Raw genomic sequence first — 72,089 nt, 5'->3', positions numbered from 1 at the left:
TCCCTTTGAGGCAGTCTACGCTCTCTCCCTAGTTAGATCTATATGTTGATTATGTTAATGTGGACATTATCATTTAAGGGGAATATGTTATGCATTGGAATGTTGATATTGTGAGCTATGCAAGTTTCCGTAGCTGTAGTTAAAACGCGAAGCCTTATGGGTAATACAGTCCCTATTCAGCGTGACACTGGACTCCCGAATGTAAACATGTCTTTCAGTAAACTTATTATTTGTTAGTCTGGAAGTATAAGACTTATGACTTATACATTGGTTATGACAACGCCTCCCAGCCTTACAGGCTAGGGTTCAAAATAATTTATTATAACTTTTTACAGTTTTTCCCTGTCTTATCTCTTATTATCTCTTTCTTCAACAACTTATATGTATAGAAATTACGTTTACTGTTGGGTTAGTAAGCTTAAGGTTAAATGTACTAGGCCTAGATTGCTCCTCTTTCATCTTTTAATATGGGTAGAACACTCCGCTTCAACAGTGCAATGTGTAGTCTGGCTCAAACTTTAAAATAATTAAAAAAAACAGCGCCCCCCTTTCACCTATAGTGGCCAGAAGTGAACGCTGCAGTCAGTGTCCACCATAAGGTCACTTCTCTATCCCCCAGAGGCACATCTGTGGCTAAATGTATTATACCTTTTTATTGTTTTTTTCCCGATATCTCTCACTTTCACTTTCTTCAACAACTTAAGTATAACAATTATATTTACTGTCGGGTTAGTTAGGTATAATTTAAGATTACTTAGTAGTTACTTATAGTAGATTGAAGACTACTCTTCTTAGAATACAATGTTGAAGCTAGGAACACCAAAACAACTTAATAATGTTCACAAAATTCTTATTAGGAAGGCTGAAGAAATCATTTTGATACTGTTCATATTGTACAACATGGGTTTCAATGGTCACCAAATGCTTATTTATCTTACTTGAAGATATCTCAAAGATAGAACTATGTCACTAAACTTCCTCCATGACCAATAATTTGAATACTTTTAGCCAGCTAAGCAAGCACACAAAGCTCACTCTGTCACACAGCCCACAAGTCTCCAGACCGCTCACTCACTCTCTCCTGACCCTGAGACTGTCTTGTAGGGGTGAGATGGGCTAGCCTCTGCTTTAGGTGTCCCGATCTGACCTTGAACCAGACCAAAGTGGGGTTCTGGTTGCTATCAACGCAAGGCGTGTCCAGATGGACCTGTCACCACATGCCACCTGGGAATGTGGCACCCACTCAACAACTGCAGACCACCACATACAAATATTCTGCCCCCCACCACAACCCATCCCAGCATAGACTGGCCATTTGAAGATGTCTGGATTAAGCTACAGTACTTAAGATCCCTGGGTTTCTATCTTTCTTAAGGCCCACTGGGTTGATACAATTAACTGATTGGTAGGTTCAAATGCATTAAATTATTTCATTAACAACATGCTCAAAACATGATTTCGATAAACTCTCTTAAAATTAGTGGATCAGTGTGATTGTTTATCATCAGCCTATGTCAGTCCCCAGTACAATAATACAACATGTGATGAGTTACGAAACCTATTCAAAAATCAATCAATCAAATAAAAAATATGATCCTGGTACAGTATGAAACCTTGTTTTAAGTGTACATTTTTGCAGTAAAACAATGTCCTATTCTCCTTTAAATGGCTGTAAACCTGATGTACAGTAACTGTTCCATTGATGAATGAGAACAGCTGTTATGTCATGTTTAAGTCCTTGAGGCTTCACATTTGAAAACTGCTCTGTTTGCTTTTCAAAAAATAAACAATAGCGCAGTGCTACTAACTATGATACTGTACTTCACCGGGGAACCCTACTTTGAGACTACCTTAAAAGTGAGGAGTGTTAACACAAAATAGCTCTCATCATGAGGTCTGGTGTACTACAGATAGAAAGAGCTGTTACGTAATGCAGCTTGACTTTTGCTTTGTCAACAAATGGCAGAGACGAGAGAAGCTGTCCAGTGCTCAGCATGGATCCCACTAAATAGCTCCAAATATGGCTCGAAAGGGCCGCTCCAGAGCAGCAGCTCACCCTTCTAATTGAGAGGACCCCCTCTCTTCCATAAACAGCTTCCACACTGGCTGCGAGCCGAGGGTTCTACACATTCCACACTAGAGCTATTGGACGTTCAGTGGCACCAGTTTTAAACAACTGCAACATAAAAGGAAATGTATGCAACTTTGTCATTATGTGTTTCAGGGTTTTAATGAAAGACAAGTGAGTCATTGTAGAGTAATATACACATTTAACGGTATACTAAACTAACACACCTGTACTAGACTGACGTATTAAAATTGTGATGTTAATACTGACAATGTATTGTAAGAAAAAAGTTGGATTACATTAACTATGGGAAGATCCTCTAACTATCCTCTGTAAATGTGTGCAATGAGTGAAGAAAAACAGAGATACTTTGAGCAGTGGGGTGAGGTATCACTCACTTTTAGACAGGAAAAAAACAGCATGTGTATGACCAGTGAAAGGTTGGTGCTTCAGGGCTTGGAAGGTAGTTGATGCTGCTAGCATGTCCATGAAAAGCCCTGACAGTTATTGGTTGTGACGATGATCAGATGCCCAGAACAGAGAGGGCCTGGCATGTGTGAAGGTCCAGGGGAAGGCGCTGACTCACCACACGGACAGAATGTCTCACATGGACATTTTTAGAGAGCCAGACTGGGCCCAACTTGACAGCTAGATTTTTAGAGCCAGTGTAATAAGAACGTCACTGAGCTGACAATTCGTACCAAGGATGATACAGCTCCCTCCAAAGGACTTTAGGCTATACCTCCAAGATGGCTGGCTAAAGAACAAGCACAGAGAGGGAGAGGCTAAAGATTGCAGTGAATATTCAAGGAGGCTTAACACTTCTTCTGAAAATGTTTTGAAAGGTTATTCCAGAGGCACCTTTTATACATACTGTAGTCCCCCTATTTCAGGGCACCAAAAGTAATGGGACAATTGGCTTAACAGTTGTTTCTGGTAAGTCAAGTGTGGTCCGTCACATAATTCGTGCAAGCATAAGAGAGTATTGGTCTAGTTTTGATTCTAGGCTTTGTGTTTGCCTTTGGAGTCTGCTATTGGTGTCTGTCCACATGAGGACCAAAGAGGTTTCAATGAAAGTCAAAGAAGCCATTATTAGGCTGAAACATCAGAAACATAGCCATAGGCTTGCCAAAATCAGTTTGGAACATTAAAAAAAAGCACTGGTGAGTTCAGCAAGAAAAACTAAAACAACTGTCCCACAGGTCAGCAACACTCTCCAGGAGGTAGGCGTGAATGTGAGACTACCATCCACAGAATAAAGATGAACATTATCATGTACCAGAGTGATTGCAAGTGGAAAGTTCGAAGAAAAAGGATTTGCCCATGATTTACAACATACTACCTCATCTGTGAAACATGGTGGAGGTGGTGTTATGGTTTGGGCATGTAATAGCTGCCACTAGAACTTGCTAACTGATGATGTAACTGCTGTCGGCAGCAGCAGAATGTATTCTGAAGTGTACAGAAACATCTTGTCTGCTAGTATGCAAGCAAATGCCTCCAAACACATTAGATGGTGCTTCATCATACAGTAAGACAATGACCCAAAACAAACTGCCATAGCAACTAGGGAGTTTTTCTGGGCCAACAAGTGGAAAGGTCTTGACTGGCCAAGTCAATCTTCAGATTTAAATCCAATTGAACATTCATGTCATTTCCTGATAAGATTTTAGGCAAAAAGACCTCAAAACAAGCAACTAAAGATGGCTGCAGTACAGGCCTGACAAAGCATCATCAGAGAAGATACCCAGCCTCTGGTCGGGTCAATGGGTCACAGGCTTCAGGCAGGTATTGCACGCAAATGATTGCCAACCAAATACTAAACATGAGTGCTTAATTTGCACATTATATTAATCTGTCCTATTACTTTTGGTGCCCTGAAATAGGGGGACTATGTATAAAAAGTGTTTCCATTTCTAAATGGTGAAACCAATATGTATACAAATACCATCAAATAAAAGCTGGTAATCCTTTAACCTCATAGCAATTGTATACTCCAAAAAAATCCCACAGTATAGAGCCACATTCTGCTTCATTTTCTTTCTTTTTTTTCATTCACACTCAGAAGACGAGCATACCCAAAGAGGTGATGTGAATTCTTATTGGCTTTAGACACTAAGGACCATTTGCATGTTATGGCCAATGATGCCAATTCAAGTTATTGTTTGAGAGAGTGATTACAGTGTCACCTTATTTCACTGGGATGTTTTAACTCAGATATGGAATGCTCTCTATCTGCATATTTTAAGAGGGGTACCCCATTTCCCACCCCGTCCTGACAAAAGCATCAAAAGACACAGATTACCTTACTATACAAGACAGCTTATTTTTATCGGGCTCAGCAGGCACACTTTATCAAACTACTATGGATATAGGCTTTTAACATTTTAACTGTATATTCTGCATTGCTTCCATAATGTGGAGTGGGCATATTATGCCCAGACAGGATGTTATTGTCAAAACAATAATTGTTTTGTTTCCCTTGTTTTTCCATTACTTGCAGTGCTTGTGAGGGGCTGACCAAAAATCTATCGCCAAAACCATTCATTATCTATTCACTTTCTTGTTTACTCGCATCCATTGGAGGGGTTTCTTTGTGCTCACAGACCTTGAAAAGCCAAAGCATAATACTTCTAACAACACTATCCACTTTGGCCAATGGGAGCAGATGGAGAAAGGGGGAGGGAGAAGGTTGCTAAGCAACATGCAGTAACATTAACACAGAATGGAAACAGAAACCTGGTGTCTCAAGCACAAACATCCGGCCTCCCGAAAATCCATTCGTTATTTAGAATAAGACAATACTGTTTTCAAATGTACTGTCTGGTGAGCTATCTGTATACATAACATGCCGTATGCAAATAGTGAATCTTATCAAAGATCAGTATGATAAAAGTGGAACAATATTCTGTCATATTTGGAACATTTCAGTAACTGACTCTGGCTTTTACCTTACTCTGTTTTCCATCTGCATTCACAAATACCAGTATGGAAATTAGATTACTACACTTACAGAGTCTCTACAATTTCAACATAAGAAGATGAACGCCATGCAGTATTAGTAAGTATTACTGAACAAATATGATACACAAAATGTGTAATACAGGTTTGATACCAAGCGATGAAAGACCTTAGAAGGTGCCAATTACCTTACATACTCTGAACAGGACAATGGTTTCAACAGTAGGAGAGACTGGGAACAAATACTGGGGTAACGGGGGTCAATTGTAACACCATGCTAGTCCTGTTCCCAGACACTTCCACCCAAAAGTAAATTCACTCCTACCAAGGCCAGGTTTGTTATCGCTTATATGCACTGTGCGCAATAGCCTGGGGATGAGGTTACCATTATACAGTTTCTCCAGTATTTAGCATTTTGTTTGGAGTTCAGTTGGTTTATTTGGTATTTTGTTTAAACTTGTTACATTTTAAAGGGGGAAAATGTAACATTAGACTTTTTGGATTAAAATACGTACAATACTGTGTTCCAAGCATCCTCTTTAGAGACCTACACATGTATGAATGATTAGTAGACAGATGTAAGTTTCTGATATCAATAAATGACTTGTCTAGGTTGAGTGGTCTCTGAGTAATAGAGTTAATTGCAAAACATTTTACAATTGCCCCCAGTCTCCCCAAGATCCGCTTTTAGCGAACATACAAGAATATTAATTAATAATATAATGTCCCTATAGGGACGTGTGACAAATCACATTCAGTTTTGAATCATGTTTCTCCTGGTTGATCTCCAAGGGATTCATGTAACATGATTCTAAACAGGGTTTATAAAATATTAACCACTCAACACAAATAATTCATCATATGGCTTGGAAGACCAGAGTCCAAATAGCCAGACATAGACAATTTATTCAAAAATAACAATATAGTACAATGTAACCCTATGGGTTGGTATTGGCATGCAGTTTCCCTTTGTCATTGGACACATTTGAGGCATTGGACATTGTGGCTGAGTAGCACAATTTACACATCCAGTGCTGAGTATATCCCTCAGTGTTCCTGTATGGCAGGTCAGGCTCCTGGTTTACACGGTGAGTAAATGTTTACATAGAAAACTGTTGTGTTCACACATGTAAATGAAACACTGATGTTGGTCATGCACTCCATCCTGAGAGGTGCATACAGAGGCCATTTGTTCAGTGTGGCCTCCATGTTCCTGTGCATGTCACATGCACTCAATCAGGAAGCCTCATGCCTACTGTATTTGTCAAACTGGAACACTGAGGTAACATTTCAGTGTGTACATAACTAGAGTACCTATGGTAATTAACTTGCTTACGTATCCATGGAAAACGTCTGGATGACTTCTGATTAATAATCAATAACTTAAGAAAATGTTCTGCTAATGTGAATTGAACATTGTTTGTTTGATTTCATGGGTTAGGGTCTCATTTTGTATGCAAACTTTGTGCATTTTTTGCAGGCTTTGTACATGTGCATGTTTGGACTTTGTACAATACACAAGCAAGAGTCAATAGTGGGAATTTGGGCCGCACAGATTATCTCTTACATTGCCTATATCAGTTCACATGGTTATTGATATGCAAACATGAATAGCCATCATTTTATAATAGCTTCAAAACTTTTAATAATATATCATCATTAAACTGCACATCTAAAAAAAATTCAAGCTCAAGCCGATTATCACCTAATAAATTATGCCGCATAATGTGCATTCAATTAGTCTACAAGACTGATGTCATGTATTCGAAAAATGCCTCACAACAACTGACGGCGTGAAACACATTGCGCACTATTCAAGAGTATCTTGGAAAGAGCATGCTATGATAATTAGACGTCAGATAGAGTTTGATTCTTCAATTCCCCGATGTGTGATAGTCTACTCCTCTTTGTCGTCTAAAAAATTATGTGCGGCACACGCAATGATGTGTAGCGGTCGTTTGGTTGCAGAATATCGGTTGGATTTGTCTTACTGCGGTATAGACACAACCGTCCAAGGTGGCATTTTGGTTCCACCAGGGATTCGTGTCAGCATCACGCATCAATGCAGGCAAAATAAGCCTATTAAGATTCAATTCAATATAGCTTGTCCCACAGCATGAAAGATATGGGAGGAAAATATAAACATGGCCATCATACAAATTAGCTGATTACATTCGCATAACCTATATGATGCGCTAAATTACAGTGAATATGTGAATGAGAGACATATTGAAATGGTCATCAGTTTAACCTACCTTTGAAGAGTGGCAATCCAGTGTTCCTCGTCGATATAGCTCTCACACGCGGCACTGAGGTCTGAGCTAATATTACAGTCAGCAGTGTATACGCATGCAGTTTACACACCCATCAATCTCCTCTACAGGCTTGTATGGAGGACCAACCCAGCCATGTTGATACATAAATGAATAAATACATAATTGGAGGTCTACACATGAATACATAACTTGTATACATGTGTAAGGAAATACAGAAATAAAACCATTTTATTCATTTTTATCTATTCATTTTTGTCTAATCTGTATGTATTAATTATTTCTTCATGTATTTCTTCACTCCTTCATGTATTTATTCATTTATTCATACCTTCATTGATTTATTACTGTATTTATTTATTTTTGTATTTCTTCCTCCAATATGATAATGAGGTGTCAATCAAACGTCAGTGGGTGGTATCTAACACACCATTGGCTGATCAATGTCACAGTGCAGTGCTTGATTACATTCACCTCGCTCTGTTGCCTCTGTTTTAGAGTGTTGTGTCCCCATTGCGCACAGCGAGGGCCTTCCTCTTGGTGCGATCACATTTTGTGACCAAAGAGAACACATATTTGGGCGCCATTAGGGCTACTACCGTACGAACTGTATTGATATAAAACTTCTTTACTTCAAACACAAATTTCACCAATAGACTTAAGACAAAATATTTGCATGGGCAAATTATTTGGTTACAAATTCGACTGGCTATAAACCTAGGTTACACAACTGGTTTTCGTATTGATATAGGCCAAGTTTCGTTATTAAATTATGCTGCACAACAGACATCACTCACAAAATATTATTCCCAAATTCGTTAGGTTATAGGCCTACTGCATTAGGCTACACTCCTACAGTTGCATTTGTAACCAGACTGAAAAGTTACCTGAACATGTAGTTTTCATATGATCCATTATCAGTCTTGCTTCTTACAGCTTTGCATTGATTGCTCAAAATATTATTCCCAAATTTGTTAGGCTTTAGCCCTACTGCATTAGGCTACCCTCCCAGCTCTCCACATTGTCCCCTATTATGACATTTTTAATGATGAATCGGTGTCACCTTGAAGATGCATCTTTCACCATGGTTTTGTAAAAAATGGGCCAGTCAGTGTAATTCTGTAAATGCTGCATCTGTATAGCAAGACGCATCATTCACCAAAGTTTCATCAAAATTGTCATTTGTCTTGCCCACATGTCCGTAGATGGTTGCTTTGTTATATGTGTTTGACTCTTTTCTGACCGGGTAAGACTATTTTGCAGAGTTGTTGCTAGATGCTAGCTTACAAAACTGAAGAGAATTGAAGAAAACCTGAAGGAAAAACTGTTTTTTTTTTGCCAGAAGTGTTCTCTATACACTAAATCTACTCGAAGGCATTAGGTATGATTGATTTGACATGTGGTGAGGCATCACTCATTTCAAATGGAATTCCACCCTTTTGTAGCTACGTTCTGCAAAGGATTTCACCAGCTCTCCAAACTAGGAAAGCCTGGTTTCAACAAGGTTAAAATCAACTGTACGTATGATGAATGAATGAATGCAGTGATGAATGAATGCAGTTAGAATCCCCAATCGCATGGTTAATTCGAACCTATTGCGCTTAGGAATAGGTTAGGAAGCACCTAGTATTCACGTTACAACAGGATGATTTGGCTTTGACTTGGGGCGACAGGTGTTGTGGAATAGTGCACTTGTTTGTAGCCTACCATTCCACACAAGAAGTTCCCCTTGGGAAAGGTTCCATCCATCCATCATTCAGAATCTCCTGCTAGTTTGATTCTTCTGCCTTTTTAGTCCATGAGCCAAGAGAGTTGGGTGGTACGGAGTAGTGCGAGATTTTTTTATACTTTTACAGAGCTCTGACATTTCAAATTGGCTCCCTGATCACTATGTATTCTTTTGGCAAATCCAAAACTACAGACTACTACTTCTGTTGCCCACAGGGGCAACAGTTTTGGCTGTTTGATTTTCGAAAAGCAAATGTGTATTTGGTGATCGGTTAACACCAAAATATTCTGGAATCGGGCTATAAAGTCAAAATGTCTATGCACAAAAGCTCCATAGGGCTTGAGGCATTGATATTGAAAAGTTTGGCTGCCTTCTGAACTTTTCTCAAGACACATCGCTGACACGTTTTGCACTTTTTCTCAACATCTTGAGCCATTATAGGCCAATAGAATCTAGCTCTATCTAGGTCAAGTGTCCTTTCACATCAAAGATGTCCTGTCACATCATGGAATCCTTCCGACACTCTGGCGCTATGACTGGGAGTTACAGCAAGCTGAGCATGAGGCTCACCTTTACTTATCACTTTGCGGTGGAGTACACGACTCTTCAGCACTAGTCTCGGCCACTCTCTGAGGTACATCCAAACCACTGACTCCTCAAGTTTTCGTGCCATCTCATCCATTTTCTGCTTTCCCTCAACCAGCTGTATAACTCTTCTTATTGCAGCATAATGTCTATTGAATTGAATACTATACCAGGCCAGGGCTCAGGAGCTTCAAGGTTTCCCAGAATAGCGTCTTCACTGCAAGGTAAGGACTCAATAGCACTCAATCATCTCCCTCACTTTCCACGTCTACTGAGCAGTCAGGCACATTGAAGACCTTCGAAAGGGCACTTATCCTATGCTTCAAACAAACTGCTTGTATAGTACCAGCTTCAATGAGTTCAAAATCGGTTACCTCCTGAGTTAGACAGCAGCTCAGCAATTTGCTCCTCATGTTTCAATGAGTCTTCATCATCCGCTATGGTCCTGTGTGGTCTTTGAGAGAGACCATCTGCATCTATGTTGGTCTTTCTGGCCCTGTAACTGATGTCAAAGTTATATTTAGAAAGTGCAGAGAGCCACCTATGGCCTGTTGCATCTAATTTTGCTAATATGTTAAAGGATTGTTATTAGTAACAATCTGTTCCATAGAGGTAGTCATGATATTTTTCCCACTTCAAAGATAAAAACTCAAATTTTTGCACTGGGTAATTCCGTTAAATTTTACTAAGGCCCCGGCTGGCATAAATCACTCTCATTTTCCCACGTGTAGTTGGTACAGAGTTGCACCTGAGCCTGACATCCTGGCATCAGCGTGTAGAACATATGGGAGCTTCAAGTCTGCAAACCCCAATACTGGGGCAGTTATGAGCTTCTCTTTTAGGCACTCAAATGCCCTTTGACATTCTGGTGTCCACCTTTCTTCCAACAGTTGCTTAGCTTTATTTCTGGCAGCTGGTGTCTTTTGCCGTGTCGAAAACTCCCCTTTCAGTAGATCATTTAAGGGTTTTGCTAGGCTTGAGTATCCTTGTACAAATCTTCTATAACACCCTGCGAAGCCAAGGAAGGATCTTACCTCCTTGACTGTGGTAGATATAGGCCACTCAGATGGCGGAGACCTTTCCAGGGTCTGGACAAATATTTATTTCACGTCCAAGATGGAGAAGAGAAGAACAAGACCAAGAAGGAGACAGCTTCAGGCTATATTCAGATACACGATTTAGGACATCCGCTGCTCCTCATGCTGCTCCTCATGCTGCTCCTCATGCTGCTCCAGAGTGTCAGAAAGAAATATTACATAATTTAGAAATGTTACAATTTATTTTAAGTTAATACCTGACATCACTTTCTCCATTGTCCTTTGAAAGGTAGCTGGTGCGTTAGTCAAACCCTGCGGCATCATTTTGTCATCTTGGTAACTGCCAGTTACCAAAAGGTGTAGTAAAAGCCGTCTTGGAACAATCTGAGGTCTCTAACTCTATTTGATAATAGCCGCTCTTTAGATCTAATACAGAAAAACATTTGGACCCTGACAGGAGAGAAAATGTTTCCTCAATGCGTGGCAAGGGACATGCATCACACTGAGTCAAGTTGTTTAGCTTCCTATCATCAACAACCGTCCGTAATGAGCCGTTCTTCTTTCTGACGAGCACCACTGGGGAAGCATAGGGGCTATCCGACTCCTCGATAATCCCAGCAGCTAAAAGTTCCTGTAGGTGTCTTCTCAGATCATCAAAGTGATCTGGAGATGTATGTCTAGTTCTCCTTTAATGGAGTATCATTTGTTGCACAATTTTGTGTCTCATTCCTGGGGCATGCCCTGAGAGGAAAAGGCACTGGCAGGCTCATTTTCCATCCTGTTGGTGATGTGTTTGTCTCCATGACTGCACACTGATGTTTGAACACTAAGTGACCTATCTCTGTGTGGGGAGCCTTCAGTTGTGATGTCATCAACAATAGTAGTCTTACTAATTGCTTTGACTGGTGTGTTGCCCATGTAGAGCTTTTGATTCTCCCTCACTTTCATATGATTGCATTTCAAGAAGGAAGTCTGAGTAAATGGGGCAAGTACCACAGACTGAATCAAGCCTAGCTTTCACATGGAGATGGTCTATGAGCATGTCATCCCAACAGCCTCTACTGAACTGCTTCAGCAACTGCTGTTTGGGATGTTGGCCTTCTAGTCCATCCCTCTGACTTTCTTCAGCAGGGCATGAAGTCTACTCAAATAATCAGAAGCCTTCTCATCTGCATTTTGATGTGTCTCAATAAACTGCATGAAGAGGTAATCTCCTTTCACCACATTACCGTAAGCCTTCTCTAGCTCTTTAAAGTATCCTGCAGCACTAGCTTCTTCTCCTGCACCAAGTGCTATATTCAATGTGGGAGGCAAACGTTTCTCCAAGAGTTTCCTCCTCTTAGCACTCTTAGCAAAGTTATTTGTTCTTGATCACCTGTTGAATATGAGCCCTCCATGTATCACTCTCATAGTCAGTCATCACTGCCCCAGAGAAACATTTAATCCTGTACTTCACACTGCTTAGTGTTGCACCTTCATGTGCTGTCCTAAGTACATGCTCCACTGCAAGCCTCTGGACATTACTTGGAATGGTAAGGGGAGTGGACTGGAAAGGTGATTTTTTTAGGCCTATGAGCTACTGAGACAGGAGTGTCACACATGGAGTCATCACCGACATCAAATGATACCTTGCACTCAGGTGAGTCCTCCTTGTTTACATGCTTGCTGAGAGCAATTTACTAATTGTCTTACTTTCCAACTCTTTGGCGTCAGTACCATACATTTCAACAATTGCACCTAATTCTTCTTGTAAACAAGTTAGATCCATCAGAATACCATCCAGTACATTATGCGTTTCAATATCAGGGAGTTCACTGATTTCTCCAGAACATGCCTGATCCTTTGATTTAAAAGGTTCAACGTCCCATTGTTGACAACTACTATCATGACTTCGGTGTTCAAACCCTGAGCACATTTCAGGTATTTTGTCCTCAAATTCACATGTGATTTAATCTGGCAACCTCTTAATCTTGGATATTACACATATAGGGCTGAAGGTATCTTGAATTTCACTTACTTACACTGTCAATATTTTACAAAACTATAGACTTTTCAGGACAAAAATCTAAATCTTCACAAACCTCCATTTTCGTTTACAGCACCGTCCGTAAACAAATTATACAATTGTTTTATTTTTAACATTAGGTAGGTATAATCTAGAGCAGGGGTGTCAAACTCATTTTCACCCCGGGCCACATCAGCATCATGGTTGCCCTCAAAGGGCCGGTTGTAACTGTAAGACTGTATACATGTTACTTCTCCTTAACATATTGTAACAAATAACTGTCTGCATTTGATTATTATTTATTCAAGTGTACAAATATTGTACATGCATTTACATAAATGTAAAAATATATGTAAGCACATTGCACTGTTATTATAACATAAATCCCTTTAATTTATCAGGTTAAGAAACCCACATTACTCCATCAATCAAAGATCAAACTTTTCAAGTGAATAACAAAGACAAATATGATTAAACAAGTTATTACAAATCAACTTTTTAAAAAACTTTTTTTGTCACAGTTGAGAAGGGCAGAACTATGGTAGAACAAATAATTGTGAGCTGCTAAAACATGTGGGACATGTGTGGCATTTAACAAAAACAAATAGCTGTAGACAGCCTTACAGAGGGCATACATCCAACTAATGAGTGTACTCCTTCATCACCGACACTGCCTCGTAACACAGAAGACATATCGGTTTTTCTCCTTGAAGCAAAAACATGTATTCGCCTTCCCACCTTTGATTAAATTGCCTTCCCTCTGCATCGACTTTTCTCTTCTTGGACATTTTGGGATTATTTGTAGATCTTTTTCATATCCATCACCGGTTTAGTCAAACGCCGATATGCGATCTAGCGGCAGGATCCCGTCATTTCGCGGGTCACAAATTTGACATGCATTGTGGGAGATGTAGTTTATGGTCACTGTACGCTGTAAAGCAGCGTAGACTTTTATGTACTTTTTAAGCTCTCGCGGGCCACATAAAATGACTCGGCGGGCCGGATTCGGCCCGCGGGCCTTGAGTTTGACACATGTGCCCTAAACCAACCCCATTTCCAGCCCAATTCCAGACCCACACCCAACTACTGCCAACAGGACCCCTACCCCGACACGCTCATCAACAACACTTGTTTATGATGAATTGAAAGTTTGTTTATTGTTGACTGTTTTTTCTTAGTGATTGAAAAAAATTAAAACCAAATAAAAACACCTTAATTTGAATGCCAATAAGTCAGTTAAAAGACAAGACTCACCACCCCTTAGTCAATTGTTTGTTACGAATCGCATCAACAGACTAATTTAAGCAATGACAAACTAACGCATGCATAACTGTGAGGAAAAACGTTTCAAACGGAGAATTAAAGCATTTATTCATGAATTTCTTTCTACTGAAACACTATGGTCATACCCTGAGAGCTGATTAATTGTTTGATTTATAAAAAGATATAAAGGGCTTTCCACACGTGGCAGTGGATATACAGAAATCATTATGGTATTTGAGACATCTAGTAACGGCGGACACGACAAGAGAGCGGTCCCCTCATTAATTGATTTGATTGATTGATTGATTGATTGCGATGTTAAATAGATAATTCGGTGATTGCAGTGATTACTTTTTTGTGTTTCAACATGTTTTCTAGTATGCCTGAGGTGTCCTTACTAACATATTTATCGGTCATCGTTGTACAACAACTGCAAAATCATTAAAAGAGAGTTGGCCTGCGACCGCGAAATGCGACAGGCAGATTTGGAGTTATGGTGCGTCACAGAGGAACGCGTTAATTTAAAGTGCGTCACCAACACCATGGAGATCAATTGTTACTGTGCTTTTAAACATTCTGGAGGGCGCTAAAACCTTCAGATACAATTTTGCAGTCGTAGGGAACAGTTCAGAGATCTCTATACTTGATAGACGAGCAATAATGTCTGTAGTGTATGCCAAGGTACGTTGTGCCAAGTTTACAGTTTCAAGGCGTGAGATATTCATCGCGGAAGTGAGAAAAGGCGTATACCACTTTCGGAAGAAGGTGGACTGGGTCTATGAGAGTAGGTTGAACAATTTCTTTCGACAATAGTCCAGGCCCCACTTTCATTTGAATAGTAGGCAATGCCTACAGTGGGTTAAACCACCTGTTTCAGCATTGTTTATGGTTGCATAGCATGTTTTTTTGTAGTTCCTTGGCAAGATGACACCTGGTTACTATAGCAACTGTTGCTACAGTAACCAGGTGGTCTACAGATGAGGTCATCACAGAACACCTGGTTACTATAGCAACCGTTGCTACAGTAACCAGGTTGTCTCCAGATGAGGTCATCACAGAACACCTGGTTACTATAGCAACCGTTGCTACAGTAACCAGGTGGTCTCCAGATGAGGTCATTACAGAACACCTGGTTACTATAGCAACCGGTGCTACAGTAACCAGGTGGTCTACAGATGAGGTCATCACAGAACACCTGGTTACTATAGCAACCTTTACTATAGTAACCAGGTGTTCTAAGACAAGGTCATCGCGTACAACCAACGGTACAACCCAAAATGTTGTCGTGGTTCCAGAATGGACATGGGGAGGGTCAGAGTGTTCTACTTATGATTAACCACTCTGGGCAGGGTGAGGATCATAGAAATAGAATGAGGGTGCCAAATAATGGAATAGAGTTAGGAGAATGGACCTGGTTCCTCATACTGGCAATTTGGCTAGTAAGGCCTACACCAAAAGATGGCTGACGATGGAAATGTGATACATAATTGCCATGGTAACCGTAACTGCATGTGTAGAACACAGAAGCCCTATTCCCACAGAGATAACGGTGAAATGCCTGTCCATTCTAATTCTGGTTCTATCTATGTTCTATCAGATCTAAATCTATGGTATTGTTGCGCTGTATTGCCATAGTTGCACTCACGTAATTACGTTATTATCTCTGTGGTTGCATTTTTTCTTTTGAATCATTTTAGAAGATGTCTCTCTGGAATGGTCGTATGACAAGAACGACTGGGTGCCTCTGGGTGACTCTTCACCCCTGCTTCATCACCTTCCTCAGGAGGAGGTGAAGACCACAGCGCTGCCAGTGAGACTGACATTCCAATCAACAGAGGGTTCTAGAACACCTCAAGGTATTGAGAATATTATCAACCACCTCACAACCGTTGTTTGTTTGTTTGTTTGTGTCTGAAGGTGGTCACCAAGGCCAGAGAGCCTCTTCCCCGACCTGCTGAGGACACACCTCTCCCAGCTGAGGACACACCTCTCCCAGCTGAGGACACGCCTCTCCCAGCTGAGGACACACCTCTCCCAGCTGAGGCCACGCCTCTCCCAGCTGAGGCCACACCTCTTCCCCAACCTGAGGAGGAAATCTCCCCAGCATGGCCGGTGAGACATTATCACTAGACGGAAGAAGCACTTCCTTCTTGTATGACAGTATCACTGCCTGATCCTACTTTACATCCTACTTAAGTATTTAAGTTGAACATACAGCTTACCCTCAGATGTATTGAAATACTGACTGATTTTCCTTTAGCGCAAGTACGTCAAATGGGTCAGCCCTGGGAACTTCCTTGGGGTTGATATCACCGGGACCCAAACACTCTGGTTTTGGCCCGGCTTTGGCTTTGGCCCCGCCCTTGCCCCTGAATTTCAGGCCCGCTCTGGCCGTGGCCCCGCCCCTGGACCTAGCCCCGCCCCTGGTAGGGAACTCCAGGGATTCTTCAATGAGGTAAAGACTTCTACACTCACTTCACCTCCTCTTTATAGCCTTGGCAATGGGACTGACATTCCAATCAACACAGAGGGTTCTAGAACACTTCAAGTTACTGAGGATATCGGCAGCCTTACAGCCTTTGTTTATTTGTTTGCAACTGTTGCCCTGGAAATACAGCCGTGGATATTGCGGCCCACTGGCCACTATCCAGGTAAGAGCACCAAGAGTGTCACATACAGTGTCCCAGTTGGTGTATTCACTGTATTTTGTGCCAATTTTGACATCTCCTCTGTCTTCTACAGAAGGACTTCACCTCTGAGGTCCAGAAATCAAACCAGTTCTGGGAGTTTGCCATTACTGAGTGCAATTTCAGAGGCCCACAGGTAAGCTGAGTGTTCTAATGTAAAACATTTCAAATGTTCCACTATAGAATGTGATATTAAGGCTTAATCTTCAAAAGGCTACCTGCACTCAAGGAATGGATTTTCTAATTCCTTGCCTGCACTGAGAGCCAATGTATAGAAGCACTTACTGGCTTCTTGTGTGACATTATCACTCCCTGATCCTGCTTTACCTTATACTTGAGTATTTCATTTTTGACATACAATTTAATTTGAACATACACCCTCATATGTATTGAAATTATTTGACTGATTTTACTTCAGAGCTCAGAAGTCAAATGGGTCAGCATCTGTGAGGTCACAGGGGTCGTGACGTGGATGTGGTTGAGCCTGACAACAGGAGACTCAGTGAACAACCGACATGTGAGTGTCTCATGTATAGAATTAGAATAGAACACTGGAAACAATCACATGAAATATTGTAAGAATTCTATTTCTATGGTCTCATGTCTCTATGTCCCTTAAGGAACTGACATCAAAGTTAATGTACAGCAGTATCATAGTGCATGTTCTTATGGTCTTCACCTTCAGCTTGATCCCCTCTCCAAGACGGAGACCAAGGTGCATACTGGGATTCAGGTGGGAGCACATTTACACTTTTATGCTAACCTCTTATTGTCTTTTAAGCAATGGTTTGGTTTCTAGTCTGGTGATTTGATTTACTATAAATACATAACTACCTTTGTTTTAAAGATATTAGAGGATATTAGAGGAGTTCCTCAGTTTTTCCTCCCTCTGTAGATCATGGGCGGGAGAATCCAGCAGTGGATATCCTACCGCTTGGAGGAGACCTCCCAGTATCGCTATTCGGATGACGTCAAGGTAAATGCCCCCCATTGTTCTGATTGGCTAGTGTTTCATTGTTGTGTAGTGGATGGTGGTATCTGATTGGTAAGATACTGTGTTCTTTGCAGCTGCGGGACGTCTACCGAGAATACAGCGGGCTGAAGATGAACTCCTGCGGGGAAGCGTGTCACAACACTTGGAGTGAGAGGACATCAGACTCAACCCCAATGGAACCCCGCTTTGGCTTTGGCCCTGGCTCTGGCCCCACCCCAGCCCCCACCCCTGAGTACCAGACCCACTCTGGCCCGGCCCCTCAGTACCAGACCCACTCTGGGCCCGACCCTGAGTACCAGACCCACTCTGGCCCCGCCCCTGAGTACCAGGCCCACTCTGGCCGCGCCCCTGAGTATCAGGCCCACTCTGGCCCCGCCCCTGAGTATCAGACCCACTCTGGCCCCGCCCCTGAGTACCAGGCCCACTCTGGCCCCACCCCTGGCACTGGCTCTGGCCCTTTTGAATTCCAGGCCTTCTTCGATGAGGTAAAGACTACTTACTCTACCTTCTCTTTAACTCTCTCTGTGGACTCTGATGTGGTGTAGAGTAATAGTCCATAAGTGAAGACACAGTCATTGTTAATACAGTATGTCCCTGTGTAACATAATCTAAAGGAAGAGGAAATGGATCTGCCTCATGCGATGGATGAAGTTCCCAGCATTGAGTGAGTGCTGACTCATCTATCTACATGACCAATCTAATCCAGGTTGTTGTCCCATAAGTGGTCACTGATCATGTGATGTTGTCTCTCTCATTCTCAGGGCCCACCTGGAGACCAAGGGGGTCACCGACTTTTCAGTCAAATTGGATGGCCTTCGTCTGGCTTTCAGTGTAAGTAAACAGCATTATGACTTGTGTATGTAATTGTCATTGTGTCAATCGCCTAATGTCTTCCTCTCCTCCATGCCCAGGCCCTGCAGTCCGACGCTGGCACCCGCAGCCAGATGATCGTGGCTGGCAGGACAGTCCTGGGAGGCCTGGTGTCCCTGCATGGACGGGTAACTAACTTAACCATTGGCCAGTGTTTCAATGACTTGATATTATTTACCATTGTATGTACTGACACTGTTATTTACCCTCTGCTCTTGTGGTTGTGGTTGTTGTTGTTTCTGTTGTTGTTGTTCTCGGTTGTGGTTGTGGTTGTTGTTGTTGTGGTGGTTTTTGTTGTGTTTGTGTCAGGACCTGGCTGGTTTCCAGGCAGCCTATGATGACCTGGTGGCCATGGTGACTGACCCTGAGCGCAGGGAGTCAGTGGCTAGAGAACTGGCCACCATGGGGGTAAGTACATCCAGATAGATACTCTACACTGTCCATGTTTATTGTTACTTTATGACTTCATGGGGTTTATTAGGGTTAACTTACTAATTGATGTCTCTTTGTTTCTATTGTTTGGGTAAAGGTCTACCACCTCAATGTGATTGACGTGGTGTATGAGTACATCATCGTGGGACAGCTTATTGAGGACAACGCCCCACTTGAAATTGTGAGTGAATTCATACAAATGACACGACATGCTGGTGTAGGTATTGATTGTACAGTTGGTTGACTGTAGATATTTCAATAGGGAGTATTTCTATCTACATGGAAATGGAGATGGAGTGGACATTGAGTTGTCTATTGTTGAAAAGGCTAATGGTTGTCTGTTGTTGTTGTTGTTGTTGATGTTGTTGTTGTTGTTGTTGTTGTTGTTGTTGTTTTCCTCCTAGGAGCAAGGTGGCGTGCTCGAGGCAACAGAGAAAGTCCTGAACTTTCTTCTTCTTGACGCCACCTCACAGGATGACGCACGCTGTTGTAAGACGCATCTGCAGGTACACACATCACTTCTTTTCCTGCTACTCTCTCACCTCACTTCCTGTCCAGGAGGCAGTGGAGACGTAATGGTGCCTGTGTGTTTTGTGTTCTCAGGACCAGCTGATGCTTTTATTAGAGGAGATGTTTGGATGGGATGTGGGGTTGTTCTCCAAGCAGGACTGCCTCACCAGTCAAGTTAACACGACTGTAAGGCTGCTAACCCAGAAGCTGGTTGGTGAGATGGAGGCAACCTCTGGCGTCTTCCCTGGCACTGGCTCCGCCCCTGGCCCTGACCATGGCCTCACTCCTGGTCCTAGCACCATCCCTGACCATGACCTCGCTCCTGACCCTAACACCGTCCCTGACCATGGCCTCGCCTCTGGCCCCAACATCGTCCCTGACCATGGCCCCCTCCCTGGCCCTAGCACCATCCCTGGTCCTAGCACCGTCCCCCAGGCTGACACGTCCTTCTTGGATGATTTTCTGGATGACGTTTGTCGCGGCCCTGGCCCCGCCTCGGGCAATTGTTCAGACGAGAATCTGGTGAACATTTCTAAACTTCTCTCCTCTCTGTTAACTATGATGTTGTATTGTTTAGTATTAAGTCCCTAATTGAAGATGCAGTCATTGTTAATACATTATGTGCCTGTGTAACAGAATATTGAGGCAGAGGACATGAATGTGCATTTGTGTTTTGTGTTCTCAGGTGAGGCTGAATGCCTTACTAGATGAATTCCTAAGCAGCACACGCCCTGCCCCTGGCCTCCGCCCCTGTTCTCAGCGCAAGCTGAACCCCTCTCGGGGTGGGCTCTTAAGCAGGACTGGCCCCACCTCAGGCCCCGACTCTCCGTCTGGCCCTGGCCCCTGTCCCTGTTCTCAGGCCAAGACGAAGGGCCCCGCCCCTGCATCTGGCCCTGGCCCCTGCCCCTGTTCTCAGGCCAAGCCAAAGGGCCCCACCCCTGGCTCCGCCTCTGGTCACCCCGCCTCCGATCACCTTGCCTCAGGCCCTGTCTTTGCATCTGGCCCTGGCCCGGCCCCTGGCCCTTGTTCCAGTTCTCAGGCCAAGACGAAGGGCCCCGCCCCTGCATCTAGCCCTAGCCCCCGCCCCTGTTCTAAGACCAAGCCGAAGGGTCCCGCCCCTGCATCTGGCCCTTGCTTGGCCCCTGGCACCCGCCCCTGCTCTCAGGCCAAGCCGAAGGACCCCGCCCCTGTATCTGGCCCTGGCCCCCACCGCTGTTCTCAGGCCAAGTCGATGGGCCCCACCCCTGGCCCAGACTCCGCCCATGGCAGTGGTTCCAAGGCCCAGAACCAGCTAAATTTATTTGCATACTTGGAAATGATGTTCGCCATGTCCGTCGCACCAAGGATGTCAGCCAAGCAGGAGGACTAACCCAGAGGCTTATTGATGTCCTGGAGGAGAACACCTCTCCTCTCTACACCTCCTCTTCTGGGATATACAAAATATTAAAACATCTTTCAATTCAACCAAAAAACCTGTTTAGCTGGTTAATTTAGGCATTGAATAGGCAAAGTAAAGCAGAGGTTTGGATTAAGATAAGCAACATGTTGCTTTAGAGCTTAAAGATAAGTAATAAGATGTGGAAGAAAATATAAGTTAATGTGATATACTGGTGAAGGTGAAACAAAGTCAAATCAATTGAATTAAGTTAAATACATGTAGTAATGGAAGGTCAACATGTTATGGTGTAGTCGTGATAAAATAGTACACCCTACTGGTCAAAATAAGGAAAAGCTTACGGCACCGCACCCTACTGGTCAAAATAAGGAAAAGCTTACAAATGGAAAAATGTGCATGTTGAAACCTTTACATTGGGTTCTTTGTAAATTTTGAATGCATTTTCGTTTCACAAAATGCACTGTTCTCATGTCTTATTCAGTAACTGTTGGTGACCATCTGCGGCATTTTAGCAACCACACTCTCGCAGTTCGTTGGGAGGAAACACATTCTAGTTAAAGAATAAAACTGTAATACTATTTGGTAATTTGTGAATAACATTTTTAAGTAATAATATAAATAAAAGTATTATAAAAGTATTTCAAGTATTTTGGAGTCTCTGTATGCTTGGGTTTCAGAAAAAAAGAGGAGGGTGGGACATGTCAAAAATGATTGTAGGTCAAACACCTAGAGTATAAGCTCTAAGAAAATACTTTTACCAACACCCAGTTTATTAATTATGGGCTGCATGGTAAGTAGGATGGTGGGGCATATCTCATGTCACACATCATAACACGAGGTGCAAGCATTCAGAAATGGTATTGTTTGTATGATCAGTTTCCCCTTATAAAGGGGAAATACACTATGGTATTTTTTGGTCAAAGCAATGCATCAATGGTGATCAAGTATTATAGACTACAATTTAATCTGACTCCAATAAGATTAGTAGGTTGACCTCGAATGTAGTTTATCAACTAATAACACATGAGTAAGGCTAAGAAGGGCTACGGAGGAAAGAGATATGAATGGTGGTTTATTTAACAGTTACCAATAACCTTAAATGTAACCAAGTAAACCAAATGAAAGAAATCAAGTTACATAGGTTAAAACCAGATAAAACAGAGAAGTTGTCTTTGTGTCTTCTCCCAGACTCAGAGGTGTCAATATGCATTGCTAATTAGATTGTGCTGGCTGCACCCCCTGGGTGGTCATTACAATGAGTCGTGTGAATGGCTCAGATGTCTTCCAGACAAAGTGAGAGTGCATTAAATACATTCTTACAACCTTTATAGTTCAGGACAAAAATGTAATAATTGTACACTTTTCCACCTAAATATATAAATCTCATCAATCTACATCAACTCAAACTATGCAAATAATGCAAACAACATTCAGCAGCCAAGTGGATTTCAATCAATTCTTATACATGACATTTCTGTAAATAAAACTTGAAGCCAGTGAACACCAGGGGGCGTCCTTCTTTCTGATCAATTTTCGTCCGATCCCAGGTTGAGCAATAGGGACTTGGGGGGGTCATGAGCCGACCCTGCTTAGCTTCCGAGATCGGGCGTGTTCAGGGTGGTATGGCCGTAAACGGAATTTGCTGTGGTCAGCACTGTATATAAAGTTAAGGTAAGGAGACGTCCACAACTTTATAATAAAAACAATACTATAGTACAGTTGATACGCCGAAGACGGAATTATCTTGGAAAACACGAAAACTGCAATTCAGATTACTTTACCAGAGATTAATCTCATTCAAGACATTTGGTTGCAAACATTTCATTCTAAATTGAGAAGAGATTCTAAACTGAGGACACCCAACTGTGTCAGACTGTGTCAACACTGCTAGCTCAAACAACAAGATAACTTTTATATATTTCTTTTTACCTTTTTGGATTCTGAACAGTCTGCATTTTACCACAACATTTTAAATGGCCAGTTTCATCTAGTCTTGGCTGTGTTATCCGTACCTGCTGGGAGCTGACAATGTGTGAACTGCTGTAATAGTCGTGCTGTAAACAAATTATACAATTGTTTTATTTTTAACATTAGGTAGGTATAATCTTCTAGATAAATACCCTGAGGGCTAACAAGGCAACGCAAAATATTCCACAAAAGTAATTCTTACCTATGAAAAGTTTATCAAGTATATTGCAATGGTATGAACAGGGAATGCATCTCTGTGTCTACGGAGTATGTCTCTACAGCGTGCACAACTCATTTGCATAACCTAGAAGGTAACATATTAATGCTGTAGCTCCCAGAACTCCCAAATAACAAGGGTTACATTTACATGTGGCTGATACAATGACAGTGCTCTTTGTTCTTCTATTTGTGAATGGGATGATATTTAAAGAGAAAAACAGCAATATTTGTTTGAGTTTTTTCGGTTAGACCTTATGGGCATCAAACTCCTGTGTCTTTGACACACATAGCATCAGACTAATAGTAAAACTTGCATTCATTTACAGTATGAATATAATTGATAGGATGAGGTCTCATTGGTTCTCCTTGCAAACAGCTATTAATTGAAATACTATGGTTGAAGCCAGTTATAAAAACAGAAGGTAGAGGAGATTCTTTCTCTTCTTTGTGTCCTGGTCAGAGGTCGAGGTGTTGTTCTGTGAGTACAGTAACAGATCAAGTGGTCTGTCTTTGTTTCTCTCTCTATCATTTATCATGAGGGTAGAATGTAACATTTCTCTATGATGTATTTGCCTTGTAGTAGTTGTATAAGTTTACAGTGTAATTAAAGCCTCATTTGATTCATTCTAATGTGGCCATTCTTGCACTAATCAACAAAACTCAACAATTCTTAGCACATAGTGTTAATTAAATGACTTGGAGTCAGATTAATAATGTTAAGATATGCTTTGCTATTAACAATACATAGCCACATTTCCTTGCTAACCGTTCATATTGTAACTGCCATCCTATAAGGCCCTACACTATTTGCCTCAATGTGATATTGTGTGCTAACTAAAGGTTCTGTTAAAACAGTATGACATACTCATGACCAGGTTGTCGCCTTAATGTCTAATGTTCATGTGCATAGTTAACAACACGTAGACATCAGGGATCACCATGCATAAGCTCCTCATGACTTCTTGAAACTCATGCATGGTCATAGCATATTGGGATTGTTACTGTAACTCTAGGATCAGGTATGATGTTAACTGGTCTTAGTTGTACATACAGTGCCTTCAGAAAGTATTCAGACCCCTTCACTTTTTCCACATTTTGTTGTGTTATAGACTGAATTTAAAATGGATTCAATAAAAAATGTTTGCCATCAATCCAGAATGACAAAACGAAATTAAGTAAATGTATTAAAATTGAAATACAGAAGTACCTCATGTACGTAAGTATTCAGACCCTTTGAGTCCATCTTAATGCAAGGATAATAGTTCATGTAATTTTGGAATTGAATTAATATCTTTGTTTTTATAGGGTCTCTGATTTGATAGGAATCAATTATACACTGTGTGTATCGGGTTGTCATTACAAACTGAGAAAATGGAGAGGAACAAAACTGCTCAGGAATGCGACCCTGAGGCCTGTATGTCTGCTAGATCCTTTTTTCCACTTGCAGTCACTCTGGTACATGACAATATTTGTCTTATCTGTCCACAATATCTTTTTCCAGACCTCTGCAGGCTTTTTAGGTACTTTTTAGCAAACTGTAACCTGACCATCCTTTTTGAGGATAACTAGTGGGTTTTGCAGATGGTAGTCTCAGACACATGCACGACACATTCACACCTACCTCCTGGAGAGTGTTGTTTTGGGAATTTTCTTAATTATGGTGAGCATTATTTGGTCATCCACTGTAGAAGTATTCCTTGGCCTACCAGCCCATTTACGATTGCTGAGATCACCAGTGCTTTTTTTTCTTTGCAATGATGTTCCAAATTGTTGATTTTGGCAAGCCTTAGGTTTTGGCTATGCTGCTATAGTTTCATATAATTCATATAGTTTTTTTCTGATTTGTTTAGCCTAATAATGGCTTCCTTGACTTTCAATGACACCTCTTTGGTCCTCATGTTGACAGACACTAATAGCTAACTCCAAAGGCAAATGCAAAGCCAGAGTCAATACTAGACATTGATAGCTCTCTTTTACGTGCACAAATGATGTAACGGAACACACCTGACTTACCAGAAACACCTGTCAAGCCAATTGTCCCAATACTTTTGGTGCCCTGAAATAGGGTGACTGTATATACAAAGTGTTGTCATTTCTTTATGGTGAAATCAATATGTACACAAATACCCTCAAATAAAAGCTGAATCTGTACTTTAACCTCATAGTAATCGTTTGATTTCAAATCCAAGATTTTGTCTCTTTTCCTAGATCTGGTTAAAAGCTGCATTTTAGACTATCAATAACCATGAGAGGGAAGAATAGAGGGAGTTGCAATAGTCTAAATGAGATGAGATGAATGCATGGATGACTTTTTCTAGATCTGCGAATTACAAGAAAGGCTGTATCTCAAAATTGAGGTCAGCATCAAAAATCACCCAGAGGTTTCAAGCTGAAGATTTCACGTTGGCAGACAGACAGCCAAGACTCCTTGGAGCTAGGAGGGCCAAATCTACTGCCATTCAATTGTAAAAAGTTCTGGGACATCCAACATCTTGTTACGGTAACTCCCCTAACCAACCCTCTGGCACCACCTCAAGGCCACGGCGATCATCGCTGGAGCGCCCAGCCCCCAGTCGACAGCACACTTGTTCCCTATCTCCAATCAGCACATCTACGACCCATTCCCAATCACCCACCTATAAGAACCCTGCCCGGTCATCACTCCAGACCCGCCAACACTGACGGAGGTGGGCCCTGGTGGACGGGACTGCAACCTCTACCTCCTGGCTGGGGAACATAGGGGGTTGGTAACCCAGGGAACACTTGAATGGTGACATGCCTGTGGCGTTTGCTGGCCATGGTGTTATGAGCATACTCGATCCATGGCAGGTGTCGGAAGGATGACGGGAGAAGACGCAGCGGAGGGCAGCCTCTAAGCATTGGTTGGCCCGTTCCGCCTGGCCATTGGATTGGGGGTGGTACCCTGACGTGAGGCTGACCGTGGCCCCAATCCTTTTACAGAAGGCCTGCCACACCCGGGAAGTAAACTGGGGACCACGGTCAGACATGATTGTCCAGGGGGATCCCATGGAGTCGCACCTAGTGTATTACCAGGTCGGTGGTCACGGCAGAGGAGGGGAGTTTGGGAAGGGCGACGAAGTGGACAGACTTTGAAAACCGGTCAATGATGGTAAGGACCACGGTGTTACCCTGGGAGATGGGGAGACCGGTAACAAAGTCCAGGGCAATGTGGGTTAGCCCCCGGGAGAAGCAGTCCATGAGGGAGTATATCTCTATATAGTCTATATAGTCCCTGGCCTCAGGCATCATCTGGCCCTCCTCCTCCCCAGTGGCAGCGGGGTTCTTCTTTGTTAAGAAGAAGGGAGGAGACCTCCATCCCTGCATAGATTATTGGAGTCTGAACAACATCACCATCAAAAACAAGTATCCGTTACCCGTCATCAGCTCGACCTTTGAGCCTCTCAGTCACGCGCCCGTCTTCACCAAGCTAGACCTCCGGAGTGCATACCATCTGGTGCACATAAAGGAGGGGGATGGATGGAAGACGGCCTTTAACACTCACCTGGGGCACTTTGAGTATCTAGTGATGCCCTTTGGGCTCACTAATGCCCCGGCCGTCATCCGGGCTTTGGTGAATGACGTGCTGCGTGACATGTTGAACATCGTTGTGGTCGTATACTTGGTGTTCTCCAGGACTGAGGAGGAGCACCTCCAGCATGTCTGTCTGGTCCTCCAGCGACTCCTGGAGAACAGACTCTTCGTGAAGGCCGAGAAGTGCCAATTCCGCGCTGCCTCCGTGGATTACTTGGGCCACATTGTGGAGAAGGGTCACCTATGGGTGGACGGGAGGAAGATCCAGGCAGTGGTGGAGTGGCCCCAACCCCTGAACCGCCAGCAGCTGAGACGTTTCTTGGGCTTTGCAGGGTTCTACCGGCGGTTCGTCCGGGGGTTCGTCCAGATGGCCGCCCCCCTAACCGCCCTCACCTCCACGCTCCGCCCGTACTCCTGGACCCCGGAGGCGGAGGCCGCCTTCTTGACCCTGAAGAGTCTGTTCACGACGGCCCTGGTGCTCATCCACCCCAACCCATCCCGTCAGTTCTTCGTGGAGGTGGACACATCCGACACCGGCCTTGGGGCCGTCCTCTCCCAGGTGTCCGCGGAGGACCAATCCATCCCTGTGCGTTCTTCTCGCAACGCCTGACACCGGCCAAGAGGAATTACGACGTGGGCAACCAGGAGTGTACGCGGCCTTGGTGGAGTGGAGACACTGGCTTGAGGGGGCCCAACAGCCGTTTGTGGTTTGGCCACAAGAATTTGACATACTTCCGGTCGACCAAGAGGCTCAACTCCTGCCAGGCTCGTTGGGCCCTCTTCTTTACTTGGTTCGAGTTTACAATCATGTACAAGCCAGGCTCCAACAACACCAAAGCTGACGCACTCTCCTGTCTGGCCCCAGAGGAGGTGGCGCCGCCAACCCCCGACACCATCCTTCCCCCATCCCGAGTGGTTGGTGTCTTCACCTGGGCAATCGGCTCCGTGGTCAGGACTGCCCAACGCACCCACCCAAGCCCAGGAGGCGGACCCCCCGGACGTTCCCCTGTCAGCCTGATCCCGAGACCTAGATTTGGGGCACGCCAGCAAATTCACCTGTCACCCGGGGGTGGGCCGGACCTTGTCCTTCATCCGCCGATGGTTCTGGTGGCCCGCCATGGAATCGGATACCCGGCAGTATGTCGCCGTGTGTACCATCTGCGCCTGGAGCAAGGCGTCTCATCAACCCCCGGCTGGACTACTACAACCCCTTCCTATCCCCAGCCGCCCTTGGTCCCACATTGCCCTGGACTTCGTTACTGGTCTCCCCCAAGTGGACGGACTTTGAAAACCGGTCAACGATGGTAAGGACCACGGTGTTCCCCAGCCAGGAGGTAGAGGTCCCCGTCCACCAGGGCCCACCTCCGTCAGTGTCGGCGGGTCTGGAGGACCGCTCGGTCCGCTTTGGAGAGAGCCACTGAGCGGTCCAGACGCACCGCCAACCGCAGACGCAGACCTGCCCCCACCTACCGTCCTGGTCAACGAGTTTGACTACGGGCCAAGGACCTCAACCTCCCAACCTACATTGCCATTCACCTTGTGTCCCAGCTAAAACCTGCAGTTTCCAGCCCTCTGTCTTCCCCTGTTCAAGCCCCTCCACCACCCCGGGTACTGGACGACAGCGACCCCGTGTGGACTGTAAAGGAGATCCTGGCGGTCCGCTGTAGGGGCCGCGGGTTCCAGTACCTGGTCGACTGGGAGGGCCTGTGGGCCCGAGGATCGGGACTGGGTCCCAGCCTCCTACCCCTCCCTGTTGGCGGAGTTCTACCGGACCCATCCCGATGCTCCAGGATGGTCGCCCGGTGTCTCCCGTAAGGTGGGGGTGGTACTGTTACGGTCCCTGAACACACCAAAGTGACTGGTTTATTGAGGACACGTCTGCAAGGAGTACCCCACCTCTGCACGCCTATCTGGCCAAATGGCGCCTCGCCCAACACTGTACATCCAACAGCCAGATTGGAAAATTGACGCACACAGTGAAGGTTCTAGATCGCGGTTGATTCCATAGGCAAGTGATGACTTGCATATGAAATCAGATTGCGAAGGGAGGCAGGTGTAGGGTAATTTACTGATGGTCAGAATGGTAGCAGAATGGTAGATGAGTAGCTTCTGCTCAGACTCACAACAAACACAGACTTCCGGGTGTCAGCGTCACAGCATCATGTAACCATCACGTGAGGGACATTTGCACAGATGATATATATATATATATATACACACACAGTAAAGGTTATATATATATATATATATATATATATATATATATATATATATATATATATATATATATATATATATGTATTAAGCAATAAGGTTTTTTGTCATAGCTGTTACTTTATCAGGGAACAAAGCACGGCTTTGAACGCCTCTTGGCCAATGATGATTCATGTTCTGATCAACCCTTTGTGTAGATATGTATTAAAAAAATTTAATTGTTTTTGTTGTTGTTTATTTCCTTAGACATTTTCGTATTTCCTTACTCATTTATTTATTCATGTATGTTTGTATGTGTACAATTGTGTCTGTATGTGTACAATTGTGTATGTGTACAAAATGTACACTAATATGCAATTATTTATTTATTCATTTATTCGTCATTATGTCAGGTTTGGTCCTACATACACTTTACTGTACCACACATTTACGGATGCCTTTTCTTAGTCATGAGACAGCAAAGGGACGGACGTGACTTCATGATTCGTATTATCCATGTAATGGCTGTTGAATTAACTGTTGTCATATGATGATATTATAAGAATGTTGATACAGGGTTTTATTAATACATGTATACGAAAAATTAAAAGCATGTTAAATGTGATTATTTTCTCATGAATGCTCCTTAAAGAGCAGTTTTTAAGTTAAGACACCTAAATCAGCATTGATATAGCTATACTTCTGTGGCCACTATAAAAAATAGATTCACATAGCACTAACCAAGACCAAGATACTAGGCAGTAATAAGGCACTGTGCAATTTTTGCAGAGAAAAAGCGAGATAGTGGGGCTGTAGCTAGCTGACCGGGTGCAGTGAGTGGCAGGTTACGTGGCTAGGTTCACCCCTAGTGATGTTCCACAGTGTGGCCACACCTCTCTACTGGGGTACGGAAGTGAAGTTTTCAATGAGTTTTCTAATGCGTTTTCCAATGGGGTACAATCGTCTTTTAATTATAATGCAAGTGATTGATGGTAATGACTGCTAACTATTTTGATAATGACACCCCAAACCCATGTTTATTGAAACATAATAACAGTGAATGTTGAAATTGGCCAACGTTAAGCTATTTGTAGTGAGGGTCACTGGGGAAGTTTGACTTCCGTACACCAGTGGAGGGATGTGGCTTCAGATTTCTGGAATTTGAACGCTTCCGCTGTGACTATGCTAGCTAATAATCACAAATCTTTGACGCACGAAACCGCAAACACACAAACTAATTGGGACTGAATCCATCTAGAAAGACTTTATTTTATATAAAAAAGCAAGGTGTATTAATTTCAGTCTGGTAGGGATTGCTATGCACTAGAATTAATAAATAGTGACTAACTTCTTAGGCACATCCAAACTACTAGCAGACCAGCTAAATAGCTTGTTTCAAGGGACACAATACACACTGTTTGTTTCATAAACAGACAGTCTCAGCTAAACATGGCACATCCTTACTTATTGCCAAGATCTTTATCAAGACAGCAAACGAAGAGCAATAGATTACAGGCTCTCTGCATTCAAACACACAGCTCCATGTAGTTAGCTTTCTGGCTTGCTAGGTAACTATAACACAATAATTATCATACCTTTCAATCATAATATTTCCTGGTAAAGTAACTTCTGGCCAGCTAGTTTCAGCAGATGCAAGTCAGCTAGCCAGCTGTACCAAAGCTGCTCTGACAGGAGCTATTGCTAATCAACTGGAGAGGTAAAAAACAAACTAAGACCACTGAAAAATGTAGTTGATATTGCATGTTTATTTAGTTTCACAAAAATATTTAGTAAATAGTCACTATCAGTGAACATTTTTGGGTTAGATGGGATGCAGTGAAGTCCTGTCTCCTGAACCTGCACTTAATCTCACCCATGCACGAAACGTCTGTGGACTATGTGTCTAGATAGATTAGAGTTCAAGCACCACAAACACAACAGTTGACCATCTTTCATGACGAGCACTGTGCTACAAATCTTGATGAATTTCAACGACGACTCCACAGATTTTTCCACTTGTCTACCTTTTACTACACAACAATGGAAACAGCATTTTGATGGGCTGTGGCTTACTCAGTAAAATTGCCTCACTATTTCTGTCCTAATGATTAGAACAATAAAACAGATTGACACTTTCTTTTTTTAATCGCCACCCACAGCACATCACCATTATATTTTTACAGAAAAAAACTAAATAAATATATTTTTTCAATATATTGCATATGAAATATTACAATGTGATGAGTTGATAGCAATACATTATAAAGGGCTTCTGCTCATAGTACCGAATTCCATTAATAATTTTGAGAGGAAAATCATAAACACATGATCTGACTGGCACCAAAAAAGTGGGGTAATGCACTACACCTGTAAGTGGCTATTTCATCTGTATTGGACACATGCCAGTGGAGCTCACAGTGAGAAAGACACTTAAACAAATGATGGTTTTATGCAAGTAAACTGCAGAAGTTTGCACTGAAATAAACATCCAAGAATCAAACAATATAATATATCATGATTCATCTAATCTATAATCTCTCCAATTGGACAATCTTAGTCCACCACTGCCTGAAAACTGAAGTGAAATAAGAAAGTACAGTAAGTTGAATGTGTATAGTATATAACATGTATAGAGCACCACCAACTGACTGAAGTTCACATTGCAAAGCAAATAAGTATGCAATGAAATGTTTGCCAATAGATGGCACTAATTGAAGTTGCTTAATTGAAATGAGACAAAAACAGACATAAACAAACCAACGATAGAATCAAACGAGTATTGAAGTAACAGGAAAGCACGGCTGGGCTAGCCACCTTGTTACCTGAGTTAAGGTGCTCTATTCCTGTTCATGCTCAAAGACCCCTTGGTTCTAACCTGGGTTGGAGAAAAGACCATTCAGTATCCTCTGTACTAATAATTTTGGTCCAAAACCTGCATAATGTTTTATTGAGAACCAGTGTACCTTTAAAATAATTGGACTTGAAAAGATCCACATCCTCTGGCTTACAATGGCATTGCTTTGAACCAAAGATTGGGCTCGCTTGCTTAGCTCAAGAAAAAGAAATCTACAGTAGAGTTGGGTCTTGTAATAAATTCAGGTAGAATCCATAACCACCCATACATTGAATTAACACATTAATTTGGTAGATTATATTGTACATAAATGCAAAACATTAAACAAATCAATTTTTCATTTGTAACATATTGACAATTTAGTTTTATATGAAGAAAAAACTGCAATAAGCATGCACAGACTTCATAAACAAATACAGTCCTTGCTGGATCTCTTTGTTGAGAATCCTTTGTACCTCTAATGCATGCTATTATTACATCATCATGTAGAGTGCAACAGTGTCTGCTAATTAAACATTTTATACACCTGCCATTAGCCCTCTAAAATATGTTCTATACGTAGCACATACTATTTTCAAAACTTATCTCAAACCCTAATACATGATAATTGTCATATTAACACTGACATATTAGGTATAAGATAAAACATTCAGAATAATGCCAAGGCAGAGATGTGTTAATCAGCGTGTTCGACGGGGTATGGGGGGTGGAGAATCGGTCCTATGACCTGGTCTTTGAGGAAGTGCTCGAGAGGGGCAAGATATGTAACGCTCTTGCAGAACACTCTCTGGAACCCTAAAAGATATCAAAGATACTCTGTTTCATTACAACATGTTCAGGTCAGTGCAGTCAACTCAAGATATATTGTGATCAGAAAGTATTTAATGTGTTCATGCGAGACCATTGCACTATGCAGTTTATAATCTTGAATTACTTTGTATTTCAGATACATGTTTTAAGAGGTTTATATTGATGCAGATCTCAAATTCGGTTAGTGATCTATAAATTCAGCTGCTGAAGAATCTTATCTACCGTAGGAGGAAAACCATGGGTGGTTTTGATGCAATTATTGGGGTTAGTTCGTGGTTGGCATTTTATGATGCATGTTACTCAGATTATCTACATGATTTTATTAGAGATGTAAAATGTAAAACACAGATGTTGAAGAGCTCATGATTCTCTTCTTATGAAATAGATTCTGAAAAGGCTGAAAAGCCAATTACTGCTATGGCCCACAAACATAATTACCTTTAAAGAAATACTTTGGATATTAAACAAAACAGGAAAAGCTCTATATTAGTAATACAAACATACCTAATAATCTCTCTACTTTACTTTGACACGTATTTATGTTAGATCACACAAAACATGTTGATCTTAAATATCTTCACACTTCCTTCCTAACAGCACAGTCAGTGGTGGGCAAATGTTTCCTTTTGATCATTTCCCTTCATCACACTTTTACCACTTCTTATAGAGTCACTGTCACTGCCTTGTTTACCACTTCTTATAGAGTACTCACTGCGTTGTTTACCACTTCTTATAGAGTACTCACTGCGTTGTTTACCACTTCTTATAGAGTACTCACTGCGTTGTTTCTTATAGAGTCACTGCGTTGTTTCTCAACTGAAACTATTGATTTGCATGATAGACCTCTCAGATGCTGTGCTCACATGGTCACAATGCTATAATACTGTAGCTCACAGAGTCTTTGGACTAGGCTGTCTCTGACAGATCCCTGTATTGCCACACTGATGTTACAGATTATTATTTGTTACCTCTTTTAATGTACCGCTGTACATTATGTAATCAAATTGCAGCAAGTTGCTGTGATGTGGATACAGGAAAATATGTCATGGCTTCTTTGATCAAGAGTGGGCTCACCTGTCTGGTAGTCGTGGAGGTATTCTGGGCGGAGGAAGGAGTGGTGCAGTCTCAGCAGGTCGCAGGGGTCGTGGCGGAGGAGGGATGACGTCTATTGTGTCCTTTAAATAGATTTTAAGTAGAAAAGTAGAAAATATGAAACTAGAACAGGAAGTTCCTGAAAAACCTTTGTGGCCTTATTTTGGTAGTTGATCAAGTTAAAAGATGGTTTGGTCTATAGATAAATAGATTTGGTAGTCAAAATAAAGGGAGGTATATAGATATATAGTATCAACATAGTATCAAAAGTCTGTATATAAGTTATTTAAGTGGGGTCAGTGTACACATTTTAAAGTTGGATTGAGGTGTCAAACTTAAAACATGAAAGAGATGCATTTTAAAGTTTATCATAGGAAACCAATGGTCCTCATAGAAACCGATGTTAACGCAACCTAAATGCTTAAAGCTATTATCCTTGCATTAAAATGGACTCAATTCAACTTATTGAGTGATTTGTTGATGACATTTTTGCATTTTAGCTAACTTTAAGAGTGTCATAGCAAAGGGTCTGAATACTTATGTACATGAGGTAATTCTGTATTTCAATTTTAATAAATGTACTGAAATTCCAAAAAATGTGTTTTCGCTTTGTTTGCATTCTGGAGTATTGTGTGTGGATTGATGGCAAAGTCTTTTAATTTAATCAATTTTAAATTGAGTCTATAACACAACAAAATGTGGAAAAAGTGAAGGGGTCTGAGTTGGTTGGTTGAGTTGGTTGGTTGAGTAGTTGAGAGTGGTAGAGTTGGTTGGTTAACTGGAGAGTTTTTGGAGTTACAAAAAGCTTCATAGTTTTAAAGGTTTAATGGGTATCAGGAAGCTTTTATCAGGATTGATGATGATTTTCTGGGCAGTTGAAAGAAAGTGAGATAGGTTGGTTAGGTTGGTTGGTTGATTGGATGGATGGATGGATGAATGGATAAATGAAAGAGAGGATGGATAGATGAGAGAGGGGAGGTATAGAAAGATCAAAACAATTAAGAGGTTAAACGGTGTGGGTTATACTGTAGTGAAGCAGTAGTGACTGGTGAAAGGAAGAAAGGATGATGCTAGGTATTTAAAGGTTAGATAGATAGAAGGTTAGAAAGATAGAAGGTTAGATATATGGAGTTTTTGGCACATTTTACAGTTGAAATGGTGTTAATAGCTTAAAAAGGTGGAAGATCGGCAGTGGTCCATCTTTTGGTTTCCATAGACCTCCATGTTAAAAACTGCACTTTCAAGTTGTAATGTTTAAAAAGTGTCATAGGTATATAATAGGTATGGTGTGAATAGCTTAAAAGTGGCGAAGAACAATAGTTGGACTTGCTGAAGCAAGCCCCTCTAATAAGTATGTCGAAGAACAATAGTTGGACTTGCTGAAGCAAGCCCACCTAATTAACCCTCCTGTAAGTTGCTATGTTCCGGTTTTCCATGTTTTGTTTTTAACACCATGCTAACTAATGAGTTTTTAAGTTACAAAAAGCTCAATAGTTAAAAAAGATGAATAAGTATCAAAAACCAAAAGTCATAGTAATGCAAGTTAGACCTCTCTGCACGTTATGAAGCTGGATTGGTGTGAAGAGCTTCAAAGTTGTAGGAGGAGCAGCGGGTAGAAAGTAAAAGTATGAGAAAGAACGATAGTTGGACTTAGCAAGTGCACTAAAAAGGTGGAAGACACAGAATAATAAGTAATGGTAAAGGCACCATATGCAGGATTGCGCCCTCTTTTCACTGCAATGGGAATTGCAATGACAATTCTGAATAGTGTATCCTCCCTTCTCCTTCCCCTTGCTCAATGCCAACTACTTCTAACTAAAACAATTAATCTGTCAATCATGTTCATGTTTTTATCCAGTGAATGAATTACTTACATGACCTTGAAACTAGCAAAGGACCTGTGTCGTTCAAATGCAGTCGTTATTTAGTTTTGAAATATTTTGTATCTCTTTGTGGTGAGTTTATAGTGAATGTTCTCTCCAGCAAATACTATGTATGTACTATAAAGCGTAATCCTTCTCTCTTTTAATAAACATACATTGAAACATTAACTGACTTTATCAGTATACTGTAGTATACCAAAATACGTTTTGTGTGAACTGCTGTCTGAAGAGATCATAAAGAGGAAGAACGATTTCTTACCTCAGGCTCCGTCCCACTGCTGTAGCTTGTGGTACTGTGTGTGCTGAGTCTGTTACTCCCACTGCCTGAGAAAAAGTAACAATAAAATTGAGAGCTCTAGAATTAGAACAGTTTCTAGAAGAGGCATGAGCTTGTGGTACGGTAGGTTGAAGAGAGAATTTAGAAGGCAATGACTGTACTGTACTGAAGGTATTATGGAAATAATTATAACTAGTCAGAATAACAACTGAACTCTTTCAGATTTAACTCTCCAAACCTAATCGGAACACACCTAATATCAAAGCTTTTGAAAGCACTATCTTTGTTCTGATACTGATAATGAATCATGATGATCCATGCAGTACAGGCCAACCATAAACAGAGCGCATGAATCTCCTGTAATATTTCCAACATCAAAACCCCTTGAAATCTACAAATTCAATCACAGTTGATCAAATACACCACATCGTAGTTTGCAAGTTTTGACTCACTGGATGTGCTGGATGTGCTCCCTGTCTGCCAGGTGCCTCTCTGAATGGGGCAGTTCATTGGAGGGGGTGGGGCCAGAATCCGAGGGGCGGGCTCATAGACAGAACACTCCACAGTCATGTTGCTGCCCCATTGGAGGTTCCTCTGGATTGGGGCAGTTATCTCCAGATCTTAGAGAGGTCATATCCATAACAACAATAAGCCACTCACTCAATATCATATGTTCCAACTCTGTTATCAATTCAGTGTTTCACTGTAAACATTCTTATGTTTGATTTCCAACATTCTCTTTGATGAAAATTATGAAAATACAGAATAGTGGGCTTAGTTAGGCCAGTTGCAAAATTGCTCCTACCCGTCACATTTCCAATCTTCTCTTTCTCTTTATGACGTCTGGTAATACTGTCTCGTAATTTCTTCAAATTTTCCTGTAATAAATGATCAACACAAGATTTTTCTCTCTATATGGAGGTTAGTAGGTTTCACTCAACCTTACAGTATTTATACTCTACCTCAGTACTTGTAACGTACTTAAACACTTCAGTACTGTATATTAACACGGATTACAGCTACTGAGAGGTTACAGGGTCTGTTCAGGACCCTTTAAAGCCAGGACTGGGGCCCATGAAACTGTCTGTGCCTTGTTTTGTGGCAAGATATGCAACTACATACCTGCTGAAAACGTAGTGAGTGAGATCTCCTCTCCTGGTCAAACTTCCAGGTCTTGAATTCTTGGACAGCATCGTCAACACTCAGATCCCCCACCTTCACCCTCTCCTGCAGGGCTATGAGTTGCCTCTGCCCCGGGGTCTTCATCCCAGCATAGGGGTCGTGGACAGAGCTGGAGGCTATGATAGGTTTTGCTGTAGGTTTTCAGACATTAGGATTTCATAGACAATTAGTGAGAGGAGCAGCAGTGATTTGTACTATACAGTATTGTACTGTATTAAAGGAGCATGGTGTAAATTTCTTGGAAATCTGCCTCTGGCCACCGCGGCAAAATTCAGTTGGAAGTTTAAAAAAACAAAACATCCTCCCTAATAATAATATAACACCCCGAAATGGACTTTCAGTGTCATTAGCTGTTGTGTTTCTGTATGCACAGATTCGAAAAGGCAGCCACCAGAGACAAAAAGGCGAACAACTGTGAGTCCACTCCCCTAGAACACCCCTGGCAGTAACAATATGTTTATATAAAAACTGAGTGTCGGTAGGACACTCCATTTTAGAAAGCACTTTTTCCTGACCTTTAACACACAAATGATATCTTAATTAAGCTTTAATGAGACCTTACAACTAACCAACAACTTGAGCTGTGTTCCATAGATGTTTATGTTTCAAAATGTTAAAACACAAATCTTAACATACCTGTGAATGGTGCTGCTTCTCTGAGATTGCTCTGTGGATTTGATTCTTCTTTTCCTGAAAACACTGTCAATCCAAAATCATATGTCATTCTTCTGTACCAAGAGCAAAATGGTTTGGTGAATTGTGCACAAGCTAATACCTCTGGAGAGCATATGTTTAGGTAAAACAGATATGCCTTATACCCCTTGAGATGTAGGTCTTGGCCTCTTCAGGCTCATCAGCCTTTACAGGTCTTGGAATGGGGGCTGGCGGACGGTTAAAGATGTCTGGGATATAGCTCGCATTCTCGTCCACCGTGTCATAAATTTGGTCAGGAACACACAGGTTGTAAGGGTCCTCCTCCTCCTCAATCATCTCTTGGGCTTCCTCCTCTTCTCCCAAGTCTTCAGTATTTGCATGCCCCTCTTCTTGGGCCAAACCAAGGTCAGGTTTCCCTTAAAAACAAATAATAGTTACATTGTTTAAAATATATGGTGGTGTTTTAAATGCATAAGCTTTTTTTTTTGCATTTCAGTTATGAATTACACCAATACTGAATATCTCATACAATACGTTATTATGTGCAGGTCAACAAGCCCAGGAAGATGATACTTATAGTATATCAGAGGGCAGATAGTTAGTGCATAATTGTGGGTCAGTTTATACCTTGGAAAAACTTTCGAAGCATTGCTTCCTCTGGAGTTACAGACTCTCCTACTGCCCTATCCATGTCCTCATCTGAGGGAAAGAAAATATTGAATCGTCATCATCATCATCAATATCATCAAACATAGAAAATGAGAACTTAAGATAATTTGTCACACATACATAGATCTTCCATGCAGTCAGGGTTTAACCCTATCATTGACTCATAGATGTCTTCTTTGCACCCCGGGTTTAGGGAGTACTTCATGATGATATCTCGAGAAGAGTTGGACATGGACTCATACACCTCCTCATCTTCTTCTGTGATGATGGATTCTATAATGTGAGACTTAAGCATGTCGGCTGTCTCCTATAGAGTTGGTTTTCACCACAAGAGAGACATACAGTAAGCATAGTTGCGATTGGTCGAGAGGGTGTTGATTATTTTATTTTAGAATAGTTAGAATTACTATGTTTTTAAAGTAGAGATTCTCAGCTTATTTGAGGGTATTTGTGTACATACATTGTGTACATACAAACACACACAAGAAATGACAACACTTTTTATACATAGTTCCCCTATTTCAGGGCACCAAAAGTAATGGGACAATTGGCTTGGCAGGAGTTTCTGGTTAGTCAGGTGTGTTCTGTCACATTATTTGTGCAGGAATAAGAGAGCTGTCAATCTTTAGTATTGATTCTAGGCTTTGCATTTGCCTTTGGAGTCTGCTATTGATGTTTGTCAACATGAGGATCAAAAAGCTGTCAAAGAAAATCAAGGAAGCCATTATTAGGCTGAAAATCAAACATAGCCAAAACCATAGGCTTGCCAAAATCTATTTAATTCAATCATCAATCATTACTAATGCAGGGCACTGTATGTTGTACAGCACAGTTGATTAGCTAACTAGCTAGTTAGTGTATCTCCGCTTTTGGTTTGTTGGCTAATGGGCAGTCAGTGTCCGAACCGCAGGTTGACAGAATAGTCAACTTTGTTATAAGGGCAGAAATAATCTGATCAATAGACGGAGTTTAACAGATGCACAACTTTTGAAAACATGGTGCAGGTTTGAAATGAGAATCTTGTGAGTTTTTAATGTTTTTTTATGGGGAAGCATTTTTATGTTTTTAATTAATTATTGTGCTACAGTAGTCAGAAATGTAACAATATCTCTAATATACAACTGGTCCTCCACCTTGAAATCAAATCTGATCAAATCAAATGTTATTTGTCACTTATATCGCATACAGTTGTAATTAAAAAGCTTGAGTTAGGGTGGGGGGGGGCTGGTTAGTTGAGCAGTCTTATGGCCTGTGGGTAGAAACTGTTCCGTAGCCTGTTGGTCCGGGTCTGGATGCTCCGATACCTTTTGCCAGAAAGCAGGAGAGAGCAGGGCGTGGCTGGGGTCCCTGATGATCTTCCCAGCCTTCCTCTTGCACCTCTCAGAGTAGAGGTCCTGAATGGCTGGTAGCTTGCAGCCTGTGATGTACTGAGCCGTTTTCACCACCCTCTGAAGAGCCTTACGTTCGAGGGCGGTGCAGCTGCCGTACCAGGCGGTGATACAGCCGGTTAGGATACTCTTTGTGGTGCATCTGTAAAAGTTTGTAAGGATCTGGGGGTCCTAACCAAAAACAGGCACTGGCGCGCCGTCTTGATCATAGCGTGGGTGTGGTGTGACCATGTTAAGTCCTCGGTGGTGTGGACACCAAGGAAGTTGAAGCTGCTGACTCTCACCACTGAAGCCCCGCCAATGTGGTTGGGGGCATGGTCCCCCCCCCTTCTTCCTCCTGAAGTCCACAATCAGCTCCTTGGTTTCGCTGATGTTCAGGGAGAGGTTGTTGTCCTGGCACCAGTCTGCCAGGACTCTAACCTCATCCCTGTAGGCTGACTCGTCGTTTTTGGTGAACAAGCCAACCACACTGGTGTCATCAGTGAACTTGTGGCCACGCAGTCGTGAGTGAACAAGGATTACAGTAGGGGGCTGAGCACACAGCCCTGGGGAGCCCCTGTGTTGAGAGTCAGAGTGGATGAGGTGATGCTGCCTACCCTCTATTGGGGCGTATACAAGCTGGAGAGGGTCCAGAGTGACAGGTAATGATGAGTTGATGTGAGACTTAACCAGCTTCTTGAAGCACTTCATGATGATTGGGGTGAGTGCAACAGAGCGGTAGTCGTTAAAGCAGGATACCTTGTTCTTCTTGGGGACTGGGATGATAATGGTAGTTTTGAAACAGGTGGGTATTACAGACTGGGACAGGGACAGATTGAATATGTCAGTGAAGACAGCTGACAGCTGGTTAAGGTAGGTCAAAGTTGTGGTAAGTACAAATGGATCTTATGTCCAGAAGAGCTTGTTGGTCATAGGAAATAAGAGCAGCAACGTGCAGCACACAAAAGGCAATAATAAGTAGCAAAATAGTAAGAAAATGGCAAAGTTGAGCAAGAGCTGATCGGATTGCAGCCATTCCCGGCGGCATCTTGTAGCCTCATAAGGTCCTTGAAGCAAAGAGTAAAATGTAGCAACCTAGCAGTGACATACTAAGCTAATCATAGCAAACTAGATAACTAAGCAACCTCTTAGCTACTTGGGATTGCTATTATGCTGCCCCTGAGGCAGCAACAAAACATGCTAGGCTAAACTGAACTAACTAGCAAAGCAGATACAATGCTCTTCATAAGTATTGGAAAGGGCATTTTGTTTTCTTTTAGCTCTATACTTTATAGTTTGGATTTGAAATGAAACCATTATGAGGTTCATTTCCTGATGATAAGATGTTAGGCAAAAATACCTCAAAACAAACAACAACTGAAGGAGGCTGCAGTGCAGGCTTGGCAGAGCATCACCAGAGAAGATACCCAGCGTCTAGTGGGTATATGGGTCGCCCACTTCAGGCAGTTATTGCATGCAAGGATTGTCGACCAAATACTAAACATGAGTACTTTATTTGAACATTATATGATTTTTTTTCAATACTTTTGGAGCCCTGAAATAGGGGAAGTATGTTTAAAAAATGTTGTACTTTCGAAATGGTGAGCCAAATCTGAAAAAAAAATGCAGTGAATTAAAGCTGAGAATATCTACTTTGACCCCATAGTAATTGTTTGATTTCAAATCCAAACTGTAGGAGTCTAGAGCTAAAAGAAGACAATATGCTTCCTCTTATCCTCCAACACTTATGAAGGGCACTTTATCTCCTTCTTAATAAGGTCTCAAATATGCCAGTAAATGAGTTTAGTGCAAGATTGCCATAGGATAGAATTTAGATAATTCCATGGCTGCTCCGAGGGCAGTAAATACTATTTTGTATTACCTTTTGTCCTTGAAATTTGCCCTTAGGGAACCAAGTGATCTTAACCCAAACTAACATTACTGCCCCTGGGGAAGCATTTAAACAGTGAATTCCAATGGCTGCCCAGAGGGTAGTTCATACTTTTTTTAAACATGATCTATTGTGCTTGACATTGCCCTCAAGTGATCTTGACCCAAACTAAAATGACTGCCTGCTGTATAAACAGTTTGTTCCAATGTTTAAGTTTATATAGCTTATTCAACAAAATGTTTTGATAAAGTAAGTGGGAGCTGACCTATTAGCATATTTTTGACCTAATTTACTAGTTGTTTCTATATTATAATTCAAGGAAGTAGCTCTATGCTCAGGTAAGCTACATTTACCTTAGCATTTTGCGTTTCTGCTTGTAGGGAAGCAACAGTCATTCCAATTGTTTACATTTATATAGCTTATTCAACTAAATGTTTTGATAAAGTCAGTGGGAGCTCACTTACTGGTATATTTGAGACATAGCTAGCTAGATAGCTCTATTGAGCTTAGCATTTCACGTTGCAAGCAGCATAACTGTCCATAGCCGTTCTTTCTTCTTTATATAGCTTATTCAACTAAGAGGTTGCTAAAAGCTTAGCTAGCTAACTTGCTATGATTAGCATGTCACTGCTAGCGTGCTACATTTTACTTTGTTTCAAGTCAGGAGAGCAGTTGTATTTTATGATATTGTTACATGTCTGACACAATAATTATTTAAAAAATAATAATAATCTCAGTTAAAACCTCTGCCATGTTTTCAAAAGTTGTGCATCTGTTAAACTCCGCCCACTGACTTTTTAGAAACCAATCCAATTATTTCTGCCCTAAGAACAAAGTTGACAACACTTTATGTCAACCTGCGTCAGAGCCTGGGGAAAATTGCTGCTTGCTGTTGTACACGCGAGATAATCAACTCAGAGCTGTGCGGTTATAGGAAAATAATCAACTTCGTGGAGGTAAATGACCCTCGGCAACTCGGTTGTCAAGGTTAAATCACCTGTGATAATATTCATACGCTGTAGTACATTTGTTCAGAGTGATTGCAGAGTGGTATATTAAAATAGTGGCACCAATGAAGGGGTACATTTTCTATTGGCTAACGCTTCTCAAATAGTTCCTTCATGCAAACCTATGGAGCAAGTAGCCAGTCTAACAAATATTGCTAGCTTTCGAACTGAATAGATACTGCAGTTTCAACCACGAAACTTCTTAGCTATACTAAAAGTTATGTGGCTAAAACAATTCAAGAGAGAGATTTCCCAAGTATGTGGTAGTTTTATTGTTTTACTTGAGAGTAGCCATGACGTTTTGGGGCTGAAATTGTCTAGTTTCGTTCTCAATTTTTCCCTGTCTGAAGTCTTTTTAGCCCACTTACATATCTTAGTCCAACAAAAAATCAATATTGGCTAAATCAGGAAGGAATTTGGGGAATTATTTGAAGCCTCCAGTAATTTCAAAGGCATCACTCTTCTCGTATAGTGATTGTATTACTAGAATAATGCCAGAGAGGCCGTGATTTATCGTCAATATTGTCACGGGTAGGGGGAGTTGTTAGGCACGCATGCAAGTTATGGTGTCACATGTGGTCACGATAGGAGATACAAGATCACAGTAATAGATAAAACAGTAAGCAACTTGTTATTGCACTCAAATATCAAGACTACTCATCAAAGATTAATGGATTCACAATGGGTGTGAATTAATAGTCAGAGTTGAATACTCTGTGGGGATTTTGTAAGCAGTTTGCAATTAACCACTGTGTAAGCAAATTTCATTGAGAGAATTACAACATCAACTGAACTAGGAAATACTAACGGTAATGAATTAACTCACAACAAAGTCATCCATGAACTGTCTCAGGTCAGAGAAGCCACTCCTTTCTGCCAGAGTATTTGGGTAATCTCCATACTTATTCATCACACTATAGGCCTGCAGGGCACCTGGACACTGTAGCAGAACGGTAGTCAGCTTCTTCAGACCGTACTTTGCAGCAAAGTGAAGCAGAGTGGGAAGCTCCTCATTTCTCTGATCTGATTTGAAAAAAACAGTCTCCATCATATTTGGATGCTTTAGAAGTTTAGAGCACAATGCAGGTGTTTGAATCTATTAATCCAAATTGGTTACATCTGAACAACAAACGATTAAATCTTCCCAAACTTCTGTTGAATTTTCTTTTCATGCATTCACAATCATGAGTAAATTACAATATTTGTATTACTGTATCAACATGTCAATGTTTTGCCTTACTGTGTGAAATGTCAGCATATCAGTTTGGAGATACAAACATTCATTGTTGTGTAATTTTTGGGTGAAAATTTAAAGCACTTACATGCTGACATATTGTTTTCCTCAATTTGTCTGATTCCAAACAGTTTAAGCCCACTTGCAGGCATCCTGCATTTTAATGAGTCAGTCAGCAAATTGTCTAATGACCCTGTTGCATTGGATGTAATATTGAATGCCTGGAAATTAATAGAAAACACATTGTTGACGGAAAAGAGATTTGCATGCATGTGTTTTGAGTCTGTGGTCTCTATGAGACAACACATTCACAGATTAGATTATAAAAGTTTTAGTTGGAAACAGAATTTGACATTTCAACATTGTATTTTTGCTCAATAATAGGGGATCAACTCTCTCACCTGACACATGAAATCCATGGGAGCAGTTGCTTTTTCAAGAAAATTGCTGATTTCTCCAATGGCTGTGTAGTATGTTACAGGTTTCAAACAGACTGATGAATCGTCACCAAACAAAGTGAGTGACACCACTCCTGCTGGCATATCTGAGAGAGAGAGGCATATATATATATTAATTTAACTTTTATTTTCACAGGGAGTCCCTTCGAGACCATGGTCTCTTTTACGAGGGAGCCTTGCATGCACATTATTTACTACAATTACAAAAATACAACATTTTAAAACACATTTTACACAATCAGGAAAAACAATCACATATTTCGATAAAACATTTTTTTAATTGCCTGAGTGGCACCAGAACAACCAACTGTAATGTACTCTGTTCTAGCAGTGAGGTGCACCAAAACTAAAAGCGGATTTGCCCAATTCGGTGGAGACTGAGGAACCTCTAGAGTTAACCAACCCTGAGAACGAGTTTGGTAACTTATGTACTTATACCTAAAAATGAGGTGAGGTAAGCCGGGAGTTTATGCAGTAGGTCTTTGTACACAAAAAAGAGTAATGGTGCGATCTACGGAACTTTAAAAAGGTCCAGCCAACCTTTTGGTAAAGGATGAATGATGGGTATTAAAACTGTGATAAAAAGAAGGGTTCTATGATAAATGGCATCCAAGGGTTTAAGAGTGGTGGCTGCTGCTTTTTGGTAGATGATATCACCATAATCACTGGCATGAAGGTTGATTTAACAGCAAGATCTAGTCCTATAAAAGGAGCCCACCTATATGTATATCTACAGTGTGTTTGCTGTTATTCACAACGTTAATGTAAAATATAAATAAATATTCATAATAACAACCAGTAGAATGAAAGTGAAACAGAAGACAAGGTAACATGCAGCCTACACGGTCCTCTTTTAGTCTGTGGTTCAAAGCCTCTGCAGATACTTGCCAGGTGAATTAACACTAATGGTGTATTCATTCTCATAAGTCCCTGGGACCCGTTTCATAGCCGAATCTTCAGACGAAAACTCCACCTCCATTTTCAACTGATTTTCCAGTTTATTCGTAAGAATGATGAAGATAGTCACCTGGTCCTGTAAAACACAGAGAGACATCACAAATACTATGAAAAATAAATAAATGTCAGATGAGAAACAAATACAATCTTACAATGGTAACTGTTTGCCCAGAAAACGCCTACAGTTTTTAGATAAATGTCCTGATCTGATTTGATAATTTTCCTGATTTGAAGGTATGTTACACTTTCTCATCATTGCTCTCTCGCTTTCTCTGTTCAACACAGTGTTTTGCACAAACACTTTGCAGACAAATTCTCCCTGACATGATGAAGTGGCCCATTATTGATTATCACAACACAATGATATCTTCTTGACAGCATTCCTAACATAATCATATCAAATACAATTGTAATGGTCATTTACACAATACACAGGATACCATGTAATGAAATGCTTTAGGGTAAGCAACTCCTCAACAATGCAACAATCAAACAATATCAATTTGCCGTGCAATGTCATAATAATGCCATTGTTTTGCTATTATTATTGTTTCCTCATCGCAAAACAATGGCAATAGCATAAAGTGTTAAGTGTCCCAGAGAGCAGCTGGGATAGCAAGATAGCAACAACACGCACAATGAGTAAGTGTGAGTGCGTGTGAGTGGAAATGGTTGCGCAGCAATGTGCAATGTCTTTGTAGAATGACGACGGATGGGTGGCCTGTGGGTAGAAACTGCTTCAGAACCTGTTGGTGCGGGTCTGGATACACCGGTACCACTTCCTGGATGGAAGGAGAGAGAACAAGGCGTGGCTGGGGTGGCAGATGCCCCTGATGAACTTCCCAGCCTTCCTCTTGCACCTCCCGGAGTAAATGTCCTAAATGGCTGGGAGCTCACAGCCTGTGATGGACTGGGCCGTTTTCACCAACTTCTGTAGAGCCTTACGGTCGAGGGCAATGCAGCTACTGTACCAGGTAGTGATACAGCCGGCCAGGATACTCTCTGTGGTGCATCTGCAAAAGTTTGTGAGGATCTGGGGGGTCCATGCTGAATTTCATCAGCCGCTGGAGGAAAAACTGGTGCTGACGCGGCGTCTTGATCACAGAATGAGTGTGGAACATAGAGTAGCTTTATGTCTTAACTAGTACACCTTAGTGTTCCCACGCTGTGCGATATGTTGTAAACTTCAGGGAGGGATTCTTATCTATAAAATACCCCTGTGATGCTGCCTGCCTTCATGTAAAGCTATTCTTACCCCACATAGGACTCGGTTTGGTTGAACAGTGAGGCAGGCGGGATGCGTTGGGCTAATAGCCTGGCTGGGGAGAGTCTCTGAGCTCACATCATCACTGCTCCCCTGGATACTCTTTGTTTGTCTCTGTGACTCTTCTTCTGTACCCTCAGCTTTGGGATTTTCAACCACAGTGACTGGAGTGACCTCATGCTCAGTTTTTACCTCAGCATTGGTCTCATTTTCAGCCTCCTCTGTTCTGCCTATTAAAGGTAAAAAATAAAATTAAACAAACTACGTACAGTATAGTGTGGCCTGTAAAGGTACAACTACGGGATATGTTAATCTCCCAAAGCAATCTCTATAAGTGTGCACACATTTTTAATCAATTGTTGATGATAAATAATAAAGCAATAGTGGCAACCTGCTCTTATGTTTAGACAGACAAACAAACTTTGAAGTCTGAAGCAAACTGTGACTCTTCTGAGAATCTGGCTACATTTGTCCTACATTGTAAGAAAGAGAAACAGCATGGATGTAATTCATAAAGAAGGCACTGAGATACCGTCAGCCATGGACTGTAGAATGGTGGAGATGTACAGAGAAGGTTCATCTTCTGCATAGAGTTTTCTCCAGCTCTGCCAATGCTCAAAGTAATCAGTGGATACATCGTCCTCTGACACTCCACACAACAGCGTCACCACTCTGTGTGGCGAGTGAAGAACTCTCTGAAATGTTCCTAGCACGTCTGGGTTTTTTAGGATGTCCAGGAATGCAGCGGTCAGCAGCAGCAGAATGCATTTACTTTTATGGAAATTTGTCAAATCACTTTGATGATAATCAGCCATGTCAACTGCATGCAATACAATGGATCTCTTAGGAAACTTCCTTGACGATTTCAAGATCCTCTGCAGGTACGTGGCCCATTCTTGAGCCTCAGTAGTATGGACAATCAACAGCTCACACTTGGAGTGGAATTCTGACATTGCTGGAAGACAGAGAATGTTAATGACTGTGTGATCTACCATCATACAGTATCTATTGGTTACTAACAACTATAACTTATAACTGAATTCAATCAAATCTGGCATTCAGTTCAGTGAGGAAAGGTTTATTCTGACACAATGAAAATGAAGTTATTATAGATCAGTAAACCATATTTAAAATGTGATATCTTAAGATATACTTTCTATCTTTTCATCTTTTTCAGAGAAGTCAAGGTACAAAGGTAATTATGCTAAAAGTTGTACACAAAACTACAAAATGCCAGATGTCTAACACAACCAGAGTTATGCTGTTTCAAGGTGACTGTGGTTAAAGAATGAATAGGCGAGTTTGAGATGTCAACAGAGTGCAGTCAATAAGGAGCTGAACAAACATTGCACAGAGTCAACATTGGTTATAGTAATTTGTTTTAACTCATTACTGTGCTTGCAGTACTGTCAAGTGAAGCCCAAACCTGTACAGCCTAACAGTAAAGGACGCAGTACATGCACCTTTATCATAGCTAACAGCAGTGTTCTTAGTGTTGAAAGTTAGATAGGCTTGCCATCAATGCTGAGCCAGCATAATTTACTTCAGTCTTAAATGTGCTTCAATCATAACAATAGAGATAACGCAACTTTTGATTTGGACCCCTCCAAACAAATTGAAATGTAAAACAAGTCAGCAATAAACAGCAGTTCAACCATATTTACAGGAAGAGTACAAGACATACTTCCTTGTTTCGAAACAAAATCTATCAATGGCCATTAAATGAAACTACAGTTTTAGGGATATATCATATTTAAAGTTTTTCAATGAAAACCTTTTCTGAAATAAATAGACAATTGAGAACCTTCAACTACACTATGTTTGTGCAGTGATTGTGTATAAAATATTGCTTTAGGTTTGCTTTAAAGTTGCACTTAGTGTTTGTACAAAATAAATAAATTTAAGATAGACACACTTCTCACCTGATTCTGAAGATAAGACAACTCCTTCCAAGATTGTGAAGTTTATGGTTGCATCAACTCACTCCATGACAACACATTTGCTCTAACACATGGCTCTTTTTGGAGTTCAGCCCTTCTACTTCATCCACTCAAATTACACGTAGGCTCAGTATTTGCAACTTTCACCAACTAACCCCCTGTTCTGAAATATTAATAGTAACAGTTAGTTTCCTGATGTAGGGTGGCTCAGCGTCACTTCCTGAAACAGTTGCAGCAATGAGAAATGTCCCAAAGAGAAGAGAATGCAATTCATCTGTGAAATACATGAATACATGAGTGCCTCAATGTTGTATCATCTATCATCTGTCCTTGCACATGTAATGGTTTCTAACAACAACAAAATAAAACAAATCAGAAGCCAAGCAAATAATGACAGAGCAAACAAAGGCTGGAATTATCACTTGTCTTTGCCACGGATACAGCCACAAATGCTTGCGCATGCGTGCGTGCGTGCACACACACACACACACACACACACACACACACACACACACACACACACACACACACACACACATACACACACACCAACACCTGTTGGTTGCTTTTGTCAAATGTTCCTTTTTTCACTTCCTTAACAATGACACCAAAAGCTGTGTACTGTGAGTCATGAGTGTTTATTAAAGTAAAAATTAAAAACATGTCAGAGAAAGAACATGGGCTTTACAGTAACATGTTATACTGTAATAGACTTCTTAGGCTCCCAAAGCAATTCCACATTTGATTTGTAAATGCAATAACAGTAATATAGTATGGTAAAGTGATCAATAATAAGAGGAAGATTTTGACAAAACCACAAAAATGCTAAATTGCTAAAACTGACTTCAGTATTTATTCAAAAGGTTCAACAAAAAGTTAAACAGTTATGACATACTGTACAGTAGCATCAGTACACAAGTTGTATACATATGACCATCCTCACATGGACGTCATATGTAGTAAATGCCACTGTGTGAAATACATTATGCATTCACATCCACATTTAGCTGTACAGTAAGTGGCTCAAATTTGGTAATTCCTAACTTCTTGAGGCCCAGTACAAACATCTCTCTGGTACTCTGTCCAAAAGGGCCATAGTACTTCAAACCACCAGAGGGCAGCATATCATCACTGATATACGCACTAGTACTTTCAGAAATATCCTTCAATGATAGAAATCTATTCTAATATGCTAGCTGTATCATTTATGTGGTGTTTCTTCAATACAATTACAAAACTGTGAAGCTGTGAGGATATTTAAAGTAGTTTATTGACTATCTGACTATGATATAAGTTTGTGATCCACCTATGAAATCACTCTGCACCTTTTTTCCTTTTAATAACTGATTATATTTGTTTTTGTTTTAATCTCCCTCCCTGCAAAATATGATGGCTTTTTAACAGACCTGATATACCCTCAACCCTGACTTCTGAAACTCCCTGTGAAGAGTCTGTTGATCCATGACCTGTCTCTAAGTACAATTTCCTGTGGAAAAAATCCCCTAATTTCTTTTAACTCTGCCATTAGCTACCATAAGCATGACCGTACCTTTACCTTTTGTTTGGGCTCCCTCAAAACCACTGTCTATTATGTGGCTCAAACCAAATCCATGCAGCCTGAGTTTAATAAGATAATATTTTGCTCCTATATTTTAACCTTGTTATCAAATATCCTGTCTTTTATTCCTCAGTGTATTTTCAGCACATGGCTCTGACCCTACCAGAGAGCCAGACTCAGTTCAGAGTGGGGATCTCTCAGAGCACAAACGTTCACTGTTTAAACATCTTTATTTTTGACAAGATATCCCTCTGCTTTATTGTTCTATCCACAAAAAAACAGACCACTATGGCCTCACAGAAAACAGGCTGGCTCAGTATTGGTGCTTTCAGTGGTCTGAATCCAGCTGTCAAGAACATGACAAATTGGTGTGAAGAGAGTCAGTAAATAGTATGTTAGACTGTGTACTCCTTTGCAAAGTATGCTCATTTTACAAGAGACTATTGCAAACCATTTTCAATGTTTCCTTTGCTCTAAGATACATCTTTCAAAAAGGAGGTGCCTGACTATGGCTATACATTTGTCTTAAACAAGGACAAAATTCAACAATATTGCAAAGCATGACATGGAAAGAGCCATGGGAGCAAAACTAGCAAATGTTAGGGCTGTACTGTGTGTCTCATCTTACAGGCAGACGATCATGTTACCAGCTCACTTACTGTACTACCCCATCCTAGGAAATATATCACACATATCTGCATCAGTAATAAGACAGTTTAAGTTAGGTCTAAAAGAGAGGAAAGTTTCAACCTAAGGATGTGGAGTGCAATCTTGAAATAGAAAACTGAAAAAGGAATGGGGTGGTTGCTGAAATGTTATTTGGATGATAGCCTGCATAAGAAAGGGGCTGTGTTTCGTTTCTCATTGAGAGTCACCAGCAGGGCTCATTGTGATAAGAAAATAAGTATAATGTTACCTGATCTGGTATAATGTGGACCTATTACCTCTCCATTGCACTTCATTACAGAGCTGTAATAGGGCCGGGGTCAGCGCTCCAGTTGGAGTGGCCGAAGAAAATTGAGTCGTCATTGATAATATGATAAAAAGTGACAGTGAGATGCCCCTCCAACAAATTATTGAAATTTACAGTTGATAGGGAAACACTATAACCTCATTTGGTAAGCAGCTGGCGAGCACTTGTGGAAAGCAGGTTCTCCAAGACAATGACCCGCTTATGGAAGGAAATCTAAAACGTTTAGAGAATAGTTTTAGACCAAGCACATTGGGGTTTTAGACCAAGCACATTGGGGTTTTAGACCAAGCACATTGGGGTTTTGTGCAGTGTGAGAATATATTCACTTTTTTTTCGCGCAGAGAAAAGCCCATCTAACTTTCAACACTAGAACACACAGGGGAATCTACTGTTGACTATGCTGTCATAACAGGTTAATATGTTGTCATAAACTGCTACAGTATGTTATGTCAGATTGTTAGTCATATATCAACCTTATGCAGGCCTCATATTCATTGTCTCCATATTCATTGTACCATACCAGTGTCTACATATGTGAAAATGTTGATTTTCTGAGTTTTGTATTTAAAAAGATAGAGAAAAGGTCTTAAGGAAATTATCCCCTATGATATCATTGGGAGTAAACAAAAAATGGAATTCAGTGATTTCCAAGAACAACAGCCACAAATGCATTCCTCCTGGCTGGAAACATGTTCTAGTTTCAGAAAAAAATCATAATCAAAAATCAATCATGAACATAGAAATGAACCGTTTTCAAATATGTAGACACTGGTATGGTGATGGAGATAATGAATATGAGGTTAACATTGGTGAAGTGTCCCTTTAAATAAATAAATCAAATAAACTGCCGTCAGACATACATTTTCAATCCATCAAGGTAATCTGATTCTGTTTACCTGAGTTGGAACTATTCTAAAATGCTATTAAAAACTTAAATGGAGTTTAGGTCTAGAATAACTACGCACAGGAAATGATGAGCAAACAGCAGGATAAGATTCCAATTATTATTTAAACATGCATTGCATTGACTAGTAAAGAGGAAAATAGCATTGCCATTTTCCTCAACTGAGACTTCCTATTGACAAGCATACTCATAAGAGACCACAGCAAATCCAATTCATGGGCTTTTAGACATGAGGTTGACGTAGTCATTGGCAGAGACATACAAAGATAAGTGTCCCTCTGAAGGGTTGTATTTCAATTGGCCGAAAGTCAAGATTCATGAGGGCATTCCTAACCTGCTCCTTCTGTAAAATCGTTGTAGTCATTTTGCAGAGTAAACCAGATTTGAATAGTCTACTCAAGATTAAACAAGCAATTCCCCTTAAAGACCATGACAATCAATACTCCTACTTTCTGTCAAAGGCCTTCTTTTACAGCTCCCCTTCTTTTTTTTCGTCCCCTTCTTTTACAGTTCCTACTTTGAACAGGTTTTCTGGAGAAGCCGCAGAGTCAGTAAAATAGATAATAAAATTAAGTTGTAAAAAGATAACCACTGAGGAAATATAATTTATGAACCATTACAAGGACCTGTTAGGGCTAATCTTGAGTATCTAAATAGGCAATATACTGAATGCATGCTTGGTTGATCAAAACTGTTGTGGAGCAACTTATCAAACCACCATCTTAAACTACTATTTAAAGATCATTTTGCTTTCATCTACCGTCTCTGCTCTGCTGAAATCACTTGGACATGATAAGACGTTCAATTTGGATGTCAGCTTTGTCTAAAGTAATCATGCTGTCCAACACATTATTACTGCTTTATTTATCTATATTGGGTCTGGTGCGTGTCTAGCTGAAGATAATTGTTTCATTTTGCATAAAAAGTTTGCAGTGAAAATGCAAAATATGTTTTAGTTATCCCAGGAAAGGAATCCCACAAGAATGTTGCTTGATGCATATGTGCAAATGTGATGCATATCACATTTCTGGCACGCCTAAGTCAGCACATGATTTGGATACAAGGCGGACCTCACTGGTGATCACTTCAGTTGCCTTTGGCATCAGGTGTTTTGTTCCATACTTGTCCATTCCTTAATGTATATCAAAATAATTTCTTCATACTACTGTCTGATAGTGAATACCTAAGTCAACAGGATCTCACCCTGTATTTGTATAAATTCATACAAACAGCAGAACACACAATTTACACAACAGATGCTGTGTAAGGTTAAATCAGAGATTGTATATACATTTACAGAGGCTTTAGTTAAATTCCTTTCTCAGCTCATTCTTAAGGGCATTGAACTTGTGGACTGGAGACTGAAGTATATGTGGCCTAATTTCTCCTACTTAATTGAGTGTTTGATAAATTAGAAACATACTGGAAAAAAGATTAAAACCAGCTTAGTATGCATTTCAACAAGCATTTATTAAGGTTTCCTCTATGTGCCTGCATGGATTAGAATTATTTGCAAAAGTCAATGCCATGCTATACAGTTGGTGTTGTAGGTTATTTCTGTTGGATCTCATATTTCAATGCTTAATTGTATATAACTTTAAAGGAGAAAACTGGGATTCAAACAATAACAAAGCATTCTCCCTGCCACTTTATGGTAAACAGCTGAGGGGTGGGGCTGGAGAAATTTACCCACTCTCAAATACATAGACGGATCTATGGATGCAAGGACTGACCATCCATCAGATACAAATGATAGTTTTAACCATGTTTTGAAGCTATTGTTTACAAATAATCGAGTAAAACAAGCATATATCTTGGGTTCTGATGGGGTAAGACAATTGAACTAAGCTCATGAGACATTTATAAGTCAAGTTCAAGAATCGCTATCAATAATTTAAAATTCCAAAAATGGATGTACCAATCCCAGATTGCTCCTTTAATCATTTACTAAAATCTCCATTTGCCAAAAGGTGCAAAGACTTGAGTGTTCTACATGGGAAGGTATTAACAAGATAAAACATGGGTCTGTGGATTTGATGAAAATACTGTACATAGTAAACCATTTATTTGTCATCTCTTCGGTTTATTTACATGACTGTCTTTGGTTAGTTTTGCCTTTAGTCTAGATTAAGATGTTGGCGAACTGTAATAATGATGGTAGAATGTGATCACATGACATATGTATGTGAAATATTACAATATTACAGAGCATCAAACTTTAAGAACTCAGTTTGATTGCTGATGAGAGCCTTTGATCCAGTGTAGGCATAACACATTGATTTGTAGCTAATTATGCAAATACTGAAAAGTATGGAAACATATTTTAATGATTAATTTTAACTGTGGTAACAGAATAAAAAAATGCTTATCTTGATTCAGTATTAAATATTGCACTACAAGAATGATTCACAAGAGGTCAGAGCTTCACAGCAAATACATTTGCAGTGTCTCTTATTGATGTGAAACATGTTCAGTATGCAGCTCTCTGCCTACCTGGCCACTGCCTGAATAAATGTATATTTAAATAAGTTAGCTTAAAATGTCATTACAAATCCATTTAATGATGTGATTAGATGGGCAGAGTGACAATACAGTGTAGTTTAAATGTTTTCCACATAATATTAGTATGACTGACTAAGGTTACCAGGTAACAATCTACCCTGTCATTGATGTCTAAATTAAGACATTCAATTGATAACAATGTGTTATTACAGGCCTAAGGACATAGTTTTCTTTCACACCACTAAATGAGAACAAATTAATAGATTCCTAGGTCTGGAAGGTCTGGAACATGATCAAATACGGTAACTACTAAGACATAAAATGACATAATGTGTTATTTACATCTGCTGTAATAATAGGTACTGTACTGTATAAAGGTGACTGACCAGTGACACATTGATAGCGCCACAAGTGCTCCGGTACTTTTGAAATACACGAGCATTGTTAAAGGCTTCTATTTGAGGAAACCCCCAAATCAATCCATTGCACAGTGGCTTTCCGCACTGCTCTCAGGAGTGTGTTTGATTTACAGCATGAAGTTGACACGTAGAGTTGACATTTAGAATTCAGCAGATAAGTTGCACATGCTGGTCAGGTTTATAAACAGAACCGAATGGGTCAGGCCACTAGACTGCCAGCTTCTAAATCAAGTCCCATTAAAGCTAATGTTTTGTCTAAATTTTTTGTCTCCACAACTCATCCCATTTTCTTCTACATCATTGACAACATGGACGTACAGAGGATTAAGAAGTCAATCAATAAACACAAAGGTCTGTGGGTATCTGTCAGGTGATACCTGCACTCAGTGGTATCTCTGATACCTGCACACAGTGAGATCCCAAAAGCCTTATACTAATTGCTGCTAAATATTCTAGGTAACAATGGTAGATTAGTGCTCCATGTACAGTTAAGCTATCATGTGAGGCATATGGATCTTCGCAGCCTGAATTGTGGAGAGGCCAGTTCTTTTAAACATAACAGGGTTCACGCAACACACTACACAAACACTCATTTGCATTGAGTTGTGCAAAAAATACCTCTCAACTCAGAATAATCCACAGCATGAATTGTATTGTACTTTGTTGTTAACAATTTTTTTTGAAAACCAGGATTATTTAACTGGAGTTTAAATAAATAGTAGCCATACAGTAGCTGCAGTATTAAAAACTCCCATTGGATTATTATATATTACCTGTAATATTATGTTTGTTGCATAGTTTAGTACTGTTTTATACAAGGAAAATGTGACCCATAGTGTTCTGTACTGTGCTGTGCTGTAGCTCAGGCTGTAACTGATTGCACAAGATTTTACAAAAAGTATGAAATAGGTTTGTCTTGCATTAGGTAAATGTTAGCACTCCAGCAACCGTAAGCAACAACCAATGTTGAGAGAAATGTTTGGTACCAGTCTCCGGTGTCCATTGTCTTTCCTTATTCCCTGTTGGGAATGTGTACTATCATGTATAGGCGCACAATTTAAGTAGGAGACCAGTCTGCATTTGGTTCTGTAGGCTGTATGGCATCATTTGGATCCAATGGAGAAAGATAATGCTAATATGATAGCAATTCATGAAGTTAATAACAATATATGCTTTACTTTCCCTTGACTTAAAGTACTTTATATTTTAATTTTGGTCGGAAAGTAGATCTCTAACTTTCAGCAAATGACATGGAACAAGAGGAGGCGAGACTGTCGACCAGACACACAAGCGTTCCACTCTCCAGCTCTTAACAAGCATAGTAATACATCAGTCAAAAGCAATAATTTTACAATTAATGAAATTCCAATTTGCCTTCAGTGCATTTCACGTTGACATTTTCCACATTGCAATAGTGCTTTGATAAAGTTTTTAAAATGCAAAAACGCATCTAAGAGGCTAAAGACCAGCCCGGGTGTCAACGTGCCTGGCAGAGGACTATGGTACTTAATTTTTATCGCCATGTGCCCGGGGCAATGGAAGCCTGAATGTTAACATTGGCTCCATTTTCATTATCACCATATGATTATGGATTTTACTGCATTTAGCTGATAATACAACTAGGAGCTCACCTTAAAAGAAGTTGCTGGAAGGTTTAATTTCTGCCCAAATGAAATTTTCATTTGACAAACAAGTATAATTAGGCTGCACTTCTTGTTCAGCGTCAGTCTGTTTTCTGAACTTAGACCAATTTGCTGCCACTAAATGAGTTTGAATAATTTCCATTCTGAATGTCTCGAGGACATTGGCTTTGGGAGTGCTAAGTGGCAGCATGCTTTTTGAAGTTGCTGATTATTTGATGCCATCCCCTCTCTACCTATACATTTCTGAGCGTACTTCAAAGTTAACAAGTAAAAAAACCATATACCTTAGAGTACAATGAGAACTTAAAAGTGTTTTTGGCCAGGTCTGGGAGGCAAAGGGAAAATGGCTTTAATATGTGTGTAATACACTTCGTTAGCTTCTATGCTCTTTGCTTTTTCACTTTATTTCTTTCATGCAACCAGGTTTATTGTATTGAATGAGTGGATTTGTTGCTGTTGAAACTGTACACCTAATAACTAATAAAATAGTATCAGTTTCATTAAGTAGTATTACCTGTTAATTACAAATTAATAAATTGTGAACCTGTGCATAGCAAGAATCACTAAGAATTTAGAGCCTTTCACTTAAAAAAGTATTCTGTTTGTAATTGATAATATTTCAGTCATGCCCAGGGATGTGCACAGACGTATTGAAGGGCATGTCCCTGCACATGCCAAACAATGCTTATATCTTTTTATTAACATTATCAAACCAAGAAAAAAGCTCACACATCATCAAGTTACAAACGTTATACAGTGGCATATGACACTCATTGAGCACTGAAGACAAATATCAGTCCCTTTTGGATGTAACTTGTAATTGAGAACATTATTGGGAAACATCTTTACAGTACACATGCTATTAGGTTATACATAACACCAACATTCATTGATTACATAATCATAATCAATCACAACCTCAGCCTCCCCTCCCTGGAATATGCTTCTCAGTGTTTTCGAAACCAAAGCATACTTTAACAGAAAAGGTGAAAACATTTAGCAGGCTTACATATTTAAATTTTCTTAACTGAACCTTTCACTAGTACAGGATGTGAAAAACGACATTGTGGTCTCTTTCCACCATTATTTCCTTCTCCATTTGACATCTGTTTGTTGTCAGTCCTGTAGGCAATTATTATACAAGCTTTCCCCCTCGTGGAGTGCTTATTTTAGTCTAATACAATAAATATAAATATATTAGGGAAGAAATAGTGTTGCAGATTACCTCCTATCAATGGGGCACTAAGCCCTTGGCTCAGCTCCACAAGATGAGAAACTGTTGAAAAGCAGGTCACCATGAATGGCAGAGAAAAGTGAGGTTATTTGTGTGTTTTTTTTCAAATGGATTTGCAGTTGACCCCAAATCTGAGTTACAGCTATTTTAGTAAGAGTAATCCATTCATCCTCGAAAAATATAAACACCAACGCAAGGGAAGTGAAAGAGAGAAACAGAGAGAGTGAACAGGGGAGAAGGAGAGAGAAAGAAGAGATCACAAATAAAGAAGGGTGGCTGGATGAAAGGCACTGTGGATTTTGATGATTTGATTTTGATGTGATTACTGTGTAATGGACTGAATGTGCTACTGAAATGAACTTGTACTGTACAAAAATAATAATTTAGCTACAGTTACATGTATATTATATTCCAGTAAAGGTCATCCTGACATCTGCATTCACTATCATCATATTTACTACCATCAAACAGAAAAAGGAAAATAGAACAATTGAGCTTTTCCCTTTTTATTCAATATCACAATATCAAACCCAAACAATAATATTTTACCTTTTACCCATACTCTGACACCTTGCTAGATTAGATATGCTCATGAACTTATTAACCACATAGTTTTCTCCAGACAGTCACCCTGTAATGGCTTCATAAAGCACAGGAGAGTGACCCCTGTTGGTCTCTTGACATGTGGAGGCCACATGAACACAAAATTGCACTCTTCCCAGTCTTGAATGCAAGCTCTGCAATCAGAAGGGCATTACTCAAGGCTTTTCTTAATGAGAGAGCTGAGCACACAGAGTTTTAGTTTACAGAGGGTTATTGAAGAAATCTAACAAGGCGGCTCAGAGACTAATACAGCCTGCCTGGTGCTAAGACAGTTGTCTTTTGTTTGAAAGTCTCCACAGCGTAGGCTTTATCTAGATACACCAAAGAGGGAATGCTTATTTGGAAGCACATTTCTTACCTCTTGGAATGGTTTGCGATCCCTTCTTGGCTGGTTTTTCCAATGTTTTCAAAGCAAACACCCCAATCGTGTAGCATGTTCCCTTTTAAGACAAAATTAGATTTTTTTTTTCTACAGTAACCTACTTCACTCATGGGTGCACTCATAGATGCCCTTATGAAATATGCCTAGGGTGCAGAGTGCAGACCAGTAAGAAATACAATAAATGTTAATTTATCAAGTTGCCTTTTCTCTTTTCAATGAAGGTACAATCAGGGTAAACATAAAAACAACAACAACAGAGAATGTTTTTGCACCCTGGGACTTGCAGGCCCTCATAAAAATACATTTCTAAAAGGACTTTATGCTGGGACATTAACAGCTCGTGGGGATGCATGAAAAAACAAAAAACTCCCCAGTAGGATGCCTAGTTATAACAGAGTTCAAAGCAGGAGAAAGAAAACTTGAAAAGAACCACACTGAACCTCTTTGCTTTGCCACAATACTAGTAACTTCACAATACTTTCACTATTATACTGACATCATGTTGTAAATTACCACTTCATTATCATAGCACTTCTTTAAAACAAAAATGTCCCCAAACCAGGATGTTCCCTCTGACCACATCAGTAAACAGGCTGGAGACGTTGTTGTCTCTCATCCAAAATGACAAGCTATGACTATAAACCTTCAAACCTATAAATCTTCAAGTAGCTAACATTGTTGCCAAATCTTCTAAAATAGAATATAGCTTGTTGAGTCTGGTGAGTACACAAACCTACAGTAGTGAAGACCACATGTGAGACACATTGCCTCTACTGTATTTTGTCGTCCGTAGTGGATAGCATGACATTCCTGAGACATGAAGTCATCCTAGACTTTTAAGACCTTTTACACCAACATGGTCATTGGACACAGGAATGCTACCTGGGTCTGGGGGTGGGTCTGACAATGCTTTGTGGAGTACCTTGTGTCATTATGATGTGGGATTATAACCAGGTCTGCAGTTACATGTGGATCCTGTATTCTGCCCAGAGCAGATTTTTCTACAGTGTTGGAAACCATTACAAGTAGACAAATGCAGAAAGTATGTTAGCTGCCAGCAGCCAAGCAGCCCTGTTTTGGATGGGAATGCATACGCTGTGGATTGTAGATATCAAAATCTGATTTTGGATTTATCACTTAGCTTTTGTTTGTTGAATGGTTTAACAGAGATTTGGTCTTTTGAGATGCTTGCCAAGGGAGCCTACAAAGCATATCTAACTTGCTTTAATTAATTTTAAAACTTTCTGAATTTGCACTGTACTGTCATTTTAGAAAATTGGGATTTGCCATTTATTCTTCTTTTAATTTATGATATTTCACATACAGTCTCCCTGTCATAATGTAGATGCATCCTGTAGCAGGTATAGGATTACCCATGCCCCAAACCCGAAAGCATTCTTTAAACTGTATTGATTGGAACATGATTCTCTTTTTTAGTTTTTAGTTTATTCCTTGACACCTGTCCTCCCCTGACACCTTGTTTGACTAGTATGTGTAACAGAATTAAGCCAACATTTTCAACCAGACCACTTACATTACAAATGTGTCATGCCAATACAGAAGCCTTTATACATTTCATTTGGAATCAGGTCTTCAGTTCTGAGGCCAGTTCCAAGAAATCTATCGCCTTTTTCACATGTCACTACTCGTCAGTTCTTTCTATACTTCAGTGTGTTGCCATTACTAACAAGAGCATACATTTTTGGGGTTGTGACATACTGTAGTATGAAGTGCAATATATGTTTTTATCTTGGGTGGCTGTGCCAAACACTAACCATGAGGTTATACATACACAGCCATTGCATTGACACACACACATTCATGATATTTGCCTAAGCCATCAACATATTTACATAGCATACTTGCAATAGATACTTTCATGAAAACATATTGTTATACAGACAAATAATTGGCCGCCAGTTCGTTTTTAGCTTCCTTTTCACCAGCAAGCAACTGATCATATTTTAACCTGTACAATACATCTCCAATGAAGTACAACATTCAACCGCTCCTTGTGCCTGTAACATATATCAGCTGATTGACAGGTGCCAGGCTCCTGGCTCTTTAGAGAAAGTGTTTGTTGATATCACTGCGTTTTCGCTCTTTGAACAAAGATCTGTAAAGGTACACATAAAGGCCCTCCTTCAGCAATGTACACAGAACACTTCTATTGGAGTACATAAAAATGTCCCCCTGCAACATTAAACAGCATGGAGGGGGAGAAGGGGGAAGAGGTGGAGGAGTAGGAGAAGAGGGGGGACTGGTGGACTCAAACAAACGCTGTAGAGTGGCAAGTTTGCATTGCCCATACCAACAAGCTCCTATCTCATTAACAAACCGCTGAAATAAAAGAGTGCTTTTTTGGCTCACAGCTATAAAAAAAATTATCATAGTGATGATGTTCCTCAGCCGTCAACAGAGCTGCGATAACGTTGTTTGATGATGACTTTCCTATGAATGTTAAGCAGCTGCCGCGGCGGAGGAAAGGAGCTTATCAGTGCCTAATGCCCATCTCTAATTCCTGCCCTTCTTGAACCAGCCATTTTCTAACAGCGTTAACTGTCAAATTTACATCCCGTCTTAATGCCACTAAAGAGTACGGGGGATGAAGAGTAAATGACAGCAGTGTAATGAGGAAGGCAAGGCATTCCTCTCCCTCTCTCTCCCTGTCTTTCTCTAAAGGCAGGAGATTTTCACAATCTGTAGGCTTTTTTCTCTCCCTGTGCTATGATGGAGAGCTTACCTGAGCACTTTGCTGCAGATGAGCTAAATTAGCAGAGACATCTTTTGTGTTGAAAAGAAGATTCCTTCACTGCATCACAAGCAAACCTTGCACAGAAAAAAATAAACATCTGAGTTCTAATGGGGAAACATAAGATCACTTTTGAGGTTTTGTCTGCGTTAAAAATGATAGAAATGAATGTAATCAACGTGATCTCACCAATAATTTGTACAATCTTATACATTAATAATGTACTCAGAACGTAAAGATGTTTACGTGTGACCTACTTTCACGAAGCACTGTGTTAGCAACGAGTTGTGGCAGTTATAAAGTATTAGGCATTAACTTTGAGTGGTTTAATGTAATGGTTAGGGCTAGGGTTCCCCCAACCCCAAACCTACCTCCTAGCAAAGCATTATTAGTGGGCTTGCTTCAGCAAGTACAACTATTATTCTTCCTATTACTTTTAGTGGGCTTGTTCTTGTTCATACTTATTAGTGGGCTTGCTTCAGCAGCTTTTAAGCAATTCACACCAATCCGACTTTAAAAGGTGCCGAAACCTCTAACTCAGGTTGCTTACATTTATATTTTTCAAACTCATTATACTTTTGAAACTATTCAAACTTGAAAGTGCACATTTTAACATGGAGGTTTAATGAAACCAAACGATTTATCTACAGTGCCCTGCGTAAATAATGGGACAGTGAAGCATTTCTTCTTCTTTCAGCTCTATTCTCCAACTATTTGGATTTTAAATCAAACAATTAATATGAGGTTAATGTATAGATTCTCAGCTTTTTTGATGGTATTAATGTAAATACTGTATTGGTTTCAACATTCTGAGATGACAACACTTTTTATACATAGTCCCCCTATTTCAGGGCACCAAAGTTAATAGGACAGATTAATATTATGTACAAATTAAGCACTCATGTTTAGCCTTTGGTCGACAATCCTTCGCATGCAATGACTGCCTGAAGTCTGCAATCCATTGACCCCACCAAACACTGGGTATCTTCTGATGCTCTGCCAGGCCTGTACTGCAGCAATCTTCTGTTGTTGTTTGTTTGGAGGTCTTTTTGCCTAAAATCGTATCATCAGGAAATTAAATTCATGTTCAATTGGATTTAAATCTGAATATTGACTTGGCCAGTCAAGAACTTTCCATTTTTTGGCCCTGAAAAACTTTGCTATTGCTATAGCAGTATGTTTTGGGTCATTGTCTTACTGTATGATTAGGTGCCACCCAATTAATTTGTAGGCATTTGCTTGTACTTGAGAAGACAAGATGTTTCTGTACACTTCAGAATACATTCTGGTGCTGCCGTCAACAGTGACATAATCAATTAAGACAAGTTAGCCAGTTGGCAGTAATACATGCCCAAACCATGTTTCAGTAGGGGTTTACACCTTGAGGTGAAACCTCGGTAGTTCGGCTGGTGACGAATTCTGTGGCTAGTAGTCTCTGACACATTCACACCTACCTCTTGGAGAGTGTTCCTTATCTGTGGAACATTTATTTGGGGGGTTTTCTTAATTATGGTGAGCATTCTTCGGTCATCCACTGTAGAAGTCTTCCTTGGCCTACCAGCCCATTTGCAATTGCTGAGCTCACCAGTGCTATTTCTTCTACATGCAGAGTGGTCTAACTTGAATTGCTTACATTTTTATTTTTCAACTCATTATATACTCATTATACTAATTATAAACTATTATATAATATTATTATAAAATTATTCAGGTTTTTGTAACTCAAAAACTCCTATCTTTTAACATGGTGGAATGTTAATTTAGGCCAACATTCTAAGAGTCTGATTGTTACTGCAACTACTATGGAACTTTCAGAACTCTTTAATAAAAACAACAGGAAACTTGCAGAACACATTCTTACAATTATTACACAACAATGCATTCTCTTGGCAACCAGTTCTTCCCCACTGAAACCACTAAATCAACCAACTCTCTACTCACTCCACTGAACTACCCCAGGCTCATCCTATCTATCTATCTGTCTATCAATCTAACTAACCTTCTATCTTTCCAACCTTCTGTCTAACCTTTCAACTACCTAGCCATTATCCTTTCTTCCTTTCACTCCTGCTTCACTCAGCATAACCCATACTGATTAACCTCTTAATTGTATTGATCTATCTATACCACCCCTCTCTCAGTCATCCATTGTCTCTTTTATCTATCCTTTAATTCATCCATCCATCCATCCATCCATCCATCCATCCATCCATCCATCCATCCATCCATCCAAACCATCTCTCTCTCTCTCTCTCTCTATCTACAGTATCTATCTAATCCTATCCCATCTATCTATCTATCTATCTATCTATCTATCTATCTATCTATCTATCTATCTATCTATCTATCTATCTATCTATCTATCTATCTATCTATCTATCTATCTATCTATCAATTCATCCATCCAACCAACCAACAGACCAACCAGTCAACCATTCATCTATCCATCCAGCAAATCTATTTATCTATTGTACAAACCATCTTTAAACTTTTTCTACTACCAAAATAAGACTTTGTAAACACACAAAGTTTCTTCTGGAACTTCCTTTTCTAGTTATTATTTCAATTCTTCTGATTTTTCTCACCTCTTCACACCAATCCAACTTTAAAATGTGCAGAGAGGTCTAAGTCACATTGCTTACATTTATATTTTTCAAACTCATACTTTTTAAACTATTCAAATTCAAAAGTGCAAATTTGTATGGGGTACACTTTGGGTCACTAATTTGTATCTTATAATCGTATCTTTATAACTGTTTAAGAAGGAGCTATTTGCGCAATTTTGGGGTATTACTTTATTTATTACATTAATCAGTGTAACTGTCTGTCTGTGTAGAGTCATGTAGTAGCTTGCCAGTGAGATGTGATTTCCGCAACCCTCCAATCACTGGCTCACAATCGGGGATTATACCAGCGACCTTGGGTTACTGGCTTGAGGGGCTAGGTAGAAAGCATACACCTATAAGATACAAATGAGTGCCTAATATGTGTTAAAACTGGAACTTAGCAACTTACAGGAAATCTATCTATCTATCTATCTATCTATCTATCTATCTATCTATCTATCTATCTATCTATCTATCTATCTATCTATCTATCTATCTATCTATCTATCTATCTATCTATCTATCTAACCTCTCATCTATCTGCCTATATGCTACCCTCTGACCATCTTTTATCCATTGGTCCATTCTATTATCTCACTTTCTTTCAACTACCCAGCAAATATATCTATCTATCGTCCAAACCATCTTTAAACTATTTCCACAACCAAAATAACACTACTCCACGAAAGTTTATTCTGGAACTTATTTTTCTAGTTCCTTTTGTAGCTTGTCGAGACGGGATTTGTAAACACCTTTAAGTTGCACTGACTACCCATACATGTAAACATCTTTACTTTACGTAGGATATCATACACAATTATTCATGAGGTTAGGCTGATCTACCTAACAGCAACAATAGGAATGCCTTGTAGAGAAAGGATTAATATTGTCTTAAACAAAGTGAGTTGCTACCAGCAAGGATCTCCAGGGGACTTCATGTTGATGATGACTGTAGATGTACAGGACCATCACTATCACTCTTCTATTCACATTGTTTCTATGTACATTACAACCTCTCTCACAGAATAGTGTAGGACTTAATTGTGCATCTTCTGGCTACTGGTCCACCTCTCTAACATCTAGGAGGCTACCTACTAACTCCATGGCTTTCTATGACCAAAGATGTAATGAGTGAACTTAAGATCCCTGAGCTTACAGTGCCAAACTGGTCATCTCTGAGTACAATATGAATATGGATGCCTTTTGTAGTTAGACTTTGATAGAATAAATTGAGGAGAGCATAGTTTATGCTCAAGGATAGCTTAGTGAGCATGATGGTAATAATATATCATTACCATTTTGCTATCATACTGTACCATGACAATATGGGAAAATAATATTGGCAGTTAATATTCAATGTGTTGCCATTTCAAGATGGTCACCTCAGGGGCATTATACTGTGCTTCCTAGCTACACCTTTTCACAGTGTTCAAGCTTTATTTGACATTACTTTCCAGAGCTCCTCATTGTGTTGAATGAGACAATTTGCAGGACATCAATGTTTTCATTTACCAAAATTAAAGAGATAATATCAATCAACTGACCATTTTAATTTCTACTTTCTAAATTGCCATTCCGTTCATTAAGTCAATTAGAACTACAGAGTAATTTTCTAACAGAATATCACCTCTGACATTCAAAATAAAATGACAATTGTTAATACTTGTTGGACCAGTAAGGTTGAAATAAATTAGTGAAGTCTTCAATTTGTTGCTTGCTATAAACTATGCAAGGGTTATTTCAGTATAACATTGTTATTTAGTAAGTGCATGTACTAACAATTCCCTTCTTTGAATTAATTTATCAAAGTGATGTTAATTCAGTGATGCAACATGCTTTTGAACTCATAAGAATCCCTGTCAAGAATGGTACCAACTCGCAGTCACTATGCTATAGTAGAATGCCAACCTATTGCCTTCTGTAACTTCAGGTTGATGATTATTTATTAGGTAAGTTCTTAAAGTTGACCAATTCCTCTTACAGCTGGTGTGGGCTTTTATCTGCATAGCCTTAGATAGCCTCCTTTCCCATTCTCCTCCTTTCATGACCACTGACTTGAAATAAGTTGATAAGTGAAAGAGTACAGAAAAAGCAGTCTTTTCATCTGTCAGGGATTGCAAAGTAAAAGAGGTGGCGTAAGGAAACCATGAAGACCATTGGGACACACTGATGCACTTCTTGTGAAATTTGGGTTAGCGGTATGGTTACATGCTAATTAATGCAACTATCTGAGAAACTGAGTAATTGTAAAATTGTTGGCAGGAACATTTAAGTGTGACCACACAATGTAGAGGGATACAATCTGTCATGAACAAAGATTTTGGATAATGTTTTCTGCACACTAATTACATGATTTATAATGTATTACAATTATTTCATCAATTAGCCTTCTCAGTAAGTCTGCTGGCCTCTCTGAGAAGGGAGGTTCCTCTCAGTGCTCCTCTTATGCAAATGAGACAAGTTGAAAGTTTTCAAATGCCTGCATGTAATTTAAGATGGCATTTAAGCTTCTTACCCCAGATGCTATCGCCTAAATTAATTCATCAGGTAATATTTCCCATTATTCAAAGGCATTATTTTATGTCAGGCAAGGTAATAGAATGATTACAAGGCCATGCACACAAATTAGCAGCAAAACGCAACATTCTCTACGGTGTAAATGATACATTAAGCAGCTGGAAATTAATGAAAAGGACTGTTTTACACATTAACACATCAGAGACTGTAACACATGAATCTACTTATTAAAGAAAGTAAACTAGAAATCCTGGTTTTGTTCATTTTGTATTTCTTTTATACAGGATGTGAGATGGCCATTCTTCCTTTTTGTTCTTACTTTCAGACTCGGTCAATAAGACGACAATATCAATCTTAATTTTCACACACAGTGAAATGGCAAAAAAATTGGAGAAAGGTTGTATCTTCCCTCCGTAGTCATAATCAACCATGTAAGTGAACCTATGAATATGTAGTCAATCTCATCTGAGGAGACTCACTCCGATAGGGCAGACTGACCATGATTACATCTCAGCCCATCTGATTGGAGCATGTGAAGATTCAAACCAAGCTTAATTTCATGCTGATCTGGTTGCCTCCAGTGGAACTATCTAAAAGGCAAGGGCTATAATGATGGAAATAAATGAGACAACAGATAAATGGGGAAATAAAGTTCTTACCTCTAAGAAGCAATTTTTCTATTTAAATGTGACATTTCATCGGGGTATGATATAGTTCTTCAGCTGTGCATCTTGTTGATTAAACTAATTAAAGATTAAATGTATTGAACTTTTTTGTAAACCACAAACATGGATTAATTCCAGTGTCTTCATATACAGTACCTGCACTGCAGAAAAGGCACACTATCACTAATAAAAATGTATGGCAATAAAAAAGTATGCCAATTAATTAGACAGTCGATAAAGTTAATGGATGCAGACTCTTTTTTTTTGCAGGGCAGTGAGATTTTTCATTAGTATGGACTCCAGCCCTGAAAATATATGTACATCGAAATATCTTCCTGGCAAAAGGCTTGTCAATACATTATCACAGGGAAGGCATCTACTTTATTTAGAGGTATCCCTGAAAGCCTGCTTTTAATACCTATAAATGTCACAGATTTAGTATAGGCAATTATTTTTTTGTGCTAAAACATTCACCACATGATATCCTATGTCATGTAACTTCACATGAGTCTAGACTAGCTTATGATAACCCTTTTTTCCCAAAGAGACTAATTCAGGGTTCATCTTGCTGTTGTATCTTTCAGGTTTTTAAACCATACAAAATTGTTATTTGCTTCCTACATTAGCGTCCTTCACATTTGATGGCGGCTTGCCTTCACGTTGAGAACCCTGAATCTGTAGTTGTTGAGATTTGCCTGTGGGCATTATGGATTTGACACTAGAGTGCTGATGAATCTCATCTGTTTAATGTGTTTATACTGGCTAAGCCTTAAAAGCTTATTGCTGTTCAATGGAGTGCAGCAAAGTCACCTCATTTTCCCCCCCCCAGTCCTCTCACTCCTCGACCTCTTTTGGCATGCCTAGCTCTGTTGCTAGCTCCCGATAAAATGGAAATTCACTGCAACCTGTCAAAATAAAACACAGGTTGGAGGAATCTCAATGGCTGTGTACCTGTTACAGAATAAATCCTGACAGACAGACAGACAGACAGACAGACAGACAGACAGACGGATAGGCCTACTGTATAGGCCTACTGTATATGTCTGTTTTTTGCCATCTCACATTCAGCCGATGAATGCCTCTGCCCATCTGTATTTATCCCCTTTTACAAGCTTTTCACAGTAAGTGCTTTATTCTTATCTCCATTGCTCTCCTCATCTCCCTCATAAGTAAACCAATAGCTCAGCCTATGACAGCTAACATCCAGTATTAATTAAAATGTCATGCCTCCAAATCAATATTGTAAAACAGTTCAAACACAACTCAACATAACTGCTGTGATAAGTGCTTTTGGGTGACAGGTGATTCCAAAGAAAGGAATACAGGATAATGGCATTATGGAATTATCCAAAAAGAACATGTAACATTAAAATGTATGACCCCCTATGTGTTACTTCATCTCTCATAATTACAAATTATCCACACTGCCATCTAGTCTGCTGTGCTCAACTGACATATCCATAAGCCAGCATTAACAGGCCAGGAAGCTAGGTGCAAGAAACTTCTGTGTGTTAACATTGACTAGACACTCATTCGGAAAGGTGGCTGTCGGAAAGGAATAGATCAGAGTCCTTGAAATAGGATTTATTAATTTAGTCATGTATGTTTACTGATGTTAGTGTCAAGGCCTGACTCTAGTAAGTCACCTTCTCATGGGTTTATAACAGTAGCCATTTTTAAACCTGATGAGAAAAAACACAGCCCAAGTCCCTGTATACCCAAAGTGAACCATCACCAACAGTATAATATCTAAAGTTATGGACAGTTGTTCTCTGTTGGTCGCTGAGGGGAAGCCTGATGTGTGTTCACTTTGCCAATGTTACTTTCTTACCCCCCCACCATGATCAATGCATTCTTGAAAACCATGAACCATTTACATGTATTGCATTCAACAATGATGTGTGAAACCCAATAAGCTTAATTCAAAACTTTCTGAGGTTTGACTTGACTAATAAAAACACCATTGTTCAAAAGCTATGCGTGGGATATGGATAGAATGTGACACATTCTGTCAGAGTAAATATGGTTTAATAAATGAATTAGCTTCATAAATAATGGCTGTAATGACATTTTAGGGGACAATAAGCCTGAGCGTTGTCAGGAAATAGTTGATGTATGAGTTTCATGCCTCAGCGGTTCCTCAAAATGAATAGGCTTGGGAAGATAGCTGGGGCCTGCAACCAGCCTATTTCCTAGAATTATCTACTTGTTGTCAATTTGCACAGTGGAATTACACATGCAAATTGAACTGCCTGCACAAACACCACTTGGAGATGATAAAAACAAATTAACAAAGGCTATAGAAGGAGGATTTATTTCACTGGCTAACCCAGGTCAAGCAATACATGTATTTGACGATTGTGTGTACCCAATTTTGGTGTAATTATATTAGCAAATTATTCTTTGTAATCTTATTATTTTTCCCAACCTTCTCCTTACACACATAATTAGCTTCCTTCGTATCGTCGCAAAAACAATTCTGCTTGCTACCCTGTCAGGGTAACACTTCATAATCTGATTTAGATTTCATTCTTTCCCCATTCTTGCAGTCTTACAGCAGATAGCCTGTACAACTTTCAAAGTGGCTGACATACAGTACACCAGAGGGTGAAAGGTCAAAGGTTTGGTGATAAAGTATAACTACTAGCCAACGACACAAGCAAATCCACATAGAGAAAGTCAGAATGTTAAAATATATATAATCACCTCTTAACATCATCCCTCATATTCTGCAAGAAATTAAGAATCCCTGGACCTCCAAGTTTGCTATTAGATATCTCATTTACTTTGTACATACAGTGCTAATCTGCACTAATGAATTCTGCCACCCCAAGCCAGATCGAGATGACGTAAAATTATTACCACTTCCACAGATATGCCTTTCCTCATTTGAGGCTCAATTTGGCTAGCTCGCAAAAACAGTCTGTCACACTAAGATACTAATAATTAGGGTTTTAAGATGATTAGTTTATCTCTCTCTGTACTTACAGTACTGCCTCTTATCCACCATGGCCAAAACTTAGAGGCTCCAAGTTTTAAACAGCCAACTCCAAATTACCAAGAAATGATGGAAATAATGAATTGGAGTACATGCCAGGGAGAGAGAAAGAGAGAGAGAGTGAAAGAGAGAGAGAGAGAGAGAGAGGGAGAAAGCTAAGAGACAATAATTCAACTGTGAAATAGAATACAAAGTCAAGTAATCAATGAGACATAATGCAGACCTCTCTATTGCCACAATTATTAAGTATTTACCATTACTTTTGCACTCATATACCTTCAGAGTTCACCCTGCCGCTTCCATCCAGTTGTCACATACATAATTAAATTGGTTAATTCTGAGTGAGTGCTGAGTGATACCAGCTAATGGTTGCATATTGCAGAGGATAAGATAGATATTTCATATGTTCAGAACGACATTTCAATAAACTGTACTTGGATAGCGTAAGCCCCATCACCCTTGTTTAATTTGCATAAAATGTGTCTTAAAGTAAAGTACATTCCCCAAAAAGGGCACAAGGAGGTCAAGGAGAGTGATGGGTCATTCATTTATATTTGGATTGATGGTCACCAGAAGGAACATTTGGTTAGACTGTAACCCCAGAGGTTGCATTCCTCCTGCAATTTTGAGGCTGTGTATCTTCCTGTTATAGTAGGTCTAATCAACAACATTATAATGAACACTGAAAATGCCTACCAATTTCGCAAGTCCATTCAGCTCATTGTTTGCAGTCACACACGCCTCAGAGTTTAAAGCAAAAGAGTGTATACTGAAATAACATAATATACACTACACTTACACAAAATACATGAAAACATACCCTGTATAAAAATAATTCATGTAGATTATTGGTTTTGCAATCAAATTCAACCAAAAGAAAGACTGATGTGATTTACTGTGAATGAGCAATTTAAGACTATGTTCCTTTCCCAATGCCAAGGGCTATACAAGATTTGCATGCTAATCATTCTAATGATAATGTAATGCCCTAAGCTGTTTGAATACATTTTGAACTGTTGGTCACAAAATATAATGCCTATCTTTTTGAGAACATGGCATAAATAACACTGACAGATTTATACACCCTTGCCAGTTGTAGCAAATCACCTAACTTACTCCATAAAACTACTTTTGATTGACTAACTTTTGCCTAAACGTCAAATACTTTGTCACATTAAGAGCAGTGTGTAGCCAACTGTGTTGCACCAAAATACAATGTTTCACAGTAATGCAATAGGTAGCCTTTTCAAATGTATTTTAAAAACTCATCACGGAAACCAACTAACATTGATCAAAGAGTTAGATGGATGGCCAGTTGGATAGCACCAGACATATATATTCCCTAGATGGCTGACAGGTGGCACTGTTCTGAAGCCACCGTCTGCCATATTGGAACACCTCAGAAGGAACATCCTCCATAGGAATGAATGAGAATATAGTATTTCAATTGAACAAAATTACATGAAGTATTGTTTAAAGTGAGGATAGTATCAGTACTGTGGGTACTTGTTTTTCTTTTTTTTATGAGAAATAATTGCTTCTGTTCAGAGTTCACGCAATGTAATTACTATTCAAAAGTATGACCTAAGGTGTCTGTAGATTAAGATACTTGGCAAAAAATCACTCCCATCACTCAGACCTTGACGGAAGGTGCACCAACACCTGTTCCACTCTGTGCTGTGAAAATATGACAAGACCCTAGACACAAGTTGAGATGAAATCAATCACAAGTTAAGCTCAAATCAATAAGGACAATGTGCAAATATTAGTAAAAAAAACTAAAACGGATGCCGAGTGAACCCTCTGGCTCCTCCTTTATCTGTGATACAGAAGCAAAGTGGTTGTCAAAATGTAGTCCGTGAACTTACTTCCGGTTCAAGTCGAAAATCCCCATTCATTTTTTATTTTTTTTAAATGACTAATATAAGCAGTTGTATAACTTGTGTTACACATAGGCGGACCGTTTCTTTCACGTTTTCTTTTCCGATTATCTAGATTTGTTAATCGGAAAAGAAAGTTACTTAGTACGCTTTGTTCTGGTAACAGTTTCTC

The 72,089-nt window shown here is 40.1% G+C and overlaps 1 protein-coding gene across 1 annotated transcript; it reads right to left on the bottom strand.

Moving 5' to 3' along the window:
* Positions 1–30,496: 30,496 nt before the first annotated feature.
* On the bottom strand, positions 30,497–48,653 carry pik3ap1 (phosphoinositide-3-kinase adaptor protein 1). The gene is made up of 17 exons (XM_083695602.1): positions 48,264–48,653; positions 46,874–47,296; positions 46,333–46,571; positions 45,009–45,153; positions 44,064–44,206; positions 43,751–43,883; positions 43,255–43,451; positions 38,284–38,470; positions 38,122–38,193; positions 37,659–37,910; positions 37,477–37,539; positions 36,781–36,971; positions 36,464–36,536; positions 36,111–36,278; positions 35,641–35,705; positions 33,481–33,581; positions 30,497–32,391 (listed from the first exon to the last, which is right to left on the bottom strand). Exons 2-17 carry the CDS (start codon positions 47,292–47,294, stop codon positions 32,277–32,279), a joined length of 2,565 nt encoding a protein of 854 aa, XP_083551728.1. The 5' UTR covers positions 47,295–47,296; positions 48,264–48,653; the 3' UTR covers positions 30,497–32,276.
* Positions 48,654–72,089: the final 23,436 nt, after the last annotated feature.

The sequence above is a fragment of the Argentina silus genome, assembly GCF_951799395.1.
Source record: "Argentina silus genome assembly, chromosome: X".
Lineage (NCBI taxonomy): Eukaryota > Metazoa > Chordata > Actinopteri > Argentiniformes > Argentinidae > Argentina > Argentina silus.
This window is presented reverse-complemented; position numbering and strand designations above follow the sequence as displayed.

What these genes read in the sequence shown, in the direction of transcription:
- pik3ap1 (XM_083695602.1), bottom strand. Translation starts at nt 47,294, where the DNA reads ATGTCAGAATTCCACTCCAAGTGTGAGCTGTTGATTGTCCATACTACT. An exon ending in ACTCACTACGTTTTCAGCAG is followed by an intron (nt 36,537 to 36,780) that starts GTATGTAGTTGC and finishes CATTTATTACAG; the next exon opens with GAAAATTTGAAGAAATTACG. An exon ending in GAGCACATCCAGCACATCCA is followed by an intron (nt 35,706 to 36,110) that starts GTGAGTCAAAAC and finishes ACTTTTTCTCAG; the next exon opens with GCAGTGGGAGTAACAGACTC.